Below are 61389 nucleotides of genomic sequence, written 5' to 3'. Positions count from 1 at the left end.
ACTGTTGTGAGCCGCACGGTAGGCCCTGGGAACTGAACCTGGGTAGCAGCAAGTGCTCTCAATTGCTGAACCATCTCTCCAGCTCTCTCTTGTTGTTGTTTAAATACTGCTAAGGATGGAATCTCTCCCATCCTACACACTAGGCAAGCATTCCACCTCAGCCACTCCTTGCTGGGATCCCGTCCTGCTGGTCTCAGGTACCCGCCAAAAGATGTGACTGTACAGAAAGGAAACAGCCTTAGCCTCTAGAGTCTTCTTACTGTTGGCACTGAATGGGAATGTGCGTGCTGGTACTGTTGGCACTGAATGGGACGGAGGCTCTGCGACTGTTATTTTCCTTCCTGGGCCCCAGACCAGCTGTAGCCCAGCCGCGCGCTCTGCAAACCTCAGCCGCACCCAGTTCAGCCCATCCTCCTGGCCAGGGCCTGCCTCTTAGCCACAGGCTCTCTGAAGACTCACAGGCTCTGTCTAGAGGAGGGGAAACAAGTGTTCCCTGAGCTCTGGGGGAGATGGAAAGGGAGAAGAGGAGGACTGAGGGCGTGTTTCCTCCTGGAGTGCCAGGAGGGAGGTCCTGCGGCCAGTGAGGCCTGCGGGACCTGGCCGTGTGCAATTGCCAAGAACAAGTGAGGCACAAGTCCACCCTCGGCTGGTTGTTTGGAGTCCGGAGCTTATTTTCCCACAGAAACAAAGCTCAAGTGGAAGTTGGCTCCTTGCCTGGCTCCAAGATACTGTATTCAGTTCACAGCTTCAGGCTTAAACCTTTGCCCCTCCATACTGTCTGGGGTGCTGAAGGGAGCCTCTGAGACCGCAGACCTGTAGGCACCTCTGCCAGGGCTCTGGAGCTGTGGGAACCAGGGCCCACAGAGAACATAGTTTGTTTAGGCTTTTTGTTGCTTTCTTTTCCCTTCTAAGGGGTGCTAGGGATCTAACCCAGGGCTTCTTGTCTCTAAGGCTCATGTTCTCCCACTGAGCCTCATCCCCCTGCCAGGCTCACCTAGGCCACGGGAGTCCTGAACAGCCATCCCTGCTGTTCAGGCTTTCTTATTTGTAAAGGGTGATGGGCCAGATCCATGATTTTCTGGCTTTTTTTTCCTTTTAACATTTTCTCATGCTGGTGTATGTCTACTGTCCCAGTACTTAGGAGTCAGAGGCAGGAGGATTGCCAGGAGCTGGAGGCCGGCTTGGGCTACATAGCTCATTCCCAGGACAATGTGGAGTGCAGGGTGAAAGACTTGTCTTTTAAAAAAGAAGGTTTTAAAGTAACCTATTGTTTCTGTCTTGAGGTAGGGACCTACTCTGTAGCTCAGGCCGGCACAGGCACTAAGTTTACTGTCCGGCATTGAGCGCTGTGAGTTAGTCCTTGGGGCCTCAGGCAGTTTTGAATAAAGCAGATGAAAGCGTTGGTAGGACAGGTAAAGAGATAGACACCTCGTGCTGCCTGTGCCTTGGGCCATGGCAGCAGAATCATGTTGCTGTTCTTGTTCCTAGATGTTCTTGGAGGAATGCTGGGAAATTTTCAGGGCACAGGTATTCAACCAGGGAGACATATACACACGCATATATGTATATACATGCAGATACATATAACATACATGCACGCATGCACCCATGCACGCATGCAGACAGACACCAGGCCACCCTAGCATTAGCTTCAAGTGCAGAACTGTGTATCACATGGCGGGGAGGTGAGCTCTGGACCTGGGGCTCCTCAGCTCCCTGTGCAGCCGTGGGCAAGCCAGCACCTCCCTCCTCTCCATTTTGAGCTACAAAGGTTGCACCACGGGGACTTGGGCTAAGGCTGTATATTTCTTTTTTATGTTTGCACTTTTTATTTATTGTATGTGTGTATGCATGTATGTAGGTGCACACAAGCCACAGCCCAGGCATGGAAATCAAGACAACAGCTTGCCATGTGGATTCTGGGTCTCAAACGGAGGCTGTCAGGCTTGGCAGCATTTACCAACCGAGCCATCTCATTGGCTCAAGGTTCTGTAACACTCTCTGGAAACTCAAAGTCGTTCTACAAGTGAAGATACTTATCAGCGGCTGGAACCGTAGCCACGCATAGTAGGACTGGATTCCAGCGGGGAAGCTCTGGGCCCGTGGGGCCCTGTGTTACCATACTTCATTCCAGGGCATGCCAGGGCTTCCTGCATTCGGGGAGCAGAGGGTTGCAGCTACAGGAATACTGTGGGGTGGAACATGCCAAGTTGGGGGAGGAGAGAAGACAGCGCAGGTGGTCGAGGGGCGCCAGGGCCCTGTGGAAGATGGAGGCTGTCTGCAGGTGAGACAAGACTGCAAGAAGCCCAAGCTGGCCCGTTGTGGGGACAGTGGAACAGCCTGCTGACAGCCGCCTGGTTGGATGTACTGGGACCTGTGGGACTTGTGGCTGCCATGGGAACAGGGTTGAGAACACAAAGCAGCAGGAGCAGGGAGGCCCCACCCGGAAAAAAAACATCCTGGCTGCTGGGGCCAGGCAGGCTCTGTGGGAGGGGTTATTTTTAGCAGTTCAGGCTGCCAGGGCTGGCCTTGCTGTCTGGCTGCATAGCTAACCCATTGTCCTGTCTGACCTTGGAGCGCTGCTGGGAGGGCCTGCCTGTCTGCCCCTTGCCCGGTGGGGTGCATCTGGGCCGCAAGGAATCTGGAGGGGGAGCCTGCAAACAGCCCTCCTGTATGGCCTCAGGCTGTCCAAGACAGGGCAGAGAGTTTCTGGGGTGGTGCAGGACACTGAGCCTTCCTGGGAGCCAGCCAGCGGCTCTCCTGCTCTCCTGGGGCACAGGGCCTCAGGTCCCCAGAGTACTGAACAGTGCTGTCCACAGCTACACAGCTGGGTGCAGAGATGCGACGTCAAGGCATAGACCCCTTTACTGTAGATGCCCTTTCTTTCCAGTCACCACACCCTGGGTGGTCTCAGCCAAGTCCCTCCAGGGGCTGAGGTGTGTGTGTGTGTGTGTGTGTGTGTCTCAGGTTGCCTTTCCATTTCTCTCCAGGACGCCCAAGCATCCCGCTCAGCTCTTGGCTTTGGGTGTGTGACTCCTGTATTTGATTCTGGATACAGCACACATAACGTCCGTCCAGAACTGGCTTGTGGCATCGAGGGTTAGAAATACTGGTGAGGGTGCCTTCCCCCATCCAAAGCAAATGTGGGCAACAAAGATGGCTGGGTGCTGGACTCTCCGCCCTGCCTTAGGCAGTTACCCAGGAGCTGCTGAAGGACAGGCAGCCTCTTTCAACCCCTCCTCCTGGGTCAGGGGAGCTCCGAGCTCCCCCACCTGCTTGTTCTGGGTTGTTTTGTTTTGAGGGTGAGTGTATGTGCGTGGTCTCAGAAGTCATGCCTCTGCAGACTTACACTTTATTTTCTGGGAAATGGTCTCTTACATGAAGCTCACCTGTTAGGCTAGGCTAGCACTCAGTGAGCCCCAGGGACCTGCCTGTCTCCACTTCTTTAGTGCAGACATTACAAGTATGATTCTGTCCTGGGGGCTCAAACTGGGGTCTTCTTGATCTTAGCAAGAGCTTTATCAGGTGTGCTTTCCCCGGCCCTGGTCTATTTTGTTTTGTTTAACACATTTTTATTTATTTATTTATTGTGTATGCATGTGTTCCTGCCTGTGTTTGTGGCTCAGGCACCAGGGCATGCATGCAGATAGAGGTCAGAGGGCAATTTGCAGGGGCCAGTTCTCTTCTTTTACTGTGTGTGGTGCAGGACTCAAACTCGGATCCCAGAGCTTGGGGACAAGCCATCTTGTCTTCCCCTGTCAGATCCTGAAGCCTGAGAAGTCATGGGAATGTGTGGTGGATGAGTTACGAGAAAGGGAGTCAGTTGTTCATTGAATGAATGTTTATTGAGCACCTACTGTATGCCAGGTGTCTCTAGAGACCTGGAAAAGGGGGGGCTGGGGTGTCTGGAATTGTCCCAGCTGAAGTTCTTGTCCCAAAAACAAATCCTGCAAGGGACAGGGCCTGGGGACCCCTGCCTTGAGAAGTGGAAGGTCTCGTTCTAGATGGCAGAGACCTCCAGAAGTGAGGCAGCTGGGAGCACGGGCGGCTCTAAGGCTGGTGCCTTCTCCCAGGAAACGTGGGCAGAACCGCTGCCGGACGAACCGGCATCACCTCCTCTTCAGCACGGATATGCACGATTTCTTGAGGGGCCCAATCTGCAGATGGGCGTCCACACTCTCCAGGAAGAAGGCAGGCTTTAGCCTGTGGCTGAAGAGCCCCGAGAAGTGGCTGTCCAGGCGACTCTGGAAAAGGTCAGTCGGGGAGGCCAGGGCACCGCTGCGGCGCAGCCGGGAGGCTTTGAGCCTCCGAAGAAGGCTCAGCTTTCCCTCTCGAACGGCATAGAAGGACAGGGCGCGGTCAGCATACTCCAGGCAGACCCCGACCGTGGGTGAAAAGGGGTGGGGTAGTGGGGCCTCCATGCCTCCGAACCAGACGGAGAAGCCGCGCCCATTCCACTGCAGACAGCACGAGTGTGCGTTTCGGCCCAGGCGGCCCCGGTCGTAGGGCTCTTGGGGAGAGAAGCCCTCGGCCATGACACCCACACTGACCCATCCTTCGATGATCTCCACCTCCCAGTAGTAGGTGCCCCTGTCCAAGGCACCCTCTCCTAGCACCTGCTCACAGTGTGTGAAGCGGGTGGGTGACTCCGGGTAGTTGACGGGACATAATACCCTCTTGACACCTTTGGTTCCGAAGAGCTGCAGGAACTTGTCTGCTGTGTCACTGTCCAAATCCACGATGTAGGCAACTGGACCCGTGGGGGGGCGGGGAGAGACGCAGATCACAGCCAGGCTCGAACATAGTCCCCCACAGGCTATCCCCTCCCTCAAACATAGCCCTGCCCCTTCCTCAGGAGCCGTGAGACCCAGCACAAGCGGGGACCACCCATAGAGACGGCCTTGTTCACCCAAGAGATGAGATCTGCCAGCTCTGTGTGCCAGGCCCTGTCCCTGAAGCCCAGCAGCTAATGGAGCAGCCGGCTGGCTACTTACACTTGAGGAAGTAGTCTCTGGGAGCCTCACTCTCCAGCAGGCTGGTGCTGTCGGGGTCCTGGGGCTCCACCTCAGCTGCAGAAGAAGAGGCAGGCGGTGGGGAAGCCATCTCTGTGGACCACCTGTGGCCGGCTGCTTGCTAGTGCCCCATCCCCAACCCTTCCTGCCAAAGCCCCAGCTGCTTGGTGACAGACACCCACACGGTGTTTTTATGCAGTTGTGGCGCTTGAGTGCCCCTCCCCCACCTTGCCTTCTTGCATGCAGGACCTTGATCTCTCTGAAATTTGTGGGTGAGTGAGAAGAATCCCCTCTGACCCCTGGCAGGCTCACAGCCCCTCCCCTAGTGCCAGACACTTTCCCTCCTCCGTTCCTGGATGGGCACCAGACCTGGGGGCCCATACGGTCTATCTGGGCGAGGTGAGTCATCTTGGGGGTGTACCCACCTTCTGAGCCAACTTTCTGCAGCCCATCCTCGTCACTGCCCAGCCCCCGCAGCTGCTCCCACTGGCTGGCACAGGCTGAGACCAGGATGTCCCTCACTGCTTTCACCACTTGGGAGGACTTGGTGAAGCTGAGTTCCCTGGGGGGCCCAGGGCCAGGGCCACTCCCCTCTTCCAAGGCCAGCCGTAGTGCCAGGAGCTCCTGTGCCAGACAAATGCCCATTAAGGCTCTGCTAGCCACAGCATCTCCCAGCCAGGGAAGGTAGCAACTGTCCTGGAAGGCCAGGTACCATCTGCCATCATCTCCCCCCCCCCGCCCCCGCCCCTTCAGTCCACGCTGTGGTTCAGGAAGCACCCTCACCTGTAGAAAGCTGACTGAGTCAGCTTCTGGAACCTGACTGAGGTTGTGCCGGGCCCGGCTCAGGCGGCTTCGCTGTTCCTCTTGTCTGCGCAGCTCACCCTGCGAGCGGCCCAACATAGCGGCCTCTCCCTCCTCGATGAAGCCCAGCACCTCAGTCTGGAAACTCTGTAGGGTGGCTGTGGCCTCAGCCAACACCTGGCTCACCCTTTCCCGCTCTGCCACGGCTGCACTCTGCAGCAGAGGGCATGGAAGCAGCAGTGAGGGCAGAGACCAGGCCTGGCTGCTGTCTCCTTTCCCTGACTACTTGTGCCCACCCAGACCTACTAGGAGGACAGAGGACCAGCCCCAGCCTGCTCTGGGGCTGAGGCAGGCCGTGTGAAACAAGGTGTTCCTGCTTAGCACGGCTGAGCAGTCCCTTAACCAGGGCACGTCTAGAGCATGTGGCTCCCCACTGAAAGCTTATGCATAATTTCAGAGGCCTGCTTCAGGGGTGCTGGGGGGGCGGGGAGTCTACAGACTAGGGTGGGCTCTGACCTTGATGAGGGCCACAGTGCGGCGGGACTGTGCGATGCTGGCACCCAGCTCATCCAGGCGGTCCTCCACAGCGCTCAGGACTTTGGGCTGCTCTGCCTGTGGAGCAGGCTTGGTGAGTTTGGTGTTTGACAAAAGGTCACTGACCTGCAACAGGTCTCAGGATTTGGGAGACCAGACGGTGACATCTGTGAGTGAAGAGACTGCCGTGATACCCCAGAATATGCCCAAAGTGCCTCTGGCCCAGGCTAGTGCCATTTTCCAAATGCCTGGCAAGGAAGCAGGCTGTGGACATCTGACTACCTGTTGACCAGAGAAGCCAGGATACGGCCACCTAAGAGTCTCAGTTTATTTTTTGGGATCTTTTTTTTTTTTCCCCAGTGAGGATGAGGCAAAGCAGGAGAGGGTAGGGTTGGGGTGTGGCTGAACCAGAAGAGAGGGAACTAACTAGTCTTGGGAATTAGTCTCAAAAGAGCCTTCATCCCCAATCCAGCTCTGAAAAATGGGGATTCCGGGCAAATCCCTTGGGTCTTATGAGTCACAGCTCGAGGCAGGAGAGGCGGAAAATCCCAAAGCCAGAGGCGCCAAGACCGGGATGGAGGCCAAGGGAAACTGGGGGCGGAGGTAGCGGGACACTGGGCTCATGCTCCCAAAGGCCCTAGAACGTTCGGACAGAGAAGATCTGTGTGACCAACCCAGCCTCATTGCTCTCCTGGTGCCTGCCACACCCATCTAGAGTGGCTGACTCAGTCCAGGACAAATCTGAGTTGGGACCAGCAAGAGGAGCACACCAGCCATGTGGCCCCACCCTCGGCCAGCCGCTCCTGACACCCACCGGCTCCATGGGCCTAATGCAGATCTCTCTCTGGCTTTACACCCACACTGGCTTCCCACGCGCGCGCGCGCGCGCGCACACACACACACACACACACACCGCACACTGAAAGGTTTTTGTCACTCATCACTGGTCCCTCCTGACTTCTCTTCCATCCACACCAGCCCCAGCGAATGACACTGTAGACCGGAAGGGGTTGCAAAGATCCTCAGAGGAGGAAACTGAAACTAAGGCAGAGCCCACTGAGTCAGAGAGGCGAAAACCACGTAAAGGTGGGAGGGGAGAACCCAGCTCCACGAAGTTGTTTCCTTAATCTCCCTGTGCACATCCACAACACCAACAAGACAAACAAACCCATCAAAGGCACAGCCGGAAAGAGTGAGGACCTACAAAGCTCCCCTGCCCCACCTGTCACCCGTCTCCACGTGCCCGCTCAAGGTGCCCAGCCCCACCTCCTGAAGCGCGCGCTCCTGCTCCAGCGGCACGAGCTCGTGGCCGCGATGCTCCTGAGTGGCACAGGCCTCGCAAAGGCACACACGCTCCAGGCGGCAGTAGCGCTCCAGCGGCCGCAGGTGGCGCGGACACAGGCTTTCCTCCAGCCGGCGGAGCGGCGGCACTAGGCGGTGGCCGCGCAGCGCCGGGCTGCGTTCGTGCGGGGCCAGATGCGCTGAGCAGAAGGAGGCGAGGCAGGAGAGGCAGGAGAAGGCGGCGGGCAGGGCGGCGCCCTCGGGGCACGCGTCGCAGCGCACCGGCTCTTCCCCGGCGGGCCACGCCTCGGGCGCGCAGGGGGCTGACGGCTCCGCACCCGTCGGTGGTGCGCTGGGCGCCGAGGGCTCGGGGGTCGCGCCCCGGGCCGGGCCTGAAGCCGGGACGGACATGGGTCCTGCGGCCGAGCCCTGGCGGAGCTGCAGCAGCTCGGACAGCGTGTGGTTCTTGCGGAGCTGCAGGCCGTCGGGGAAAGGCTCCTGGCACAGTGGGCAGCGGGCCGGACCTCCGGGACCCCCGGTGCCGCCCGCGCTCCGGTGCGGCCAGAGCGCGCCCAGGCAGGCGAGGCAGAAGTTGTGACCGCAGGGCAGTGTCACCGGCTCCCGGAGCGGTTCCAGGCAGATGGGGCAGCCGAAAGGCCCGCTGCCGTCCATGGCTGCGCGGCAGCCCGGGCACCGCCTGTGCTGCTCCCGCCTGGGAGGGACCTGGGACGGTTCGCGCCCTGCACCGCCCCCTGGGACCAAGGCCAGAGGTCCCGCCCCCTCCTACCCCTCCGCAGCTCTGCCCGCCCCAGTGCAGCCCGCCCCGCTGCACACACAGGTCAGCAGAGGGAGCGGTGGGGCCCTCTTGCCTTCAGGGGCGCACGACCATCTTGAGTCTCCCACCCCGCGTGGGCAGAGGAAGTGGCAATGCCAGAGGGGATAGGAAAGGAGAGGAGGAGAAGGAGGCTGAGAGGACATTCGACCCTCCATCCCCCACACCTTGGTCAGCCTGGTGCCACGGGAGAGGTGGGTGGGCACAGCCCTGTCTCCAGCACCTTTTCCCTCCAGACCTCTGCTGGGCACAGTTAGCAAAGCGCCTGAGCTGCTGACATATAGAAAAAATTACTGCTGAAACGTGTCTGTTTTTGCTCCTTAGCGACTCTGTTTACCTGCGCCGGGGAACTTGGCCTTGTCTACATCTGAAATGGGAAGCTGACCTCACTGTCCATGTCCCTTGTCTGAGGAATTTACTTCCGTTCATGGAGACTCGCGGGGGCCTGTAGTTCCCCAAAAGGAGGCTCGGGTTAGGGCTTGTCCAACTCTGCATTTGGAGCGGTGCGTCTACTTGGAAGGACTTGTGTTTGTTTTGAGACTTCGTCTCTGTATGTAGTCCAGATTGGCTTAGAATGCTTCATCCTCCTGCCTCGGTCTTCTGAGTGCTGGGATCACAGGCTTATGCCTTTCTTGGCTTCTTCGTGTCGTTTCTCAGACAGGGTCTTTCTTACAGAGCCTTGGTTAACCTAGAACTTACGTTGGCCTTGACCTACTGGCGCTCATGCCACCGCCTCTCCAGTGCTGAGATTACAGGTGTATGCCACCATATCCGGTAAACTGACATTGTAAATTACACTAAAGAGAAGTTGGGGATTTAGCTCAGCCGTAGAGCACTTGGCTAGCAAGTGCAAGGTCCTAGGTTAGGTTCTCAGCTCTGAAAAAAAAATTATACTTCATAATGCAATAATATTAAACTTTAAAATATATAGAATTCAAATAGTCAAAATAATAATAATAACAATTATTATTATTTAATAAGAGTGGTGCCCAGTGCTGGGGAGCTAGCTGCTCAGTTGGTGAAATGCTGAGCAGATGTGAGGACCTGAGTTAGACTCCAGAGCCCACATTAAAGGCTGAGCATGGTGGCAAAGAAGAAAAGGATAAACAAAATGGGTGAAATGATGTTGTTATAACTGCCGGGTGGTGGCTGTGCACCTGTAATCCCAGCACTATGGGAGGCTGAGGCAGGCAGATCTCTGAGTTCAAGGCCAGCCTGGTCTACATAGCGAGTTCAAGACAGCCAATGCTACACAGAGAAACCCTGTCTAAAAAAAACAAAACAAAACAAACAAAAAGTTCTTATAACCCTAAAAAAAAAAAAAAAGCATCCACGTTCTCATGCTGATAGAAATAGGTAACTGGATAAATGAATAAGTGGCTAATAGCTACCTTTCCCATTCAGGAAGATCCCAAATAATTTTGGTAGTGTCCAGAGTGACACCCTCCTCCTGACCTGTGTGCTAAGCACAATGTCTTCCAAGGCAGCAATGAGCGCTCCTTCACTGGGTAAATCTGACGCACCACACCCCGGCCATCGGGGTCAGTATCAGCCCTGGGTGGTCACAGCACAGGGTCTGATGGGCTGCGATACGAGCTACCTCGCCTAAAACGGTAACCTCCCTAGTGCCGCCTGTACAGTTGCTCACCACCATACCTGGCTTAAAACTGTTGATGTTCCGGGCTGTAGAGGTGGCTCATCAGTTAAGAGCACTTGCTACTCCTGCTGAAGACTCAGGTTCAGTTCCTAGCAGCCGCGTCTTGGGCTCCCAAGCCCCTGTGATTGCGGTTTCAGGGAATCCAATGCCCTCTTCTAGCCTCTGTGGCCAGAGCAGTACACACGGTGTGTATGAACACATGCAGGACACTCATACACAGAAAACAGTAAAAGCAGATTTTAAAGCTCAGTTAACAAAATAAAGTCACGGAGGCAGTTCTTCCCACGCTAGGCTGGTTCCTACTGCTGAGAGCCCGCACTGGAGGGGAAATACATTTACAGGCAAACAGGAAAGCAAATGGAGATGGGACCTGCTCTTTCTAGCCAGGTGCCCCTTTCACCGCAGCCTAGGAGAACCAGAGACTTAACTTTCAAAGTAAAGTTTTTTCATAATTATTATTCCTTTAAATTTTTTTTTAATCTTGTTAAGCAGTGGTAGTGCATGCCTTTAATCCCCAACAGTCAGGAGGAAGAGGCAGGTGGATCGCTGTGAGCTCAGGGCCAGACTAGTCTACAGAGTGAGTTCCAGGACAGCCAGGGCTACACACAGAGAAACCCTGTCTCAAAAAAACAAAATAAAAATAAATAAAAAATATTTCTATGTATGGGTGTTTTCCTGCCATGTGCACAGGGCAGAAGAGAGCATTGGGTACTCTGGGGCTGGATTTGGCAACAGTGTTGGACCCTCAAGGGTGCTGGGAGTCAAATCCCAGTCCTCTGGAAGAGCAGCCAGCGCTCCTAACTGCTGAGCCATTCCCCCAACCCGTTAGCTTATTTAGCATGAGGGTTCAAGGGTTGGAACTCAGCAAGCGCCTTCAGGTGCTGAGCCATTGTCACCTTCCCCAAACTTCCTCTTTAAAGAAATAACTCAGTGGTTAAGGGCACTGACTGTTCTTCCGGAGGAGCCAGGTTCAAATCCCAGCATCCACATGGCAGCTCACAACTCTCTGTAACTCCAAGACCTGACACTTTTATATAGATATACATGCAGGAAAACACCAATACACATAACATAAAGGTAAATAAGTAAATGTTTTTAAAAAAGAAATACTTGCTGGAGAGATGCCTCAGCCTCGGTGGTTAAGATTTTGTATTGTTTTTGCAGAGGACCTGAGTTCATTTCCCAGCACTCACACCAGGCAGCCCACAGCTGCTTGTAACTCCAGTTTCAGGGGGATACTTTAACTTCAGGCATATGTACATGGAAATAAACAACAATAACAAAATATTTAAATAAATAAGCAAATCAATTTCTCTTATATAAAGACACAAGAAAACGGGTTTGGGCTTACCCTGCTCCAGTATGCCCTCATTCTAACCTGGATACAACTGCCAAGACCCTATTTCCACTGCTGCCACCACCCCAACTTCTTGCCCACTCCTCTAACAGGCCTGGATCACTGCCTCTGTTTCCCCCGTTGCCTGTGTTTAGAGATGGGAAATTCTGCTTCAGAGAATTTTTAGAGAAACTTTTAGAAAGTACTTAGGTTAGGAATCAAAGAGGAAATATAAAAAAACGGCACCTCTCTCTCTCTCTCTCACTTGTCCCTGTTGCCTGCTCCCCCCCACCCCCCGCTGGAGATTGAATCCAGTTCTTTGTGCACGTTGGGCAAGCACTTTGCCACTGAGTTACACCCAGTGCTGGCGAGGTTAAGTCAACGTGACAGAAGCTAGAGTCACTTGGGAGGAGGGAGCCTCAGCTGAGGAGACGCCTCCCTGAGACTGGCCTGTAGGCAAATCTGCAGTGCATTTCCTTAATTCGTGCTTGATGTGGGTGAGTCCAGACCTCGGCTGCGGCAGCGGTGTCATCCCTGGGAAGGCAGTCTTGGGGTGCTATGAGAAAGCAGGCTGAGCAAGCCATGGAGAGCAAGCCAGGAAGCAGCACTCTCCCATGGCCTCTGCACCCATCCCTGCCATGACTCCTCTGGATGATAGACTGTGAACTATAAGCTGAAATAAACCTCAAGTTGCTTTTGGTTATGGTGTTTTGTTACAGCGATAGAAACCCAGATAAGACATAGCCCCAGAGTCTGAATCCTCGGAAAAAAGATGGGCATGATGGCACACATCTGACATCCCAGAGCTGGGAGGCGGAGACAAGAGGATCCTGGGAGTTTGCTAGCCATTCAGTCTAGCCAAGAGGTGAGATTTAGATCAGTGAGAGACCCTGTCTCAAAAAATAAAATGGAGGAGTGGAGAGATGGCTTAGTGGCTGAGAGCACTGGCTGCTCTTCCAGAGAACCTGGGATTCAAGTCCTAGCACCCACATGGCAACCCACAACTGTCTGTAACTCCAGTTCCAGGAGATCTGGTACCTTCTGTCTTCTACACACACTCGCTGTATGAGGAGAACAGATTTGCTGGCAAACACCCATATACACACACAGGCACATGCACACACACAGACACACACACACATTTAAAACAAGGTGAAGAGTGATGGAGAAAAGCATCTGACAGCGACTCTGACCTCCACATGCACACACACATACCCAGACATAAAAAAGAAATAGAGTGTGCAGTCCAGAGCTGGCATGGTCAGGAATTCCCAGCACTTATCAGGTAAAGGAGGAAGGATCAGGAGTTCAAGGCCAACCTCAGCTACATAGTGAGTTTCTGACTAGCCTGGGCTACATGAAAAGCTATCTCAAAAAAGAAAAAAAAAAATCCAAATATAAAGTGTGTAGTTTAAGCCAGGTGGTGGTGGTGCACAGCTTTAATCCCACCAGGCAGAACTGTCGGATCTCTGTGAGCTTGAGGCCAGCCTAATCTACAGAGAGAGTCCCAGGGCAGCCAGGGTTACACGGATTATGTACTTTAGCCAGTGTGGTACCGCATGCCTGTAATATCCCAGCGGAACAGGGAAGCTAGAACAGGAGGTCCAGTTCAAGGTCAGCTTAGACTGTATAGGGAAACAACGCCTCAAAAAGGGAATAGAAGTATACAGTTCATTAAAACAAAAACCAAAACCAAACAAAAACCCCAGTGCATTCTTTCTCTGGAGTCGTCTCCCCAGCTTCTACCCCATGGATGACAGGAACATCGCTTCATCATTATAGTCACAATTGTCCTCAGATGACCCGGCCCGCAGGTCAGTCGAACAAGACCCTATGAGAGGGGGTGAGAATGGGGTGGGCCAAGAGATGAGAAGAATGGAGACAAGACAAAATTCTGATCAGGTCTCAGTTTATTGTTCTTTAGGTAACAGCTTATAAAGAGTAAGAATGAGCAATTTCAGTGAAAATCGCAAAGCAGGACGTTCTCAAGGAAATTCTCAAAGCGGGAGGAAAGTGCTCATAGTATACCCGCCAAATCTAATCGGCTGAGCAAACTAACAATCAAAGAACACCTGCCGTCCAGGGGCACAATATACATCATGGATTCCAAGCGGGCTAGAACCAAGCAGCCATTTAATGGCTCCATGCACTCAGACCCTGCCCAGGGCCCACGGAGGGCCGGGCCAGCAGAAGACTGCCCTATTCGCTTTTTCTTCTACTTGGGACAGGGAGCTGCTTTCTCACTGGTCCCAGGAAAAGGCAGGTGACTGTCCCCTCAGTCCTCCCCTCCCTGTGCATACAAGGCTTTCCCCTTCAAAGCCTGCCTAGGTCCTGTTCTGGTCCCAGTCCCCCAAGCCTTTAGCGATGGGCTGTGGGCTGTGAGAGGGCAAAGAAGAGCTAGAAGGGCGCCAGTCCCTCTGAGAAGCAAGCTGTGAGTTGTACAGCCCCTCGGGGCTACTGGAACAGAGTGGGACAGAGCGCTTCCTAGACAGCAACTCTGGTTTTTGGCAGCTGGGCGACTGAGCGCGGCTGGTACCAGGGCCAGATCCACAGACTGATGACATTACCCTGACATTGTTACTATCTTAATTAAAAATCCTTTATCATTTTAAAGTTGTTCTTACTTTATGTGTATTTTATGTGTGTGATGTTTTGCCTGCCTGCATATCTGGGCATCATGGGCATGCCCGGTACCAGCAGAGGTCAGAAGAGGCATTCCAGGGCATTGGATCCCCTGGAACTGAAGTTACTGAAGCAACTAAAGCCGCCATGTTGGTGCTGGGAATTGAACCCAGATCCTCTAAAAGAGCAGCCAGTGCTCTTAACCACTGAGCCATATCTCCAGCCCCAAGAGTTTTTCTGTTTTCTTCTTCTTCCTCTTCTTTTGCCTTTTCCTCCTCCTCTCCTCCCCTCCTCCAATTTTAGCTTTAATTATGTGTACGTGTGTATCTGTCCATGTGAGGGCTAGTGTTCGCCCACACCAGAGGTATGGGATCTCCCCTAGAGCTGGAGTTAAAGATGGCTGTTAGCTATCTTCTGCGGGTCCTGGGAGAAGAACTGATGCTACGGAAGGGCAGGAAAAGCAGTGTTAAATGGTGAGCTATCTCTCTAGACTCTATTAGTTTTTGTTTGTGTATCTGTTCCTGTGTAAGTACATGCTGTGTGTGCTTGCAGAGGCCGGAGGAGGCCCCTGACCCCAGGAGCTGGAATTCCAGGTGGTTACGAGCCACTGGCGGTTGGGTACTGTCACTCAAAAGGGTGCCCATTCTTAGGTAGGGAATGAACGCCAGAACAGAAGCACTGTGATGCCTGGGGATTCCTGGGTGGGGCTAGGGGTGGCGGGATGTGGAAGCGGCATCTGAGCTGGGTGGTCACTGACCGCTGGACTCGGGTGGGTGGAGACAGGGGTGGGAAAGGCCTTCTGGACAGAAGGAGCCGTGTGTGGGAGACAGCCTGGGTGGACCCTGTTTGGCAGGAAAGCGGATAATGAGTTCCATACGTTGGTCTCCACGGGCGCTCTCCGTCGTGCCTGTGGCCTGCTTGCCAAGCTCCTGGCGTGGCTGGGAGGCTGGCCACAGCACCACCCTTCAACCCAAGCGTGGCCAGGCTGCTTGGGTTTGCACAGATGGTAGACAGGCCTGGTTCCGAAGGCTAAGGAGGGTCTTCAAAGGTGTGTCCAAGCAATTCCTTTGTTCCCCATACAGCAGCTCACTGTTCCTTTGATCCGCCCAGAAGGCAAGCGTGGAGATGTGATTTGTCAATGCTGGTAAATTTTTTTTTTAATTTAAAACATGTACATATTAGTGTGGTGTGTATGTGTGTGTGTTTCACGTGGTGTTTTCCACCACGGATTCCAAGGACTGAACTCAGGTTGTTAGACATGCATGGCAAGAACTTCTACCCACTGAAGCATCTTGCAGCCCAGGGTAGATTGCTAAACATGTTTAACTTTTTTAGGGCCTGGGGAGATGGTTCAGCAGTTAAGAGCACTGGCTGCTTTTGCAGAGCCCCCCAGATTTTATTCCCAGAACCCACACTGCAGTTCACAAACATCTGTAACCCCAGTCCCAGGGATTAGACACACTCTTCTGGCTCCCTTGGGCATTGCACACACATGGTGCATAGACTCACAAGTAGGCAAAACATCCATACACGGAAAATAAGGGACTTGTCTTTCTTTCTTTCTTTCTTTCTTTCTTTCTTTCTTTCTTTCTTTCTTTCTTTCTTTCGTTCTTTCTTTCTTTCTTTCTTTCCTTCTTTCTTTCTTTCTTTCTTTCTTTCTTTCTTTCTTTCTTTCTCATTCCCTCCCTCCCTCCCTCCCTCCCTCCCTCCCTCTCTCCCTCCCTCCTTCCTTTCTTCCTTTCTTCCTTCATTCCATTCTTTCTTTGTTTCTTTCTCTCCTTCTTCCCCTCCTTCTTCAAGTTTTAGGTGCTGGAGAAATATCTCAGTGGTTAAAGTGCCATGGTACAATCATGAGGAGCAAAGTTATCACCCATAGAACCCCAAAAAGAAAAAGAGATCAGTTCCTGAGTCTTGTAAATGAGGCTTTTGTAAGTTACCTTTTTGTTTAATGCTATTGTTAAGAATCCTTTCCTATGGGGGTGGGAGGTGAGAGGGTTGGGAACAAGAAGGGAAACTGATCGGGGATATCTCTTTGTCAAGCTGGAGGCCTGGGACAGGGTAAGCTCCTGAGAGGACATGGGTGTGACTGTAGCTGACGTGGGGGGGGGACGACACAGACTGAAGTAACCACTGGAAGGAGGAGAACAGCTTACCGACAAAACCTGTGATCCAAAAATTACCCTTCGTTCAAAAACTGCAGGGGTAATGAGGCCACAAAGATTGAGGGAAAGTCCAACCAATAACTGGCCCAACCTGAGACCCACCCCACGGCAGAGAGCCAGCCCCTGACACTATTAATGATGCTCTGCTATGCTTTCAGACAGAAGCCTAACTTGACTATAGTCTGGGAGGCTCCACCAGCAGCAGATCAGGACAGATGCTGGGACTTGCAGCCAAGCATGGGGTGGAGCCATGGGGTCCTGTGGAAGTGTTAGGGAAAAGATGGAAGGACCTGGAGGGGACAGGAAACTCACAAGAACACCAACAGAGACAACTAACCCAGTCCCATGGGGGCTTTCAGAGATTGAGACATCATCTAAGGAGCAGGCATGGTCTGGACCTAGGCCCCCTGCACACAGGTAGCCAATGGGTGGCTTGGTCTTCATATGGGGTGCCAGGCAAGTGGGTGGGGGCTGTATCTAACATGGACTCTATTGTCTGCTTTTGGATCACTTTCCCCTGGCAGGGATGCCTTGCCTGGGGATGAAGATATGCTCAGTCCTGATGTGACTTGATGTGCTGGGGAAGGTTGATGGGGGAGGGGAGTTCCTCTTTTCTGGGGGGAAAGGGAGAGGAGAAGGGGAGAATGGGGATACTGGGAAGGGAAGAGGGAGGGGGCACCCTTAGGATGTAAAGTAAATAAAAAAGAAAATAAAAATTAAAAAGAATCGTATTCTTCAGTAATTTTTGTTGTTGGTACCATGAGCTTGTGCTTTTGATGTTCATATGTAGAGCCGACTGCCTCTTCCTCCCGAGTGCTGGGATCAAAGGTGTGCATCCCATTACCTGGCTGAGACATTGTTTTCTGAAGTCTTTCAGAACTGATTTGTCATTAAGGGCACGGGTAACAACACCTGCCTCTAATTCCATCCCATCTAGAAGGGAGGCGAATGGAAACCTGATAGGTTACACACCTTGCCACAGCCAGCCCTGCAGAGGGGGTGGGGTAAGTGTGTAGAGAGACTACCTTGTGTATTGAATGGATGCAACAACGGTCAACAAACAAACAAACAAATAACCTATGACCTATAGGAAAGGGAAGAATAGAAGGAAGGACAGGCAGAAAGGATTCTAGGATAGAGCCAGGCGTGGGGAGATGCGTCAGGGGAGATGTGAGGAGGACATGGTACCTAACCAGAGGTAACGAGTCACGCTGAAGAATTTAGATTAGAATAAATAGGTTATTAAGTCATGTGCTAATCAGGGAATGAGCCTAGCTGTATGGCCTTGGTATTTATCAATGTATTTTGAGTCTGAGTCGTTATTCTGGGAGCTTGGAGCCAGGAAAAACAAACAAACAAACAAACAAACAAACAACCCATCACACAAGTGCAGCTGAATAATGTCATGGGAATGTGGCCTTACTCTTAGGAAACCCTGGCTGGCTTATAGAGACCTATCGGGTGTGGTGGCTGCATTCATGCCTGTAATCCCGACACTTGGGAGGCTAAGCAGGAAGATTGCCACCCGTTGAGATCAGGCTATCCATGAAGACCTCATCTTGACCCCCTCACTCCACAAAACAGTCAAGCAGGAGGAGGACACCTGGACAGCAGTGAGTGTGGAGCCAGAGTGGGCTTTGTAGGGAGTTCCAGCTTGCTAGGTTATAGACTGTCTCAAGGCCAGAGACATAGGACCCAGGTTTGGCTCCCAGCACCCACATGAAGGCTTACAACAGTCTGAAACTACAGTTCCAGGAGATCTGACACCCTCTTCTGGCCTCCTCAGGCATTATACACACACAGTACATGCAGGCAAAATACACATACACACACAAAAAAAAAATTTAAAGGAAGAAATGCTTAATCATTCATGCAAAACATTTCTATCTTTCCCAGGGTATATATTATTGCACACATTATCCTTTAAAAACTCTTACAGGCCACTTATGGCTCATTAATCCGCGCACTCAGAAGGCAGAGGCAGGCAGACCTTTGTGAGCTGGCCAGCCTGGTCTACAGAGTTCTAAGCCAGTCAGGGTTACATAGTGACACTGTCTCAAACAACAATGAAAACTGTTCTTTTGGTGCTGGTGGGATTGCCACTCTTTGCTGACTGGGACACAGCAGGAAAAGGGCTGGTTGCCAAGCCTGACAGTTTGGGCCCCACCTCAGGGCCCACACGGTGGAAGGAGAGAAGTGACTTCAGCAAGCTGCCCTCTGACCTCTGCATGCATACCAGGATGCATACAAGCCACCTTGCACTGAGACCCACACTAAATTAAACATAAAAGAATTTCTAAAATCTTTTATTGTGAGCCATTTGCTCATGAGCATACAAAACAAAAGTGTAAGGAGTTACAAAAGAAAAGAGAAAGAAGTTACCAAAGTGGGTATCCTTGCAGCTACCACCAAGACCAGAACGTGGCATCTCAGGTAAATAAATCACACCAGGCTGTAGACATGGTCAGCGAGAGAGGGCAGAAACTTTTTTGTCTAGCACAGAAAACACTCCAGGTTCTACACCCAGTGCAAAAAAAAAAAAAAAAATTCTACTTGAAGAAATGTGAGAAAACAGACCCGGGTCCTCACAGAAGCACACTGGGGAGTAGCAAAGGCAAACAGCACCTATACCCTTCACACATTGGCTCTCTGCACCCCGTGCTCAGTCCCCACAAGGCCTTGGTGGAGGACGTGTGTCACCTGGCGCCTGTGGATCAGGATGTGAAGGTCTCGGCTACTGCTCCATGCCCATCTGCTTTCGGCCATGGTAATCACGGGCTTAGCTTCTAAAACTGCAAGCACGTCCCCAGCTAAACGCTCTCTTTTTACCTTAGTCACGGTGTCTCTTCACAGCAATAGAACAACATCCAGGCGATGCCAAGAATGTGGTTCTTGCTTTGGGTTGGGGCTTCCTATTTGATTTCCTTCTGCTCCCCCCCCCCCAATCCCTTCAAAGAGAATAATAAATAAGCCTGGATTCAGGGCCTCTGCTCCCATCTCCCTCCTCTGAGTCAACAGAGAAGCCAGCCCCTATTCTTTTTAGAATAGTGACCTTCAATCTCCAAGTCAGAGGCTGAGCCACTCTTGAGCACACAAGCACGTTGTTGGCACCTGTCTGTGCTTCCTTCAGCTGAGCGCTGTGGTCTCTTCCTGGGGCCCTGGGGGGAGCTTGGCTTCAGGCTGATGGCGAAGAGTAAGGGTCCTCCCTTCAAGGAGCCAGAAGACGGGGAAGAGAGGCTGGCTGAACACTGCATGGAAGGTGTGCAGTGGCTGCGTTTGTGGCTCCAGGCTGTAGAAGGTGAGGCAGCCTAAGGTCAAGTTCAAATCCACACCCAGGAGCCGCCCGGGCACCCCACGCAGACGTTGGACCTTGCCATTGTGCCAGGCCTGGATATTGTCCTCCTGGATGCAGAGGCCCCACGAGCAGGGGCCACGACCGATGTTGTCCGTGTGGGTCCCCAGCTTTTGGCGCGGTAGTTTTGGGTAAGTGATGCCCAGAGTGACGGAGTGGTCAGAGGCATATACCTCCCAGTAATGCCTCCCGGTCTGAAAACTCTGGGCACACTGCACCTGCCACAGCTCGAAGCTGCCTGGCCTAGCCGGGCCCTGGGCCTGCAAATGGTGGGTCACCTGCTGGTCCTTGTGGGACAACCGTAAGTACTGGTTGGCAGTGTCTGGGTCAAAGGTCAGGTTGCGATAATCTATTGGAGAGAGATGAATAGAAGTGGGCAAAGGCGTCATTTTCCCCCCTCTAGAGCACAGAGTTACTGTGGCTCCACTTACAGTTTAAATGTTGACCGGCATGCTGTGGGCTGAACACGGGGCATCAACTAGTGACTTCCTCATTGCTACCTCTGAGCCGCAATCCTCTACATGTCCCCTGTTACACGTCGGGAAACTGAGGCTCAGACAGTTAAGCTCACATAGTATTAAGTGGAAGAGCTGTGATGGACCCCAGGTCCATGTGGTCAGAATCTGCCCTTTAACACCATGCTGGCTGCATCTGCCTCAGGGTGGAGATGGACAAGGTTTGCATCCTGTGACAGGTGTGCAGAGGTGGGGCCAAGCCCAGGAGGGACCGTGGACAGGACAGTCGGAGCAGGTCCCCCACCCATACATACACAGGCTTGTGCATGCATTTATATACTCTCACATGCACACACACACACACACACACACACACACACACACACACACAGGCACGGGTCTCCTTACTCTGCCAGAGTTTCCTCCTCAGTGGACACACTGTGCTGGGGACTGGTGGCAGGGGACCCGAGGCCTCTAAAGAACAAAGCAGAATCAGGGAAGAGGGCAGGGATCTTTCCTGACTCCTCTCTTCTACCCATTGGTGGGAGGGAGGGTAGAGCCCAGAGGGCGAGGAGAAGGCAGGCTTACCCACAGGAACAGCGTCGGCAGTTTTGGCTGCCACCTTGGCGTGGTTCTTCTCTTCAAGGAGGAGCTCACACAGTGGGCTCAGCAGCTCATTCACACTGTTCAGCTGCTGTTCTTCATCCCACTGCGGAGGGGTCAGTGGCCCGAGGGACTCCAGGGGCTCAGAGAGCTGCTGTAATCCCTGATGCCCAGGGACAGTGGCAGTGAGTGGGCGCAAGGCACGGAAGCAAGGCCCTAGCCCGATGCCCCAAAATCTGGTACCTGGAAGAAGCTGTAGTCATCCACCTGTTCCAGGACACCCTGGACACTGTGGCCATCCTGAGCTAGGGCCTCCAGGTGGCCAGCCAGCCGCTGTTCCTCATTCAGAACCTGGCCCAGTGCCTGCTCCTTGGCCACCTCTATGTCTCTCAGTATCTTGGTCTGCTGCTCCTCCAGCACCTGTAGCAGGCTGCCGAATCTCCTGGAGACCACTGAGGCCAGGGTGCAGGCTGAACTCTGCATGGGCACAGGGGGAACCTTAGGGTGGCCAGTCTCAGCACCATGGCTACGCAGGCCAGGCCCTCAGTCACCCACTGGCTTGAAGGGTGGGGACACAGGGAGTCAGTCAGGGCCCTTAGAACCTCTTCCCTACTGGGGCCTGGCTTCTTGCTCAACTTCCCGCTCCCTGACGTTAGGAGGTGTTTTCGAGGCAGCTTAGACAGGTTGCCTGCAGGCCAGGGGCTAGCATGGGGACATGGTGAAGTACCTCAATCCAGCTGCTTTGCTGCTGCAGCTCCTGAAGCTGGCTCTCGGCCTGGGTGACCTGTTGCTGGGTAACCGCCACTCTAGCTCTCAGCTGGTCCTGTGACACCCATCCAGGGGGCAAGCAACAAAAGAAGGCTAGGACTAGTTGTGAAGTTCACCTCATGCCACTACCAACATGGATGCTAGGCACTCTTCCCACGCCACTCATGGAGGACTACTTTGTTAAATTCCCAGAACCAGGTCGGAGTCCCAGGGAGGCCTGGACTGGGACCTTTTTCTACATGGAGCGGGATGCTATATGAGGAATGTGGAAGCCTCGCGCTGAAGACCTGACTTCCAGTCCCCACTCCTGCATCTTGTATGAGTGACCTGGGCAGAGCTCCCACCTTCTCTGGTCCATAACCTCACCCCTACCCAGGCAACAAATGAGTGCACTAACGCCAGCTGACAGAGTCTGGAGCAGAAAGGGAGATGGCCAGAGTTGTCTGAGCAGTCATCAGTTCAGGGCATAAGAGCCCAAAGAAAAGACATTATTATTATTATTATTATTATTAAGTTGTTTTCTGTCTCCTCTGGGGACCAAAATGTACTTTCATAGGAGCTGGGAACAGCATTCTGCTACCGGAAGCTGATGCTTAAGCCGGATAAGAGTCTCATTGCCCGTTTTTACTCCTTCCAACACCATTTTGAGTTGGGGCCCCTTACCATTGTTGCTTTGAGACAGGATCTCATTATGTAGCCTTGCTGGCCTGGAACTTTCTGTGTAGAGCAAGCTGATCTTAAACTCACAGAGATCTTCCTACTTTTGCCTCTAGAGTGCTGGAATTAAAGGCATGCATCTCCATGCCAGGAATTTATTTTTAAACAAATATTTGTGGCTATGTAAGTGTGAGTCCATGCATGTATGCCAAAGCGTACATGCAAAGTCAGAGGGCAACTTCAGGTTTTTCAGTTGGTGCCCTCTACCTTAAGACAGGGTCTCTTGTTGTTTGACACTGTGTATGGCCAGCCTAGGTGGCCCTTGAGCACCCTGTGCCTTGCATCCTCTCTGCTCTGAAGCAAAATTCTGTGTCCTGGAGCGGGAGCCATCTGGCTGAAGCATCCTCCGTGCTTCTGACTAACTTCCCCTGCAAATGTTTGAGCCCGGGTTGCTCTCCTCCACTTGTCTCGGCCAGCAGGGTCCCATCCAGCAGCTCCAGGGCTCCCTCCAACCCCCTGAAACTCCTTTTTTCCCCCTTCCACTCACCCTTTGACCTCACCCTAGCCATGTCTCCAGCTCCAAAACGTCTTCCCAAGAATCCACCTTCACCTACCACTCTCCATCACTGGTTCCAGCCACTTTTGTCCATCCTCCACCAGCAGCCCTGCCCCCTTCTTCCCTGTCCGCCAGCCTTCTCAGTCATCCCTTTGCTTCTTGTTCATCCTCTCTCCTCTGTCCATCCCTTCTAACTTCAGCCTCACATCCCTGGTCCCTGGCTGTAACAGCCATGGGCGGCAGCACAGGCCACCACTGTGGTGCCAACTCCCTGGTCATTTTTGCCATTTAACCAAACCTCTCAGCAGCATGGAACGCCTGAGGACCACTCTCCGTCCTGTAACTGGCTGGGCGTTGGCCACCATCTCTGTAGCTCTGTCAGGATGTAATTGCAGGCAGGGCGTCCCTTGCCCAGCAAATGTGTACTCCTTCCAGGGAACGCCAATGACTTCCAGCCTTCTCCTTGCTGCCCACCTCTCCTCCGAGCTCCCAGCAGATGCCCGTCTTCCCTGTCCCTGTGTGCCTGCTGCATCCACACCCTCGGCACACAGCAGCCCCTCTCCCAGAAACCCTTCTCCCTAGGTGTCCCTGCTTCTTACCCATCTCCACTGCGCACTGGACTCCCACTCATTTCTGTGCTTTCCAGCGGTGGCCTCTCTCCCTCCCTCGGATCTCATCTCTTATCCCCTCCACACCCCAGCCGAGGCTCAACCTCCGTAAAGCAGAAATCCGATGACATCATTGCCTTGACTCAAGCTTGCAAAGGCTTTGCACATCCCTAGAGGAAAAGTCACCGCCACCCTGCTGCCCACCATGGTCTGGTCCCTGATGACCTGGGAAACCTGTTTGGAGATCCTCAGGGACCTGTCTCCTGCCCCAAATGGTCACATGGGCAAGCCTTTCTGCCCATCCCCACATCCTCTTTTTCTGGCTAGCACTTCCTCATCCCTAAAGACCACCTCTCCCTCCTCCTCTTGAGCAGGGCTGCTGTCTCTGTAGAAGGAAACATCCAGGTTTTGCTGGGACACTATCTGACTCTTCAGTTTCAGTTTCAGGAGGGCAGAAAGCACAGGTGAATGATTTGCTATATACAGCCCCGCCCCCTTCCGCTCTGTGCCTGTCGCCTGCCCACTTACTGAATGCTGGCTAGCGTAGCGAATGGGGCTGCCAGCCCTAGCTTAACACTCTGCTCTACTTCAGAGGACAGTGAGGGCTGGGTGCCGCAGTCAGGTGCACAGGCCCTCTGGGTTCCTATGGGAACCGGGGTCTCCCCCCTCCCCCGTCCCTGGCCATGAACAGTCTCCGCCCTCCGAGAGGACCCCTCCTGCACCTCCCGCGCACGGCGCTCCACATCCAGCAGCGCCCGCTCGTGGTGGCGACACTCATGCACCGTGCATGCGCTGCACACGCAGAGGCCCTCGGTGTGGCAGAAGAACTCGAGTGGCCTCCCGTGGCGTGGGCAGTGAGCACTGCGGCGGGCGCCGGGCTCCTGGCGGGGGATGGTGGTAGGCAGGGCCTGCAGCAAGGCGCTCAGCGCCAAGTTCCGGCCCAGCTTGGGTCCCTCTGGAAAGGGCTGGCGACACTGGGGGCACGTCTTCTCCTCGCAGCGGCGCCAGGAGTCCTGGATGCAGTTAGTGCAGAAGCTGTGGCCGCAGGGCAGCGACACCGGGTCCCGGTAGCGACCCAGGCAGATGGAGCAGGTCAGGTCCTCCTCCAGCAGCTGAGCGGCCATGGCGGAAGGGAGGCCCGGTGCGCGGACCTCTTAAAGGGACCCAGGCTGCCGGTGCGACTGCCGCGGAAGGGCGAAGGGACAGCGCAGGAAGAAGCGGCAGCGTACGGGACATCAGGGCTGCTGCACTCATGTGGCCTAGGACATTCCTTGGCAGGGATCCAAGTCACCCTTGCCCGCCTTCTGACGCACTGCGAGCTGGGTGCGGCTCCCTAGGGTCCCTGGCACCTCCATGATTCTTCTCTAAACCCTTAGCTCCTCCTAAGGATCTGGCCTGAGCTTCAAAGGACCACGGCCAGAGGCTTGGAACCCCACCCCGCCCAGGGCCATCAGGAGTCGTCTCTGGGGTGTCTTCCTGGCCAATAAATGTAAATGCAAGCGAGAGTAGTCCAGCAGGGAGCCTAGTAATGAATGCTTGATAGACGCTCCTGACTCAGGAGCCTGTACTTTTTGCTGATTCGGGACTTTAGGCATTGGGGCCATTTCCTTTTTCTGGGAAATGTATAGTTTTGGTTCTTTTAAAACAACGATAATGGAAATTTCTGGTTATTAAAACCCACTTAGCTCCCCCCCCCCCCCCCCCCGTTTTGCACTTTATTGTCGCTGCCACCTCGGGCCCTGACGGCATACTAGCCCAGTGGGTGCTGTCTCTCCTTCCGCTGCTGTTTCTTGGCCTTCAGCTTCTCTTCGTACTTGGTGAGCCAGCGGCGCATGGACCTAGCCTTCTCGGGTCACAGGTCTAGAGGCTTGTACTTCTTGCCTTTGTAGAATTTCCTGAGGCTTTCTCTTTGAGTCTGGTTAATGACAGTGAGGGCACTGGCGATGGATTGGCCAGCTTGGACGCGGCACCACCTGTCGCCTTGGCAACGCAAAGCTGAGACAGCTCCATCCTCAGATGCTCCCGTTGTTTCAGCAGCTCCTCCTTGCCGCGCAGGTCCCGGGCCTTAATCTTGGCCATGGCTGCGCTGCTCACCTCTGAGGTTCGAGAGACCCCTTATCCTTTATTTGATGAGGTCTCACTGTGCAGCCCCTAGTGGCCTCTGGCGTCTACCTCCAGCTACTGGAACACAATACCTCCCTCTTTGGCCCCTGGAAGCCACACCTTTGACTGGGGCAGTTCTTGGCCTGCCAGCTGTTTCTGTTGTAGCTATCCTTGCCTCTGCAGCTGGGCAGAGCAGATAGGGGTCCCAGGGCCTCCCGGGCAGTGACTCAGAGATCTCTTCGAACCACTGACGTGTTTCTAGAAGGCCTACTTCTTTAGCTCAGGGAGGACATCTGGCCACACGGTGGGGATCGAGGCCTTGGCTCGAAATTATGCTAAGGTCCCAACCAAGCTGCTGCTAGGTCTGACCGGGACTACCCCAAGCCCAGGGGCACGAGTGCCTCCATGAAGGGCCTGTGATAGCAGGGCTGTCTCGTTCACAGGGCGAAGCTTCACTTTTCATGTGCATCTTCAGCTGCCAGGCTGGCACCCTCTCCTCACTATGGCCTCACCGGAGGGCTACATATAGGTGTCAGGAAAAACCATTTTTAAAAAAGATTTATGTATTTATTATTTATATACTATTCTGCCTGCAGGTATGCTTACACACCAGAAGAGGGCACCAGATCTCATTATAGATGTTTGGGAGACACCATGTGGTTGCTGGGAACTGAGCTCAGGACCTTTGGAAGAGCAGACAGTGCTCTTAACTGCTGAACCATCTCTCCAGCCCAGAACAAATTATTTTATTCACACACAATTGAAGCACCTTCACAGCAAGCCCCTGGGCCCGATGGGAGGGGCCTGTGCAAGGGTCTGCCTCGGACACGCCTTCAGATGGCTCTCTTTTGAGGTGTGACCGTCCAGCTGTGCCAGCTCCGCCTCTGTGGTGAACCTTCTGGGCCTCTCAGTAGATTCCATAGGTGGGCTCGTGACTGTCTCTGTATCGGTCCAGATAGCGTAGGGGCTGCTTGTGAGGGAAGCGCTTCTGTTTGGGGTGGTAAGGGGGTGGCCGCACAAATTCAAACACAGGTTCCCGCATGTCTGCAGGGAAAGTAAGAGGACAGGGGTGGACTCCTGCTGGCTGGGCCTCCGTCCTTCCTGTGAGGCTGGAGCTCTGCCGGAGACTGCCCGCCTTGGTTTGCAAAGGCTGCCTCCTGACAAGGCAGGAAAGGTCTTTGTCCTTAGGCCTGCCGACCACCGTCTCAAATGCCCTTACCTAGAAGCTGATGGAAGGTGTGGGTGACTGAGTCATCCCAGCGGCACTGGAAGAAAGCCAGGCCGGCGGGAGTCATGGCTTCCTGGTGTTTCTTGTAGAAATCAAAAGTGCGGAAGGTCCGCTGAGCCAGCTGGTAGCTACGACAAGATGGGTGGCATGTGAGAGTGGTAGGCAGCGTGACAGGCAATCCTGGGAAGCCCCTGGAGTCCACCCAGCATGAGGGACCGCTGCCAATCGCAAGGCGGGAAATAAGAGGAGGAAGGAGCAAGAGCCACAATCCCAGGGAGCTGGCTTGAGGCTCAGGGCACTAGGTGGAGTATACATTACCAGGGTGAGGGACGGGTGTCCTCAGAGAAGTTGATTGGCTTGTCCTGCTTGAAGAGCAAGAAGGCAAAGCGGTGGAAGCCGGAGCCTCGAGCAGGGAAGGGAGGGAGGTAGGGACATGTCTCCTGTCCTTCGGCCACCCTGTTGCTTGGGATGTTGGTTCTGGGAGGAGTAAAGTGAGGTGGCTGCAGAACCCCAGTGTTGCACGCTGGAGGCAGAGTCACCCCCAGGGGCCAGGCCCTGAACAAACTCTAGCATGCAACCTGCAGAAGCCGGCCTCCAGGGCCTCAGGGACATGCTGCGAGTACTTTAGGGTCAGAAACCAGTGAGGGGCTGGAAAGATGGCTTGGTGGCTAAGAGGACTAACTGCTTTTTCAGGGGACCCAGGTTCCATTTTCAGTACCCACACGGAGGCATACAACCACCTGTAATTCCCAGTGAATCCAACGCCACAGGCACCAGTCATGCATGTGGGGCACAAGCAAAACGCTCATACACACGAAATTGTTTTTTTTTTTTTTTTTTTTTGAGACAGGGTTTCTCTGTGTAGCCTTGGCTCTCCTGGAACTCTGTAAATCAGGTGGGCCTCAAACTCACAGAGACCATCTGCCTCTGCCTCCCAAGTGCTGGGACTAAAGGCATGTGCTGCTACCACCCGGCTGAAATGATAAAGTTAGGAAATCTATAAAAGACTCGCTTTGGAGACTTCTGCAATTTGCTGGTATTAGTTAATACAAGACAAAATCCCATAGTTGGTGACAAGGTGGACCAGCCGAGTCACTCTGGGCATAAGAACTGGGGTGTCTGCCCATCATTTAGGTCAGGGAGCCACACCACCTTTGGGCGGCTTTTCTCTCCACGCCCTAGTGTCATGTCAGGTGACTACGCTGTGGTAGCCACTGTAGTCTGCCCAGAGCCCTGCTCAATACTTGGATGACTGTAGTTGAGGTGGTGATGGTGGGTGGGGGGAGGCAAAAACCAGCTTTCCAGTTACTGGATTCAATTATAGGGGATCCCAATGCTTGGGGCACCTGTGTGACCTCTGCCCACGGGCCTGTGCTCAGAGCTGAAGCCAGCAAGGGAAAAAAAGGAGGGGGAGGGCCAGTATGGACTGCTCAGGGCAGAAACGCCCATGGGTTCAGCGTCTGCAGACGCTGCTGCTGCCACGAGCCGACCTGGGTCTTTCCCCACTGACTGTTTCAGCAGTTTCACAGGATAGAAAATGGCTCAGAGCAATGAATAGGTTTGTGAGGACTGGCCAGGGCCTAGTGCACTTTTTTTTTTTTTTTTTTTTTTGAGACAGGGTCCCATTTCATAACTTGAAACTCAGACATCTGCTTGTCTATGCCTTCAGGGTGCTTAGATTAAAGGCACGCACTGCCACACCTGGCTTCAGCCATTTTCTCCTGTGCTTGTGAATCGCAGGGCCTGATGTTTCCAGGGCCTCCTGGAATGGCCCGGCTGGCTTCCCACACAGATACTCACAGCAGCCAGTGGACATATTCAGCATCTGGCTCTAGCAGGTGTCCATCTGCACAGAAACACACAACAATAACCTTTCAAAGGTGCCAGAGCTCAAGCGTGACACTGTTCAGATCCCCAAGTTCTTGGCTCAGCGGAAGGAGGGGAAGCGGGAGGCTGGAGGCCAGGTGACCCCCCAAACACCTACCCAAGTTTGTGAGTAGCAGAGTCCACATGGAATCCTTGTCTGCCTCGTAGGTCACCTCTGGGGCCTGGGAAGCCTAGCAGGGAGAGATCAATGGAATGCTCGCCCTCACCAGGTTGCAGGTTGTTGGTAGAGGGCTGGCGCTTGCTGGGGCCCTGGAGAGGGTAGTGCCCACTCCTGCGAGAACCAGGGCCCCTGACAACACCACACAGACACTGACAGGGAACGATGTGTACAGACCCAGGTGCTTGACCTGAGATCTGACCTATCAGGATCACGCCAAGAGACATGGTCCCAAGGCTTCTGTCTGTCTCGTTTCTGTAACTTTTATGGTTTTGATTTCTAGGAAATCAAAATCATAAAACTTCAAACTTAGACGCTATGATGTCGTGATGGGTGTGCCCATGTGTACACAGAGCAGGAGAAGGGCACAGAAGCAATACCTCAGTTGGAGTCACTTCATTGCCATGATACACTGGGATCAGGTCTTCTTCTCCCACCGCATAAGCCACGCGTAGGGGGACCCAGGGCACAAAAGTGGCACCGTGGAACAGGTCTCTGTAGAGGCCATAGTACTCAGCCAGGCGCTGCTTGTGGTAGGGCCCGCATGTCCTCTCCCACTCTGCCCGAACTTTTTCCAATGGAATGCTGGCTGGGGAGGAACAGGATAATTTCGATACAGTGGGGGTGGGTGCACCCGGGGCCCCTCTTCTGCGAGGCTCACCTGTGCGGAGGCGCGCGGCCCGTTCCTCTTCCACATTGGCTCGAAGCTCCTTGATAAAGCGTTTCCTCTCCAGCTGCTGTTGGGCCCGATTGACCCTGGTTGGGGGCAGCCCGATGTCAACTTTGTCTTTGGGATCTAGAGAGGACAGACACGTTGGGACAATAGGGGTCAAATCTTCTCTTTAAATTTGAGTTCTTGAATGTATGTGTGGTTGTGGATATTGGTTTGTGTGGAAGCCAGAGGTTGACTTGGAGTGTCTTGTTCCACTGCTCTCTGTCCCATCCCCCATGTGTCCCCCCCCACACACACAGGGCCTGTCTAGGTAGCCCTGGCTGTCCTGGAACTCATTCTGTAGAACAGGCTGACTTGAACAGGCTGCCTGCCTCTGCCTCCCAAGTTCAAGATTAAAGGTGTGTGGCTCTAAGCCCTGCCCTCAGTGTTGTTCTCTGAGAAGTCTCTCACTGAAGCTACAGTTTGAGGACTGGCTTGGCTGCCTGGCCACTGAGCTCCAGAGAGCTTGGCGTTAGGTAGCTCCAGCCCCGGGGTTAGAGGCAGACACGATGTTTGCCTTCTGTGTGGGTACAGGAGACCCGAACTCAGGTCTTCCTGCTCTGAGGGTGGGTGGGTGCAGGCAGACTCCTCAGTGACTCACTAGTTCACCTTCCTGGCCCCAAATCAAATCTCTGTTGAGCAGCCTGTCTTTTATCTATTCCAGAAGTTGATGGGACTATCCCTAGGACCCAGAGCTAACCTATGTGGTCTACTTCCCAGACCTGAACAGGGCTCAGTTACTGAGCAAATCAGATATAAGGTGAAACTGTGGCTTCTGAGCCACAGACTGGGTCACAACATGGAAAACTGAGGCAGACGGGTTTCCTAACTGGTTACTACAGTACCTTTAAAATGATTCAAAGGTAGCTGGGCAGCGGTGGTACACACTTTTAATTTCAGCAGAGGCAGACAGATCTCTGAGTTAGAGGCCAGCCTGGTCTACAGAGCAAGTTCCAGGACAGCCAGGGCTACAAAGAGAAACTCTGTCTCAAAAACAAACAAACAAAAAACCCAAAAGATAAAGATAAGGAAAAAAGTGATTCAAAGGTGGCCATGAACACACACCCAAGTCTTAGGTAGAATTAGTAATAGTTTCAGGCAGCTTTATGGAAACAGCGCCCCAGCTGGTGCTAAATGTTTTTAATCCCAGAACTAGGGAGGCAGGGGCAGGTGCATCTGTGGGGTTGAGGCCAGCCTTGTCTACATAGTGAGACCCTAGTCTCCAGCCATGCATGGTGGTTCACAGCTGTAATCCCAGCACCTGGGAGGCAGAGACAAGGCAATCAGATGTGCAGAGTCATCCTTGAACATACTGAGTTCAAGGCTAGCCTGGGCTGGGCTAATGAGACCCTATCACAAACAACAAAAACCAGAAAACAAAATAATGCTGTCCCCACCCTCAAGACAGTGTTTCTCTGTGTAGCCCTGGTTGTTCTGAAATTCACACTGTAGACCAGGCTGGCCTTGAAATCAAGAGCTCCACGTACTTCTGCCTCCTGAGTGCTGGGATCACCACTTCACCACTGCAACCTGGCTGAGTCTCACAGGGAAATAAACCATACATCCATCACTTGAAAGTTTGTTTAAATTCAAATGTTGACCAACTCAAGACTATAGGTCTGGGTGGCTCCTAGGGAATGACTGTGCTGCTGACTGTGGAATCTACTTCGAATAGCAAGGCCCTAGAAAACCTTCTGCCCAGCACTCACCTATTTACCTGACACACAGCATACACTGCATGTACTGAGCTCTTATCACAGGAGACGTTAGTCCAGGAGTTCCACTGTTGCCTCTACTTCTCACCTCAATTTGGTGAGAGACATGTTTTCGTTTTACATTTGAAGAGCCAGGAGTGGTGGCACACACCTTTAATCCCAGCTCCTGAGGCAGGGGGATCTCTGTAGGTTGTAGGTAAGTCCAGTCTACATAGCAAATTCCAAACAAGCCAGGGCTACTGCTTCATAAAAACACACTTGAGGAAACTGAGGAGCCTCAGTCAGCTGTATGACAGCCTGGGGCTTAAACAGGGCTATCCAGATCCATGCTCATGCCTATAAACACCACAGAAATCTGAGGATGGAGCCCAGAGGCGCAGCCTTTGCCTAACATGCACTAGGCTCTAGTTTGGTCCCTAGAAGGCCTAACAACAACAACAACAAAAAACAGTTAGCAACCAAACCCGCCTCTGTCAAGTTCACACAATGCACATTAGACCCAAGAGAGAGCTAGCTGCTTTATCCTGAGGACCATGGATCCCAGCAGGGACACTGGGCAGTTCACAAATGCCTACAACGCAGCTCCAAGGGATGATGCCCTTTTCTGGCCTCTAGGTTACAGGTTTTTTTCCGAGGCCATCCTACCGTGCAAGGCTGTCTCAGAACTATAAAAGGAATACACACTAGGAGTAAATCCTTTAACGTTGGATCCCTGAGCCACTTTGCCCGGGTTTTAAATTTCACCTAGAAAATTACTGCCCACGTAGAGTCTTGCACTGTGGATGCAAGGATCCGACGGCGGGCAAGACAGGCAGGATTCTGTGCTTAGGGGACCGACTCTCTGTGAGGAGTCTGGAAAGCGGGACAAGGTGTGGCCGGGGCTCCGGGGAGAGCATTTTAGATTTTAGGAACACAGAGGGGTTTCCCAACACGAAATGGGGGTGGGACCGCCAGGAAAGGATTTCAGTGGAAGAACTCTGATAGTTGGGGAAGAGGCTTTCCAAGTGGGCGAACAAAAAGGTGTGGGAATTAGAGGGGCTTAATGGCAAGTAGGAGTGCAAGCAGGTCCTTCCTCGTCCGGGGGGCACACAGGCCCCACGGCTGGGGAGCAGACGCCAGCAGGTCTCCAGCTCGCCAAGCCCGGGGCGGCCGTCCGCAGCTCCTGCTCCCGCCCGCCCCGCACCTGTCTCCTTCACGAAATATTCCCGGTAGGTCCGCCACCAGTGCGGGGCCCGCGCCTCCTGCTCCGCCCTGCGCCGGTACCGCTCGAAGCTCCGGTACTTCTCCAGCCGATCCAGGTTGCTCACGTCAATGTCCTCGTTGGGCATGGGCCCGAGTGGGGGTGTCCGGCGGCCGAGGGAGACTGCGGGCAGAGACCGGGGCGTCACGCTGGCTCGGGGCGCCGGCTGGAGCCCAAGGCTGGAGCTACAGCAGCCCAAGAGCTCCGCAACCCCGCACCACCACTCACCCGAGGTGCTGAAGCCCCGGCATCTCCCGACGCCGACAAACGCCGCACGCCACCAGGGCGCCGCCATCTTCCCCCAGGTCGCCAAAGACGCCGGTAGGACCCAGACAGAGGTGGCCAGCGACAAGCCTGAGAGATCCGCGAGAGGCTCCGCCCCGCCCCGCGGGAGGCTCCACCCTCCCCGCAGACTCGAGCTCTGGGTAGCGCCCGCCCGGGATGAGGCCTGTTGGACCACTGTGGCGCTGCGGGCTGCCACTGTAGCAAAAAGGATAACGATGGATTCTCACACTGAAATGCAATAGGGTCTCTATGTCCAGCAGAAACGGCCACATCTTAGATGTCATAGCTCCCAGACGGCTAAACCTCTCACCATCACTTCTAATTCCTCCCCCTGTGCGCACCTGATGTCTAAGGAGTTTTGGAGTTGACAGGTCAGGGATACCTGAGACTTGCCCTGAGGGGCTGATGATGCTCATTGAAGGATTCCTGCTGAGTGTTAGCGAACTGAAGGCGGATTCCTGCAGTGTCTACGTGGTCCACTTGCTGTTTTATCCTTTTGTTTTTGAACCCTCTTATATGAGCCTTTCCAGCTCTCCACTCTGCCCTTGTACTGATGAGAACTCTTACGGGGTCTCCACGAATGTGTGGAGGCTCACTGCTCAGCCAGGTAGCTTGTTCTTCATCCTCATTCTCCCTGTCCAGGAATATCTCAAGAGAGGGGCTTGCTTGTACTTCACTTATTTGGGAGGCCTAGCATGGATTCACACAAGTACTGACTGGAAGCAATGGCTCCGACAATATTAATTTAAAATGAGCTAGGTTTTTGCTGTGCATTCCTACCTACCTTGGCACTTACTTTGGAGTTTGGCTATCCTTGAACTTATGATAATCCTTATTTATTTTTATTTATTCTTCTCTCATATATTATATCCCAAACCACAATTTTCCCTCCCTCTCCTCCTTCCAATACCCCCTGTAGAAAGAATTAAATTTTGGTGTCTTTAAAAACACAGCAATATCATAAGAACATGTTTTCATTGTAATCCCAGGTGTGGGGATATGAGGCTGCTTTTTGCAGCTGACTATGATTTGCCTCATGTTCCAGTAAGGTGTGATTTTGCCAGCTGCAGATAGTTTCTGCAACTGTGTGACGTTTGGATGCTGTTGGTTGTGGTTTGTTAAGTAGTCCTGTGCAAAGAAGAAATTAGATATCCTGATGGTGAAGCTCAAACTTTTCCTGAAGGAACTCCATGCCCCCAATCAGCAGGAAATAATTTAATGGTAACCCTTTTGCCCTCTATTTTTTTTCTCTCCTATCTGGTGTTAGAGGTTGAAAAGGTGGAAAGGGGGGGGGGAGAGAGAAAAGAACATATAGAGCAGCAAAGTCCAGCTACAAGTGGCGTCCAGATGTGAGGCCAGGCAGAATGGGGACTCTGGTTTCAAATGCTGTAAAAGAAATGACAGGGGATGAAGGAATGGGTATTGTTTCAAGATGCCAGTAAAAAATTTATTTCGGCTAGTACCACTGGGATATCCCCCACTTTGCTCCCAGAGAGAACTTTCTGTTTTTCTTTTCTTCTTCCTATTCTGTTCCAAAAAAGGTTGGGAGAGTGGCTGAGCAGTTGAGACAATTGCAGGGGATAATGGACGGGCATAAAAAACAAAATATGGCTGAAATGGAAAAACAGAAGGGTTCACTCTGCCCTCTTACTTCTGAAAGGGTTGTAGAGATGGCTCTATAACTGGAAAAACTGCAGATGGAAGTGGGCCACTTGGGAAGCGAGAAACACTGGAAAAGGAAGAACAAAAAGGCTCCGTTCCAGTGACTGGGCAAGAGAGTGGCAGTTTCTTACAGAAGAAAGAGGGAAAGAAACTGCGCTGCAGGGCGGTCAGATCTGAGAACTGCTGAAAAGGCGGGAGGACAGTCTCATGCAACAGCCCATTTTGAGGGAAAGGGTTCATCTCAAACCAACCATGCCACCAGAGTGGGAGGAGGATGGCCAAGGGCTCCAAGATCACCACCTGCGTCCCCAGTCATCCTACAGCATGTGCCTGCTAGTGGTGAGGAACACGGTTATGATGACATAGGATGGTGTCCTATAGCAATGATAGATTGCAGACGTTTTAAAGAGGCCATGGTTTCACATGGGATGCACTCATTTTATGTGGAAGAAATTCTAAATAACTGGGCTACTCAAAATAGATTTATTCCCCAAGACTGGAAGGGACTGGTGACAGCTGTACTAGAGGCTGGTCCGCAGCTGCAATGGTTAACGTGGTGGAGGGAAGAAGCTGTGAATACTGAACAGCAAAAGAGTGAGGGCAATGAATACAGTAAAAAATCAGCTGCTGGGCAAAGGGTGGAAATCTGATATACAAGAACAGATTCAATTTGATGATGCTACTATAGAAAATGTCACTAAGCGGCTTTAGGAGCTCAGGACAAAGCTGAGGAGCCCAGAAAAGGTCCATCTTCTTTACAAAGATTATACAAGTCTTTGGAGAAGCCTTTACTGATTTTTTACAAGCTGGTCTCAGCTGTGAACAAAGCCATATCAGACCCTGACACAAGATAGGTGTGACAGAGACCTAGGCATATGGAAATATGAAGGCTAAATGTAAACATGTTATTAGACCATTAAAGGTGTGGGCAGTGCCTCCAGATGAGTGGATAATGGACATGACTGATTTGATTCTAGCAGGCACCATGCTAATATCAAGCTATAGCTAGAGATCTCTGATATCAAAATGCCTGGTGCTTCAACTGCGGGAAATATGGTCATTTGCAAAGAGACTGTGCTCAAGCTGCTAAAGGTCTCAGATCTCAAAATGCAGTGTGTTAGCTGAAAGAAATATGGCACTTGGCACCGAAAAAAAATGAACAAGGTATTTCTAGCAACAATGGGTTTTTAATAATATAAACCAGAAAGCCTAGGCTTCCAAAGGCATACAGGCAATATGGCAAGGGCTGCCATTGGACCAATGAGTGTTGGTCCAAGAAAGATAGCCAAGGCAATTTCTTACCATCAGGAAAAGGCTTTGAGGATTTGGCTCTCCTGAAAACCTGGGCCACTGATCTGAAAAGCACTCATTTCCTTGAAAATGTCTCTGTTTATAATTTCCTGTCACACAGCAAAATTAATGGCTTAAAACAGAAAGGGGAAATGTAGTGAGAATTTCGTAATTTTAGTTTCTTTAAAAAGACAGAAATATTATGGGAATATGTATTCACTTTAATCCCAGATATGGGAATATGGGGATGCTTGGCAGCAGGTGAAAGAAGAAAGAAAGAAAGAAAGAAAGAAAGAAAGAAAGAAAGAAAGAAAGGGGAAGGGGAAGGGGAAGGGGAAGGAGGAGAAAGAGGAGGAGGAGGAGGAGGAAGAGGAGGAGGAGGAGGAGGAGGAGGAGGAGGAGGAGGAGGAGGAGAAGAAGAAGAAGAAGAAGAAGAAGAAGAAGAAGAAGAAGAAGAAGAAAGTTGGCTATGCTGAGAGTGAAGCTCAAACTTGCTCCAAGGAACTTGATGGCCCTAATCGGTAGGAAGTAGTCTACCAATAATGTCACCCTCTTTGCTCTCTATCCTTTTTTTTCCTCTCCTATCTAGTGTTAGGGGGTTGAAAGTGTGGAAGAAAAAAGAACCCACAGAGTAAATACAGCTACACTCCTCTTACCCTAACCTCCTAAATGCTGGGACTACAGGCATGTAAGCACTGTCTATCCGGTGACATCACCCTGTCATGGAAGTCAGAGACTTGGGTTCCTCTTCACAATTTCCTTTCTGTCGGATCAAGGCCACAGCAACGTGGCCCCTCACTGCTGTGTCAGGTACAGTTCTGCCTTCTCCTGTACTGTAGACTTCTACCTTCCAAGTGCTGGGATTAAAAGTGTTTGCCCCCACTTGTTCTGTAGTCCAGGCTGGTGGCTATTTTCTGTAGCTCAGACTTGTCACTTCCTCAGCCTCCTGAGCACAGAGATTACACATGTCAGGCCTACCACACCTGGCCGGGACAAACATTTTCTAATAATGAAGGACACACTCCAATTGGCCCTGGAAAATTCTAAGGATCTAGACACTAGGAACATGGCAGATGGGCTGTGGGGCAACCCGGGGAAAGAACATTTACCTCACAGGTGCACAGGGCCAGGTTTGATCCCCAGCAGTGCAAAACCAAAACAGAACCCCAACGAATACAACAGTTTAATGGATCCAAGATCAAAGCTGCAAGTTGTCGGCTTGAGTTAGGTCCCCTGACGAGTGGCTCTCAAGAGCAGAGCAGAAGCTGCACCATATCCTCTGGTGCGCTCCTCTGCCCACCTGCTTCTGTGGACACGCCCTCTCAGGTGGGAAAGTGAGGCACACATCTGCATGGAAGCTGCTATAGAAGCAACTGCAGTTTCTTTGTGAGTCCTTCTGTCCAGGGTCTGCTGAACCACTTCCCCTCCGCTACCCCTCTCCTGACAGGCTATTAGTGGGTCTGGGCACTAGAGAGCAGCAGCCCTCCCCCAGTGCTACTTCCTGTTCTCCAGGCAGTCTCTAGCTCTCCCAATCTCCCTTCTTCCTCTGCTCCTCCGGACACCCCTCCACTCCTGTAGCTCCCCACCTGAGCTCTGGTGGGGACCTGCTTGAGGATGACACTGGTGTTCATGATGAGTGAGCTGGTCACTGGGAAGTAATGGGAATGAGCTGGGGACATGTGTAAGCTAGCTGAGAGTGTGGCTGAAGTACTGGATGAAGCCCAGAAACACTGAAGTAGAAGAATCCATCTGGGCATGGAGCCCCCAAGGACATGCCATCCTTGTGCCTGGCCAGGCCTCCCACTTGCTGGGCTAGAAGGTTCTTCTCCCTGTTCCCATTTGGGAGGGGACTTCTCAGTCAGGGAAGGCTGTTCACGGTGTCCCACCTTACTGCCCTGAAATAAGTCCCTGCCTCAAAAGTAGCCCGGGTATTAATGCTCCCCAGTGGCTGCCCTGTAGAGGGGTAATGAGCTCGGGCCTTACTGTGAGACAAAAGGGGGTGGCAGGATCGCCTCAGTGTCACTGCTCCCCAAGGGAAGGCACCCGCTGCCTCTCAGCTGCCGGTCACAGCACCTGGGAAGAACACACACATACCCTGTCCACACAAAAAGCTGTAATCAGGCTCTGGCCAGTGCAGCACCTTCCTAAGAACCTTTTTCATGGAGCGGGGTGCTGGTCAGAGTGAGAGAGAGCTCCAAGTCAGGTGCTCGCTGAGGAGGCAGTCGGCATTTTCAGGCAGAATGGTATGCCATATTATAGGGCGCTTTCTTCAGAGTTTCCAGGAAGAACTGTTCATTCTCCAGGAAGTCATGGTCCTGTGAGGCAGATTCAATGAGTGCTCACACTTTTGTGCACTGACCAGGGACTCCTAATATGGTGGAGCCAGCCTGCACTTTGGGAACCCTCTTCACTTACTCCCTGGCACTGGGAAGCAGTGGGGGTATGTGAGAGCTTAAGCATGGAATGAGTTAGGCTGTGATGTCAGTCCTGACGTGGACTCGAGAATCTTGGGATTTATCAGCAGTGACCTCATATGTCTAGGCCCCAGTATCTTCATCTGCAAACTGGAGATAAAAACATCTCACAGCTGTGTGTGCTGGTTCACACCTGTAATCCCAGAGCTTGGAAGGACTCCAAGGCCAGCCTAGGCTACACAGTAAGTTCAAGAAGTCTGAGCTACAGAGTGAACTCCCCCATCTCAACAAAACAAGCAAAGAAAAGTCAAAAAAAAAAAAAAAAAAAAAAAAAGGCTGAGGCTATAGCTCAGTGACAGTCAAACAAACACATGTCTCTCCTCGTGTGGGACTGTGAGAAAGTCCCTGATGCACACGAAGTCTTCAGCTCTGAGCCCAGCATGTGGGACATGCTCCTTGAGCTGTTGTCACAGGTCACTTGCAGTTTAAGGGCTATTGCTACCTCTCGGGCCTAGAACAGGCCCCAGAAGCTGTGTGGGCAGTTTGCCTCCTTTTGTTGGGGGTGGGAGGGTGAGGGGCTAGGTTTTACTGTGTAGCCCTGGCTGGCTGGCCTGGAACTTGCTATGTAGGCCAGGCTGGCCTTAATCTCAGATACCCACCTGTCTCTGCTTCCCAACATTAGGCTGGCCCTAACATTATACGCTTTGCATTTTTTTAAAGTTCAAATTTCAAAGCCAGTTTTTAACAGGGGATAATGCTGGGGACTGACCCAGGGCCCTGTACAAGCTGGACAAGCATTCTGTCATTTACTATAGCCCCAATCCTAGCAGTCTCCTTCGTCTCCCCTTCTGTGAGCCAGGGTGTGTGCTCCCTGGGTGCTGGAGGGACTGCCTGTGTTTGTTATGGATGTAAACGTGAGAACCCGCCCCATGACACTTACCTGTTCCGCTGTGTGTTTTAGCAGCAGCAGCTTGGCGAGAAGGTGTGCGGGCACCTGGGCAGCAGGGGTCTGGCTACGCTGAGGAGTGGTGGAAGCAGGGGCCTGGATGGCTGAGGAGAAAGGTAGGGGCCGATGTCAGGGGGGAAACTGAGGAGCCTGGCTCTTTTTCTGTAAGACCCGAACCCATTCTGCCCAAGGGAAGAGCTGGGCCCAGTGCCCTGGGGACTCTGCCAGAGAGCCCAGGCTCTACTCATGCACTCACACGGCAGCTCACAACCATCAGTAATTGCAGTTCCAGGGGACCTGATGTCTTTCTCTGGCCTCAGGCACAGAACCCACACACGTTTTTTAAGAAGGACAAAGACTTGCTAGAGCAGGACACCTGGTGGCTTCCTGCGGGCTCTGCACATGCATGCGTGTACATGCACCCGAAAGAGACACGAAGAAAGCAGACTGGGAGCCTGTGGTAGCAGTGCACACCTAATCCCAGCACGGGGTGGAGAGGCTTGACCTCAAGCCTGGCCTACAAGACTCCAAAGAAACTAAAACACACAAATAGTAACAAACAGGAATGGTGGCTCATCAATCCCAGCATTCAGGAAGCAGAGGCAGGAGAATGTCTGTGACTTCAAGGCCAACATGGTTTACATAGTGAGTTCCAGGCCACATACAGCTACATAGTGTGACCCTGTCTTAGACAAACAAAACACTCCGCTCAAAAAGGAAAATGGGGCTAGAAAGATGGCTCAACAATGGACACACCCATAATGCAGCATCCAGGATGCTGAGGCAGGAGGATCTGAGTTTGAACCATGGCTGGGCAATAAAGCAAGACCATATCTTCAAACAAGACCCTAAACAAATAGCTTCAGGCAGCCCCTAAGTTGAGCAGCTAGAGGAGGTCCTGCTGCTGCCTGCTCCGGGCTGGGTCCCATCCTGGAGTCACTCACCATCCAGGCTGGAGGCTTCTGGGTCCTGAACTCCGGAGGGCAGCACTGGAAGGCTAGAGGGTACTTCCTGTCGCACACGGTCGAGCTGCAGCCTCTGCTGAGCCAGGCTAAGATGCTCCTGTGCCAACCCCAGGGAGGGAGAGATGGGCTGAGTGGGGAGGGGAGGCAGGAGGGCCCGAGGGGCAGGAGGGTGGGGCTGGAACCTTGCCTGGTGCACGCGCTGCTCCTGCTGCCGCAGCCATTCCTGCTGCCGCTGGACCGCCTGCAGCCGGCTCTGCTGCTCAGACTGTATCTGCTGGGCCTCCTGCAGCGCCTGCTCACCCTCCTCGTACTTCTTGGAGGCCACCTGCAGGGAGGCCACCGGGTCAGGACTGGCTAGAGTCAAATGGCGGCTCGGACCACAGCCCTGCCACAGCACACCTTGCTCATGTGCTCCAGCTCCTGTGCGCGGGCATGGAGGCGCAGGCTGGCTTTGTGCAACCTGTCCTTCTCCAGCCGGAGCTCTTGGCGCTCTCTCTCCAAAGCCTCCCTCTCAGCAGCCAGCTTCTCCTCCTTGGCCCGGAGCTCACAGGCCTTCACGGTCAGCTCTGCCTGCTCCTGCAGAAGGTGGAGTCATTGCCGTCACCGATCCAGAGCTACACCAAGCTCGTGCAGCCCTTGGGGGTCCCTTCTCCCTACCCTGCCTCTGGGCAAGGGGCTTCTGACATGGACTAGACAGGCCTGGGGCCAAGCTTGGGGCTCCCATACAAGCCACATACATTTACCATGTCCAGCTTCTCTGAATATGTTTCTTCATTTAAATATCGCTTAAATATGGAAGCAACTGGCAAAGAACATGGATATGAATAAAGTGCCTCAGAAAAGGCAAGTTACCTGAACTGCTGACTGCTGTTCCAGTTCCTGTACTCTTGCTATGTCTGCCCTTATTTCCTAGGCCTGGGATCTTTTATACCAGGTGGGAGTCCAGGGTATCCTGGCCATCCTCAGTCCCAGAGGCTCTGGGTCCTACCTTGGTCAGGCTGATGATGGTGCCCTCCCGCTGGGAGTCTGCGTGAAGTGCCCTCTCAGCCTCACGCTCAGCCCGTTCCTTACTGAGCTTCTGCTGTGTGAAGTACTCGGCCCACTCTGCCGCCAGGCGCCGCCGCTCTTCCCCACACTTATTCATGACTGACTTCTGCTCCTCTAGCAAGGCGCTCTGTGTCGGGCAAGGGGGGTGGTGTGGGTGTCAGGAATGGTGGGCTCAGCAGCTGGCTGTGGTGCTAGACTCACCTTGGCTCTCTCCAGCTCCTCCCTCTCCATGGACATCTGCTGGACCATGATCCTCCTCTGCTCCTCTAGAGTGCGTTGTGCTGACTCAGCCTTGGACTTCTCGGCAGCCACCCGCCAGCGTTCCTGCAAGGCCCAGGGCAGGGCTGAGGGTGAGCTCCCCACTCTGGGAGCAGGCCAGGCTGTTCTAGGAGCCTTCCAAATATAGCTTCTCCCATGCTAAGTCATACAGTTTCCAAAGAAACATGAAATGGCAGGTACTTGGGAGGTATTGTCTGGGTCCAGCTCCTCTGATTCTGATTTAGGAGGCTCCAGTGTTCACGTCAAATTGCACCACAGAGAAGGTTCAGGAGTGCCCCACCTGAACCGCCAGATCTGTCCCAGCACCTACCAGCCTCGGGTACTAGGGACCCACAGTTTCTGTAAGCATGAGGGCAGAAGTTTAGCAACTTAGGTCTTAGGGCTGAAGTCAGAGCTCAGCTGTTAAGAGCACTAAATACTCTTCCAGAGAACTGGGGTTGTTTCCAATATCCCATAGCAGCTCACAACCACTTGTAACTCCAGGAATATGATGCCCTCTTCTGGCCTCCAAAGGCAAAACAACCCATACACATTAAAAACAAAAGAAGACTAAAGCTTAATTCATCTTAATTCATAGGAGTTCAGGCATACTTGTCCCTTGAGGGGGTTAAATAACATTAATAGGCAGAGTATTCATCAAGTGCCACAGGTATCGCTGATGTGACAGATCTGAGTGACAAGAGGAAGAGGGAAGCACAGGAATGGTGGGGGCTCTGTAGGGTGGCCCTGGGGCTGGGAGCTGAAGAGCGTCCTAGGTGGCTGAGCCTGTCCTAGGTGGCCCTGGCGTACAGACACCCTGTACATCAGGACAGACTCACCTGTTCCAGGAGTCGGCTCTGCTCACTCAGGCGCACCTCCATCTTCCCGATGACCTCCTGGAGCCGGCTGCGCTCTTCCTCCATGTCTCGCTGCTGCCGGCCCAGCTGCTCCTGCAGAGCTGAGGCAACACACAGGGCGTTCACTGCCTGCCCTCATTTTGAACAATGGGGGTCCCAGTTATAGAGGGGGCTACCTCGCAACTGCTCATCTTGCTGCCGGATCCCCAACTCTCGTTCCTGGGAGGTGCTAAGGTGCGATGCTTCCACACGGGAGGACAGTGCGTTCAAGCTGCTGGAAAACCTCTCCATCTGCTCAATGATGCCGTTCAGGGACCTGAGGATTATCATGGCACCTCATCCTGGGACACCCAGGGCACCCAGGACACCCAGGGCACCCAGGACACCCGGGTCCAAATAACCCCTTGGGTAACCAGCACACATACCGAGTATGGGAGGTGGCACTGGTGACAGCATCAATCTCTTGGTCCTTCAGCATCTTCAGCCGCTGTAGCTGGTGTTCATGGTCCTTGCGCATCTCCAGAATGGATGCCCTGAGGGGATGGTAGCAGAGGCAAGGAAGGCCAAGGGCCACCGTGAGGGGCACCACACAGATGACAACGGAGAACAAGAAAAGAGCTTGTCTCTGAGCACTGTCTCCTCTCCTTCCTCCATCAGACACAGCCTTAGAGCCTCAGTTTCCCTGGCTCTTCTATCTCAACTCTCTTGCTGTTTCCATGCCACATGCACCCTACTGCTTAGCAAAGGGCTCTTTCCACAGTGCAGGAGAGAGCTATGTGCCTAACCCTCTGTGCTGGCCCAGGCGCTGTCCTGAGGTGTCTTTTCTTAGTTTCATTGTCATCCAGAAAGGCTTAACACCTGACTTCCCGGACCCTCCCATCACAGCAGTGGGTGGAACCCCACCCGTAAGGGGCAATGGACCGGTGTGCTCAGTCAACAGTTGAAAGGAAGGGGGAGTCTGTGCAAGGCTGAAGAGCCATACTGTGGTCTCATGGGCACTGCTGTCTGCCAGGTAGTCCTCACAAGCCTCCTCCCAGGCCCTGCCCTGTCCTCTGGCCTTGCAAAGCCACGCCCCATTCCTCTGCCTCTTGCCCTTACTGCTGAAGCTCCCGAAGCCGTGCCACCTCCTGGTCCTTCTCCTGGGCAGCCATGGCCAAGTGCCGCTGGTGCTGGGCTATGAGCTCAGCCCTGGCCTGCTCAGCTTCCCGGCAGTATGATACATGCTGAGCTGATAGTGCCTCCTTCTCTCGGCGGAGCTGCTCCTCCTTCTGCTGGTAGGATGATTCTAGCACCTTGACATGGCTTCTGTCAACAGAATACCCACTTTGAGGGCCTCACCGAGCACACTGGCATGCTCCTGGGGCCGAGGGAGAAGGAGATCTGAACCTGAGCTCTGACAGGCCTCCAAGACTGCAGCCAGCAAGTACCTGTGTGCATCCTCAATGAGCTCCAGGTCCGCCTGGTGCCGCTGCTGCAAACTCTCCAACAGCATCCTATGCTGTGTCCGCTCTAGCTCCAACTTCCGCACCTAGGCATGGGTGATGCCAGGGAAGAAGGGTCCTTCAGCAATCAGATTGACTCCACGCGTGGTGCACCCTCCCCCTGGCGATGCTTCCACCCACTGCCCATGAGGAAGTGGTCCTCACTGCCCCGCAGCTCTCACCTGGGCCTCCAGCTCCGACAGCTTGGTCTGGCTCTGCAGCAGCTCAACCTGAAGCTGGGCAGAGCTGCTTTGAAGCTGCCCTTGGGCAGCGAGGAGCTGCTTCTGGTATCCTGAGCCTGGCAGCAGGGTCTGCATCATGGACTCTGGGAGCAGAGACTATGGGAGAGGATGAGAGCTATTCCACCATCAAGTTCTCTGCTTTTGGACCTCTCGGCCATCTTTTACAGGTGGCTAGATGGGACAAGACCAGAACAGCTCCAGCAGGACAGGACCTTGGGGAGTCCTGGGCCTTGCAGGGAGCAGTCATCAGAGCTCCCTTGAGCTCCGGTCAGAAAACAGATCACCCTCCCTTGCCAAGAACATCCGCCTCAGTTATTGCAAAGCTTCTGGCCCTGGCCCGTTAGGTCGGGCCTAAAGGCCTACATTGACAGTTGGTTCCAGTAAGCTCCCCTTCACCCAGGGTTTCCCAGGGACACACTCCCGGCTGTCATACCTATTGGCCTGGGTGTTAGATGTGACTGTCCCGGCTGATGCAGTGGGAAGATGCAAAGATGGGAAAGTTTCCCAGTGGAACAACAGGACACCTTTCTTTCTTTCTCTTTCTTTGCCTTTTCTTTTGACAGGATCTCACTCTATAGTGAGGGCTGGCCTGGCTTGGAACTACAGCCCAGGCTGGCCTCAAACCTGATCCCCCTACCACAGTCTTCTGGACTAGAATTACAGGTATTTGTGTGAAATGGTGCATAGTGGTGCTTTAAATGAGAATGGCCCCACAGACTCATATATCTGATACTTGGTCCCTGGTTAGTGAAACTGCCTGGGAAGGATTCAGAGGGGTGGCCCACTGGGGCAGATGTGGACTTGTTGGGGGAGGTGCGTCACTGGAGCCCATGCTAGGCTCAGCATCTCTCTCTTTCTGCTGCCTGAGGATCAGGATGTAACAGAAACTAACACAGCATTCTTTTTTTTTTTTTCCAGTACTGGGGACTGATCCTGGGTCTTACATACATATGCCAGGCAAGCTTTCCACTAGGGAGCAACCCCACCTGTCACTTTAGAAGCCAGGTGGGGCTGGAACTCACTGTGTAGCCTTAAGGTCATCTCAAACATATGGTTCTCCTCCTGCTTCAGCCCCTGGGTGCACTGCCCTACCAGATACTATGCTGGCAGACTCACACCCAGCTCCACTAGGGGAGTAAGGCTGGAAACTCAGGAAAGTGCTGACAGGGGTCAGCAGAGTGAGGGGGCTGCTGTCCTACTGGATGTATCTGCTGCGTTCTGACAGAGGGTCAGCTCCCCTTCCTCTGAGCAGGGGAGAACTGTTCTCTGGGCCCCAAAATGTTTGCCCACCTTCCCTACCTGGACAGGCACAGAGAGCCCTGTGGGATCCTGGGAATGCGGAACATAAACTGCAGGCTCTGAAAAGTTGAGAAGAGAAGAGCAGAAGGTTCTGAGGCCTGCACCAGTGAGAATCTGGGGAGAGTCCCTGTCACTCATCTTCCAGAGTCCCAAAGGAACTCAAGGAACCCTTATCACCCAGGGCTAAAACCCAAGCAAAGATGGAAACAAACCTCTGTTAGAGAAGTCCCCAGAGGCACAGGGCGTTCCTCTTTTGGGGTCATCTACAGGGAGGATGGCAGTGGCTTGGTTCCAACTCATGGAGGACCTGGGGACATAAAAATGAGGGCACACTGAATGGCTTCTGTGTAAGACAGAGGCAGAGAAGGGGACACAAAGAAAAACATTGCATTCAAACAACTGGGTGGACAGGTCTAGGCTAGGGCTGGTCCTTCTCTAGGAGTGACGGACCTGCACACTGGTGGTTTGGTACAGGATTTGGTATGCGCCCTCAGATAGTTCACCTGGTAATCAGGTGACCAGGGAGATGCTGAATGGGACAGAGCCAGTAAATCACCTGGGGTCCCAGCACAGCCACCCCCTGTCTCTCTCTAGTGGGCCTGGGCTGGCCCACTAGCCCTCACACTCTCAGCCCTATCTCTGACATACCCTGTGATGGCAGGCCTGATAGCTGCAAGTCCTTGTGTAGTTGCTCTCGAGGCTTCTCCAGCAGCAGCATGCTCGAGGGCCAGAGTGCTAGCAACAGGCTGGCTGAGGAAAGTCCGTGTTAAAGGTGAAGGTCCTGTGAGCTACAGGAAGATGGTCCTAGACAAGCTCCTAGCACTAGCTGAAGGCTGTCCTCCTCCCCTGCCCTTCCCTACTGCCTTTTTGAAATTTTCCTAGCTGGCTCCTGGGCTTTGTGGGCTGCCTTTCCCTTCTATGGGCTGATGCCCGCCTCAGCATCCATCATGCTTCCGTAGCAGCAGCAGTGGACAGGCCACATACACTGGAGTTAAGGTCCAGCCTTGTCCAGGGGTCATTTATCTGCTCAGCCTTAGATTCTAGCACTGCTCAATCACCTCCCTCTCCACAGCTACCGGGGCTCACTTTTCTGTTAGCCCCTCCTCCTTCTTGGCTGTCAGGTGACCAGCTCTCCCCTCGATCTCAAGTCAAGCCAAAGCTGCTCCCAATACACCAACTCTAGGACCCTGGTGTCCCTGAATTCACAAAACCACACAATCTCCTCCCCTTGGTTCTGGCTGAAAGGCCTGTTATTGTTTCCTCTGGATTTGGCCTTGTCGGCCCCTTTGCCTTTCTGCCTACAAAGGTCACTCAACACCCAGCCTCACTGGACTGTCATTCTATGGTTCCCAGGAGCTGTCTCTCAGCTCCCACTTTTACTCAAACACTTCCAAGAGGATATAGGAAGCTCAACTCACACATGCATTAGCCACTTCTATCACACACAAGCTAATGGAAACAACAACACTTGGCACAGTGGGAACCTTTGCCAGGTTGACTGGTACTGTGGACAAGGCCTCTGCTCAGAGGAAGTGGACAGTGGATGCTGCCGTCTCAAAACATTCTGTTTTCTCTTGCCCAATCCAGGTAGAACCTGTCCCCATGGCAGTCATGGCATGAGTGTTACAGGCAGCCCTGCCTGCCTGTCTGCACCTGGGCAGCTCTCTCCGTTGTGCCCTTAAGGAAGAAAAGCCAAGCTGAGTTGGCATCAGTGCCCACAGCAGTATCACTAACAGAGGATGGACAGGTAAGGTGGGCAAGGCTAGCCCCTCAGATCCTGCCAGATCCTTTCTACCAACCAAAGAAGCCCAAGCTCATACCTGCTAGAAGGAGTCTGACCCAATGATCCCAGTGAGGTCACGCCCTTCAAGGGCCCAGCACGCTCTGCTCTGGCTAGACTTTGGGATTTCTTCTGAGATATGACATGGCTCAACCAGTCATCTTCCTTCTCCTCAGATGCTTTCAGTGAGGAGGCCTGGCTGGCTTTGGCAGGGGCCATTGCACCCTTGGCCGGTGGCTTTGCTGCTGAGAGCAGTCCAGCTGGGGTAGAGTGTGGCTCTGTGGCTGAGTGCTGGTTTGGAGGAGCGGGCAGGGAGGGGGTCATGGCTGAGTCTTCTTGTTGGGCCTTTTGAATAGGAGCAGGAGAGAGAAGGTCCAGGCCATCATCCTTCAAGCCTAGCCAGTCAGCTCCTCCTTTCCTGGGGTGGATGGGGCTGGAAGCTGGTGGAGGGCTCTGTTTGAAGCTGGGTTCCCCTTTAGGGTCTGAGCCACCTTCTCCCAAGAACCTGCTTCAGGGCAGAGAGGAAGGTATTGGACAGGGGAGGAAACCATCCCATCAGCCCTCTATCAGCTTATCCTCTGCTTTGGGGGGGCAATATCTGGCCCCGAAGCAAACAGGGCATGGTGGCTCACACCTCTAATCCCAGCATTCAAGAGGCTGAGGCAGGACCTCTATAAGGTCAAGGCTGGCCTGTGCTACAAAGACCCTGTGTCAAAACAGTAACATCAGTGACGAAATCCCCACTGCAGCTGGAGCTGCGCTCAGTGGGTGGACTGCCTGTCTAGCATAGGCTAAGCTCCAGGTCCAGCCCCCAGCACTATAGCAAACCAGGCACAGTGCTGCACTCCTGCCCCTCAGCTGTCTGCCGGGACGAAGAAGCGGGAGAATAAATTGAAGGTCACCCTTGACTTTACAGCGAGTTAGAGGCTGGCCTGTCTCAACAACAGCAACAAGGGCTGCAGAGACAGGTCAGTTGTCACATCAGCATGAGGACCTGCGTTCCAGGCTCTTACATCCTCTTCTGACCTCCTCAGGCATCAGGGACATGCAGAGTGCACAGACATACATGCAGGCAAAATACCCACACACATAAAATAATAAATCTTAAAAATTATAAATTCACCCCACAAGGAGAGCAACAGAACCAGAAAATTTGAACACAGGGGTCTTTACAGAGACTCATACTCCAACCAAGTACCAGGCATGGAGATAACCTAGAACCCTGGCACAGATATAGCCCATGGCAGTTTAGTGTCCAAGTGGGTTACATAGTAATGGGAAGGGGGACTGCGTCTGACATGAACTGATTGGCCTGCTCTTTGATCACCTCCCCCTGAGGGGGGAACAGCCTTACCAGGCCACAGAAGATGATAATGCAGCCACTCCTGATGAGATCTGATAGACTAAGATCAGAAGGAAGGAGAGGAGGACCTCCCCTATCAGTGGACGTGGGGAGGGGCATGTGTGAAGAAGGGGGAGGGAGGGTGGGACTAGGAGGGAAAGAGGAAGGGGCTTATGGGGGGATATAATAATAAAGTGTATTTAATAAAGTGTAATAATAAAAGAAAGTGTAATTAATAAAATAAAATAAAATTTAAAAAATTATAAATTCAGCCATTGCTGATCTGTTTCTGTTGTGAGTGAAGGTGTGTCATGAGGCTATGGCAATGGCAGGGTTCGTGGAAGCCACTGGAGAAGGCCCCACTGCTGTCGTGGTATGGTGGCTGTGGTTCTTCTAAGAGGTCAAGTGATACAGCAGCGTTTCATGACATTCAGGGCTTCAAGCAGAAGCAGACCCACCTCCTCCTCTTCCTCCTGAGGAGCTTAGCAGTTTGGGGGCTGCCTGGACTATGGGGAGCTCCTGGCCTCCCTCTCCCTTTAGCACCTGTAGACTCATGGCTGCCGGGTGGGATGAGGAAGGCTACAGGGACAAGCCTGTCCTTGAGGCTCGCTTCCAGGCAGGTCTTACCTGACTGACTGCCGGCGGGACTGTCTTCCCTCAGAGGAGGCCACGGTAGGCTGGTAAGCCCCAAAGGTAAGGATCTCATCATCCCAGCTATCGTCTTTGTCTGTAAATTAAAGGCCGTGAACGTGAACGGGAAAAGCCAAGCTTTCTACAAGACCTGGCAGATGCTAGGCAAGTGCTCTGCCACTGAGCAACATCTCCAGCCCCAGGAAAACCAACTACATCAGACAGCAGCCACAGAAAGCAACAGAATGCTAGACAGCCTGAGGTAAGTTATCTCAGCAATGTGTGTTCCGAGTGAAGCTTTTGTTACAGGCTGCGGTAAAATTGTGGTTTGGGCTGGATATAGTGGCTCACACCTACAATCCCAGCACTGGGGAGGCTGCCACAGGGTTATCATGAATTCAAAGCTAGCCTAGAGCAATACTCTGTCTCAAAGAAAAAAAACTAGGCATGATGGCTCATGCCTTTAATCCCAACACTTGGAAAGGCAGAGGCAAGCAGACTCCTCTGAGTTCAAGGCCAGCCTAGGCTACACAGTGAGTTTCTTAAACAAAACAAAACAAAACAAAACAAAACAAAACAAAAGACAGGGTTTCTCTGTGTAGCCCTGGCTGTCCTGGACTTGCTTTGTAGAATCGGCTGGTTTACAGAGATCCACATGCCTCTGCTGGGATTAAGGTTGTGCACCACCACGTCCAGCAGGAGAGACCCTATCTTAACAAAACAAAACACCCCCAAAACAAAAACCAAGTGGCCAGGGGGGCCAGACAGAAAGAAACAGCCACCTTGCAGCCAGGACAGACCCTCCCCTCCCATCCTCTGGGCAGCCTCACCCTCTGGCTTCTGATACTTCTTGTCTAGCTTGAACTCTCTGTGTTCCCCCATGCCCGGGCGAGTGAGAAGCTTGGCAGCTGTGCCTCGACCCAGCAGTTCATCCAGCTTGGAGCGAGCAGGAGGAGGGCCCTCCCTGTGGGACAGGGTATAGGGAAGGAGTGTGCCATGACATGGGGTTCTCATGATACCCCACCTTTGAGTTTTTCCCTGGGCCTTAGTCCCTGGCCAGGGACTCCCCACTTCATAAGAGTCCTTACTGGTCTCCTGTCCTCCTCCTCTCTGCACTGGGGCTGTCTTCAAAACCTAGGGTGGTCATGATGTCATCCCCTTCGTCAAACAGCAATTCTTTCTTCCGGATGGGAGTATCCCCAGGAGTTAGAGGAACGGAAGGGCCTAAGAAAGAGAACCAAGGCCCAATGTTGGCGACTGAATGAGGTAGGAGGTGGCAACGGTTTCCGTTTGTCTGGTTTGCCCAGGGACCCTGATGCTAACCCTGTTACAGGCTCATACATTTACCCCCTTACTCTGTCTGACAATCTCTTGCTTCTGGAAGGAAGACACAGGGGCTGCTCTGCTGAGGTCTCTGGCTCTGTACTAGAGAGCTGTCCAGACTCTAAGTCATGGGACCAGGGATAAGCCTCTTTCCTACCTTGGTGGCCTGCAGCTGTGCTGGGACTCTTGGAAGCAGGTTTAGTCTCCATCGCAGGTGGCTTCTTGGCAGTTTCTTCCTCTTCATCAGACAAAAGTCCTGCCAGTGGGTCTTCAAAGTCTCACGGCCAGAAGGAAAGGAAAAACAAGCCAGAAGCTAAGGCAGCTATCACTCATGTCTACACAGCTCTTCAGCATCCACAGGGTGCAGTCTACAGGGGATAGCAGACACAGAGGGGCTTGAGCAAGGGGTAGGAGGTTGGATGAACTCTGGGACTCCTAGAAATGCCTTTAAGGCATGAATCCATTCATGAAGAAAAGGGACTTTCTCCTTATAGTTTAGAAAATCTTCAGTTTGATGCCTGCTTCAAAGTCCTTGCATAAGCTCCTCAAACTTCCAGCTGACAGAGCACTTAGCTCCTCTGGGAATTCCTGAGCACTAAGTTGTGACCAGCTCTCTTGACATACAGTCTTGGCTTTCAGCAGCATTATCCAGACTGCTCTCAAGTCAAGTGTTCCAGAAAGTGGGCTAGGGGAGACAGGACTCTGATACCTTCAAAGGAAAACTTCTTGTACTGAAGCCCAAAGTTGCTGGAAGATGGTGGTGGCTTCTTAGTGGGAATGGCGTTCCCTACAGGAAGAACAGAGAAGGCAGTCATGGAACTGGGGCTTTCCTGCCCAAGGTTTTCCCCCCACAGCTTGAATTGGAGCCCCAGGGACAGTGAGCACTTTCTTCTGACAAACTGAGGCTCTTGGCACAAGCATGGAGGAATCCACACACCACGGTTCTCACCTGGGCCTCTAGAAGGGAGACATGGTGGGAAGCTACCTCCAACCCTCACCACTAGTCACAGGCTTGGGAGTCACAAGCTGCCACCAGACTTCTCTTTTCCCTTTTTTTTTTTTTTTTAGTAGTGTTGGCAATGGAACCCAGGTCACCATACACAGGCAAATGCTCTATCTCTGGGCCATATTCCCCAGCCCAAACTTTCCATTTTAAGTTTAAAAAAAAAAATTCTTTAGAAGCTGCCTATGTTGGACTCAGGATGCTGGATACTTTCATCTTAACCTGACACAAGCAAAAGTTATCTGAGAGAAGGAAACCTCAGTAAGAAAATGCCTTCGTAAGATGGGGCTGGAGGCAAGCCTGTAGAGCCGCCGTCTCAACCGTTCTAAGGCTGTAACTCTTAATACAGTTCCTCATGTGGTGACGAACCCTCAACATAAAATTATCTCATTGCTACTTCATACCTTTAATTTTGCTGCTGTTATTAATTGTAATGTCAGTATCTGATATGCAGGGTATCTGACAGACGACCCCTGTGAAAGGGTTGTTCAAGCCCTAGAAGGGTTGTGACCTCCAGGTTGAGAACACTGATGTAAAACATTTTCTTAATTAGTGATCAGTAGGGGAGGCCCACCTCACTGTGGGTGGTGCCATCCCCAGGCTGGTGGTCCTGGGCTCTATAAGGAAGTAGGCTGAGCAAGCCATGAGGAGCAAGTCAGTAAGCAGTGCTCCTCCATGGCCTCTGCATCAGCTCCTACCTCCAGGTTCCTGCCCTGCTTGAGTTCCTGTCTGACTTCCTCGGATGATAAACAGTGCTGAGAAGTATAAGCCGAATAAACCATTTCCTCCCCAAGTTGCTTTTGGTCACGGTGATCATTACAGCAATAGTGACCCTAACTAAGACAAGAGGAAAGAAACACACCTTCCCCCCCTGCTTCCCCCCTCCGAGCCGAACAAACACATACAATTGGTTCCTTGGCCTCTTCATCCTAGACACAGGTAATTTGAATGAGAATGGCTCCCATAGGCTCATATATTTGAATGCTTAGTTACCAGGCAATGAAACTGTTCGCAAGGATTACAAGGATTGGAGGTGTGGCCTTGTTGGGAGTGCCTTGCTAGAGTAAGTGTGTCACTAAGCCTGGGGGAGTGTTAAGATTTCAAAAGTCCACACCAGGCCCAGTGTCCTCTCTCTACCTGTGGGTCAGGATGTAGCTCTCAAGGACTTAGCCAGAGCCATGTGTGCCTCTGTGCTCCCTACCATGATGATAACAGATGAACCATCTGAAACTGCAAGCAAGCCCCCAACTAAATGTTTTCTTTCATAAGAGCAATAGAACAGTGGCTAAGACAGCACAGAAAACTCACAGGACACAAGCACTATCTTCCACATACCTTTCTCATTAGCTGTTAATGTACCAGCAGGTTTGGGATTGCTAGGCACTTCTTTCCCAGAACCCTTTGCAGAGGTTGGGTGAGACTTCATCCGACCAAAGAGATCATCATCCATGCTGTCCAAGTCCTACGACAGCAAGAAGAGGGCAGCCTGATGTCTGGGGAGGTTCTATGGTTTAGATGTTTAAGGATCTCCCCAAGGTCCCTGAGAAAAGCGTGGTGGTGTTAGGCAATGGAAACTTTGTAGAAGTCCCTTCACTGGTCCATTGGTGGCAGGCCCTTGAACAGCACTATCGAACCATACCTATACATTTTCTTTGCTGTGCATCAAAACATGACCAAAAGACTAATACGTTCCCCTTCGGTCACTTGCTACCCAATTCTCACTCCCAACCTCATCTCAGACACAGAACCTCCCAAACTGAGCTAAAGAAATGTCCTTTGTAATTGAGTGCTTTGCTGTGGTAACACAAAGCTGACTGGCTTGGAGGGGAAGAGGACTTGGAGCTGAGGGCGTCTGTGCTCAGGCAGAGAGGACAAAGGAGGTCAGGAAAACTGGTGAGAAAGGAAAGAAAATGCAACGAAAGCAAGCAGAGTAGAGAGGAATGGGACCCGGGTCATGAGACTGCAATGAAAGACACAGGTCACCCTAAAGAGCAATGTGAGGGCATGCAAGGCATGCCTGGCACCGAGGCCTGCTGCCTTGGAGAACAATGGAGACAAGAAGAAAATGGACACAGGGCTCCACAAGGCTGGAACCAAGAGTTCTGCCTTGGCCTGGGGACCATGGCAAAGTGGGAGAAGAGTGCTGCTAGTTGTAAGAGAAGTGAGGACCAGAGGTGGCAGACCAAACCACCTAGGCACTGTGAGCCTCTGCTCCGTTCTGGCTTTGCCTGCTGAGAGGGGGCCTTCTTGGCAAGGGACTTGGAGAGAAACATGGGAAAGGCGAGGACCAGCTTCTAGAGGACACTTTATCCTGTGCTACCCCTCCCGGTGGAAGCAGAGAATGTCTCTTGGCTCCCACTAAAGGCCTGCGGCATAGACTTTGCCCAGATATGCAGAGTTATACAGGAGGAGTTACAAACGCTGTGAGGCCTCAGTGTGGACTGCTGACCTCCCATTCCCACCTCAGCCTCGAAGATGGCGAAACTCGTTTGCTACCTTCATGTTCTGCAAGAAGACCTGCGGGTCTGCGTCCGATACACTGGAGACCTGCATACACAGCGGTGAAGATAGTGAAATTCATGTTAGCCAGGGCCCAACAGCACTTGGGGGTTTTCAGCCCTGCTTTTGCTCGGCAGGGGCAAAGAGCTTGAATGACAGGTCATAAACAGGAGGGGCTCTTACTCCCCAACCTCCAGGGATCATTATCAGCTCTTTGAAGTCAAAGCTACCCATATGCAGAGACCCAGAAAGTGTTCCCAGTGTCTGTTCTACCCCAGTATTTGAGTGAGGCAACTTCCTAATTATGCTGCCAGACAGCTCGGACCTTCTCATAGGAAGAGACGGTCCCCAACCCCTGCAGTTGGGAGGGCTCTACCATCTAGCTTACTGATCTAGTGGGAAGAAAGCGGATGCTGCTTGGGACATAGATGCAGCTCATGGTCATTATTCTACTTTAAATATGGCTCAGCAGTTAAAAGCACTGGCTGCTCTTCCAAAGTTCACGGGTTCAATTCCTAGCACCCACATGGCAGCTCACAACTGTCTATAACTCCAGTTCCATGGATTCTGACACCTTCATACCAATGCACAGAGAATAAAATTAAATAAATTATTTTTCAAAAGAATCAAGTACAGCTGGGTGCAGTAGCACACTTGGGGGGGAGGGGGTGGAGGCAGGCAGATCTCTGTGGATTCAAGCCCAGCCTGGTATACAAATTGAGTCCAGGACAGCCCAGGCTACCCAGAGAAACCCTGTCTCAAATAAAACAAAAAAATCAAGTACAAAACTGGGGGCACAATCACACACACTTTTAATCCTAGCATCTGGAGGTAGAAGTAGGTAGATTTCTATGAATTCCAGTTTGAGGCCAGCCTGGTCTACATGATGAGTTCCAGGCCAGCCAGAGCTACACAGTGAGACATTGTCTCAAAAACCCAAAATGAACCAGGTAGGGATGCCTTTAATATCAGCACTTGGGAGGAAGAGGCAGGTGGATCGCTGAGTTTGAGGCCAGCCTGGTCTACAGAGTGAGTTCCAGGACAGCCAGGGCTACACAGAGAAACCCAGTCTTGAAAAACAAAACAAAACAAAAAAACAGGTTGTGTCTGAGCTTGCACATCTGTAATCCCTGATCTTGTCTTGGGCAGAGGCAAAAGGCTGAAGTTATAGGCCAGCTAGGGCCACACGCAATAATCTACCTCACAATGAAACAAAACAACCCAATTGACTTTGCAGGGCCTTCTAAAGCTTCTGTGAGCAGCTACTAGGCCACTCCAGCCTCACTGGGGGACAAGCACAAGGTCAGAAACTGGTGAATGGACCAGGCTCACCTCAGCATCAGCTCTTGCCAGTCCTTCAACACTGTCTTTTGGGCAGGATCTGCAAAGAGATGAGGTCAGCAATGATCCCTGTGACCGGGCGACTATATGATTTAAAAAAATTAAGACTGGGACCTGGGGGTGTAACTCAGTGCTAGAGCATATGTTTGGCATGTACAAGGCCCTGGGTTCAATTCCAGCATCAAGGAGGGAAGGAGGGAAGGAGGGAAGGAGGGAAGGAGGGAAGGAGGGAAGGAAGAAAAAGGAAAGGAAAGGAGAAAGGAAAGAAAGATGAAGGAAGGAGGGGGGAGAAGAGGAAGAAGGGAGGAAGGAAGGAAACAAGGAAGGAAGAAAAAAGGAAGGGAAGAAGGGAAAGAACAAAAAGGAAAAGGAGAAAGGAAGGAGGGCAGGCTGGCCGGCTGGCCAGGTGTATGAGCCCACAACTGCAGACCCAGCATTTGGAAAGTAGAGGCAGAAGGGTTAGGCTCAAGGTCACCCTCAGGTGCATGTCCAATTTTGATCCCGTGTGGAATACATGAAACCCTGTCTCACAGAGCTGTGAAGCTGGCTTACAGTCAAAGTGAACTTGGGGACACTTTTTCCGGGGGACAGAGATAGAATCTCAGACAGCTGTGTGTAGTGGTGCATGGCTTTAATCCCAGTATTTGGGAGGCAGAGGCAAATACTCTCTATGAGTCCAAGGCCAGCCTAGTCTACAGAACAAGTTCCAATTCCAGGTCAGCCAGGGCTACATAAAGAAACCCTGTCTCAAAAAAAAAAAAAAAAAAAAACAAAAATCCAAAGACCACATAATACAGAAATTTTCTACTTAAATCATCTTTCTAGTTTTTTAAAGCAGTAAAGCCCTTTACATATAACGTGTTAATGAACGAATCATTATTGGGGCCAAGAGAATGGCTCAGTCAGTAAGGGAACTGCTCAGTTGGCATTGGAAGCTCCCTACCTCCAGCACCCATGTAAAAAAGCTGTGTGTGGCCATGCATGTCTGCAGCCTTAGTGCTGGATGGGGGAAGGCGGGGCATGCAAACAAGAGAAGCCCTGGAACTCCCTACCAAGCAATCCAGGTGGGGAGAGGCAGATCTAGTGAGGTATCATGTCTCAACAGATAAGGTGGAGAGCAATACTAGAAAGCAGCCCAGAGACTGGCTAGCTCCTGGCTCCACGTGCACATGCGCACATGTGAGCAGGCATGCACACATACTAGTTAGTTACAGTTAAAGCTGGGCAAGGTGCCACCCTGCAATCTCAGTATCCAAGAGACCGAGGCAGAAGGATTACTCCAAGTTCGAGGCCAGCTCACTGTGGGCTACATGGTTAGTACCAAGCCAACCATGATTACACAGGAAGACCCTGTGTCAAAACAAACAAACAAAAATAAAACAAGCCAATAAAACCCAAATAACAAAGACAAACAAAAAAGTTAAAACAAGAGGAGAATTTTTTTCTCTCTCTTCTTTTAAAGCAGGGTCTTACTCTATACCCTGGCTGGCCCGGAACTTCCAAGTAGGCCAGACCAGCCTCAAGCTCACAGAGAGCCACCTGTCGCTTCGGGAATTAAAGGCGAGCCCCACCCCACCTAGATGAAAAGGAGGCCAAAGGTGGAGTGTTCACTCTCAAGAGATCAGACAAATTTGAAAAGCAGCGATCTGAGCCAATCTCTCATTTTGGGGATGAGAACACAGGCTCAGAGACGTCCAGCATGACCTAAGAAACAGATGGAGGACTAGAAGCCAGGCCTTTAGATCCCTGGGGCTTAAGAGTTTTTTTACTCTCTAGATTCTACCAGTAATAGATAGAATTAGAGCAAAGGGGGAAAGGTGAAACTCCCAACGTCAACTGTGGCCACTGGCTAGATGGAGTGCAGCGGAGGGGCAGAGGGCTGGACAGGAATGTGACAGCGGTGCTTACTTTGCTTTAGCCTTTGAAGGGGGCCACTGAGGTGTGCTTGCTGTGTCTTTGGCATGTGAAGCTGGCTCAACAGGCTTCTCAAGCAGCGTCGCTGCAACAAGGGAAACAAGAAAAGACATGCCATTCAGCCGGAGCACGGAAGCAACAATGAAGAGTGTGGTGATTCCTTACTTAGCTGCCTCCACACCTTCCCGCAGAAAAGGCAGCTTGCTGCATCACAGGCACATCCTGATGCCATCCCTGAGAAACATAAGTAGAAGGGGGTACATTTCCAAGTAGGACGTCAATCCCAGATGCCAAGAGTGCCAAATGGACAGGCCTACCCATCATACCTGTGCCACATAAAAAGGCAGAGACACAGTGGCCTTTCCATAGTCCCAACCGTAGAGTGAAGTGTCTAAGTTCTCCGTGAAAACAGGAGCCTGGCTACCCACCTGGCGAGCTCTCACATCTCCTCAGCCCGGTTCCTCAGGGCAGCAACATGGACACCAACAAGGGGCTAGCTGGGCATGCCAGGTCCTGGTTGTAATCTTAGGACAAGGGAGGCTAAGGCAGGAGGATTTCTACAGGTTTGAGGCAAGCCTAGGCTACACATTGAGATCTTGCCTCCAATGAAAATTAATGAATTGGTTAGCCAGCAGACAAAGGTGCTTGCCACCAAGTTCGATAAGCTGTGTTCAGTTCCGGGAACCCACACAGTAGGAGCTGTCTTCTGACTCCCACCTGTGTGCTCTCGCACACGTGTGCATCGCCCTCCAAAAGGAAAAAAATAAACCTAAGTTTTGTTTTGTTTAAAGAAAGAATGAAAAAGGAACTTGGGGCTGAAAGAATAAGCTCAGTAAAAGCACTGCAGGGCCTTGGGCTCCACTGCCAGCACTGCAAAACATTTACAGAACAAGTAATAGAACATGTGACAACATTCAAAAGCCAAGTGCCCTAGTCACAAGCGGGGAAAGCCTCTGAACAGACACATCTCCAGAAACAGTCACAGGAGGGCTGGAGAGATGGCTCAAAGCTTAAGAGCACTGTCTGCTCTTCCAGAGGTCCTGAGTTCAAGTCCCAGCAACCACAGGGTGGCTCACAACCATCTATAATGAGATCTGGTGCCCTCTTCTGGTGTGCAGGTGCACGTGCAGACAGAACACTGTATACATAATAAAAAGTCATAGGCGAATGAGAAGACACTCAGCGTTAGAAAAACCTGCATCCCAGCCACTCACAGGATGGCCAAGACCAAATGATGGGAAAAGCCAGGCCGGGAGGCACAGGTCTGGGACCACAGCCGCTCTGGAAGCAGAATGGAAAGTTCATTGGCTCCCTAGCTACCCAGTGAGTTCAAGACCAACCTGCGTATCACACGAGACTTGGTCACAAAATGAAAAGTAACACTAAGAGGGGCTGGGGGCCAAATACTGCTCAGTGGTACAGTGTTGACCCAGCATGCATCAGGCCTGCACTCAATCCCTAGCTCAGCAAACAAGTAAATAAGCAAGGAAACACAAACCAAACAAAAAGCCAAAGACAGGAAATACAGAGCAAGAACAAAGCGGGAATGTAAGGTATGGCTGCTGTGGGAAACCACTTGACAGTTTGTAAGAAAGTTAAAATAGGGTTACCATATGGTCCAACAAACACTATGGCAATTTGTGGTGCTTGGTTCTCTCTTCCCTCATGTGGGCTTCAGGGGCAGAACTACCACCTTCAGTGGTCAGACTTACACCTTCACTGGATGAGTCCTCTTACCAGCCTCCCCTCCTGCCCAGGGAAGGAATACTTACTGTCATCTCCCAGGAGGTCACCAAGGACATCATCAATGGAACCTGAAAACAAATGAGCCATCAGGACTTCGGGAAGCAAGAAGAGTGGCCGTTACAAAGCCTGACGCCCTGAGACTTCCGTGTCCCAGATCCCAGGCCTCAGGCTGACATTGCCCTCCCTGGCCAAGACATTGTTTCTAATGGCAATAAGCCACAAGGTCTTATTGAAACCCTCAGGTGGAACTTTCAAATAACTTTCCCGAAGAATGATGATGATGATTTTTCAGTCAAGTTTCCTTTCTACCCAGCTCCCCCAGAACACAAAAGGCAGAAGTCAGCCTTCCAGGATCTAAGAGGCCAGTGCTGTCCTTCGGAGCAGCACCCACACAAATGCAGCTCTCCTACACAGCTGTACCCTCGCCCCCGACACTCCCCAGGGCTGGACTGAATGCACCCTCCCTGGTCACTTCTGATGGAGACATGGTGGGGACACCTTAGGTAAGCATGTCTGACAGGGTCTTTCTCTACGGAACCTTGACTGTCCTGGAACTGGGTAGACCAGACTGACCTTGAACTCACAGAGATCCGCCTGCTCTGCCTCCCCGAATGCTGGGACTAAAGGCCAGCACCACCACTGCCTGGCTTTTTTTTTTTTTAATTGGAGCAGGGACGTGTGTCATGGCATTACTGTGGAGATCAAAAGACAATTTGCAGGAGTCATTTCTCTCCTTCTACCATTTAGGTCCTAGGGATTTGGGCTATCAGACTTGGCACCAGACAGCTTTACTTGTTGAGTTACCTCACCAGATTTTTTATTTTGTTTTGTTAAAAAAAAAAAAAAGGGTGTGTGTGTGTGCATGTCTTTAATCCCAGGCAGAAGATGGATCTTGGTGAGTTTGGGCCAGTCTGGTCTACAGGGTGAGTTCCAGGACAGAAGAAAGAAGAAGAAAAAAAGAGAAGGAAGAAGAAAATAGAAAAGAGAAGAAAAAGGAAGAGGAAGAAGGAAAAGAAAGAGGAAGAAGAAGGAGAAGAGATATATTGGATTAAGAGTGATGTTCCATGTCTCCACTTACCTCTCAATCCTTTCCTGGTTTTCAGTGCCTAAAATGGGGGAAAAAAATCATATCAACAAAATCCAAACATGAACATGTATGGAACTGGGCAAGAAGAATGCTTTGCCTTTCTCCAGGACCGCAGAAGAAGGAGCACCATGCATTTACAGATGAAGAGGGTTCTATTTGCCTCCAGCTTCTGAGAATGAATTTATTCAGAGTGCAGAAGCAGTCCTCACTAGCCAGCAAAGCCAGGCTGTGGACGGGCAGCTCTCCTCTAATTTACAATTACCACACACAAAAGCCGCCCAGACAGATCAATAACCAGAACATTTTCTTCTATTCTGTGTGTCTGATGAGTGTTTAAAAATCTACCAATAGGAAATTCAGAGGATTCAGAGGTTCAAGAAACAGGCTGGCATGGCTCCTGCCTTCAATTCCATCACTCAAGAGGCAGCGGCAGGTGGATCTTTGTGAATCCCAAGCCAGCCTGGTCTTCTATCTAGCAACACTAGACCAGCCAGAGCAACAGTGAGACCCTGCCTCAACAAAACAAAACAACAACAAAAACAGAGGCTCAATGAGAGAGGGGTCTCTCTGTGTAGCCACTGGCCTGAAGCTTTCCATGTCCAACAGTCTGGCCTGGAATCAGAGATCCACCTGCCTCTGACTCTGTCTCCACATTCGTGGATTAAAGGCCCAGGTCAATGCTTGAGTTTTTTTTCTAACACTGTTCTATCATGGGACCATCTTCTGGTCTCTGCCACAAAACTTCTAGAATATTCTATACAATCAAGCTACTGAGGGTCGGGGTAGGGTGGGGTGTCTCTCGCCACACATCTTATGCTACGTTTTGCCTACCATCCTGGGCTTCGGGGCTTTCTGCAGCTCCTTCACAGCACTGCCCAGTCATGTGCATTCTTGCCCAGCAAATTCATCTTCCCTAGTAGAGAAAATTAAAGTAGCTGCTTAAAAGGGATGTAGCTAAAGCTGGAGAGATGGCTCAAGAGCTAAGGGCACAAACTCAGAGGATCTGAGTCGGGTTCCCAGCACATGTGTTCGGTAGCTCACAAGCCCCTGTAAGTCCAGCTCCAGGGGATCCAAGCCTCTGGCCTCCACAGGCGTGCACTTACACACACACTCCTCACACAATTACAAATAAAATCTTTTTTAAAAAATAGATAGTTTATCTGGACATGGTCACATAATCCTGAAATACCAGAACTTGGTAGTAGATAAAAGAGAAATCAGCAGTTAGCCAGGCAGTGATAGCACAGGTCTTTGACCCCAGCACTGCAGACACAGGCAGAGCTCTGTGAGTTCAGGGCTAACCTGGTCTACAGACCAAGTTCCAGAATAGCCAGAAATAGGTCAGAATTTCTATTAGCTCAGAATTTCTTAACTGGAAGCCACTCAGTGAGTAAAAGTGCTTTTGCCACCATGCCTGACTGAGTTGCATCCCCAGGACAAACACGACAAGGAGAATTGACTCCTGTAAGTTTTCCTTTACTTCCACGTGGATGTGTGCCCACTCACAAATAGTGTAATTAAATTAAAAAAAAAAAAAGATTTCCTGAAATTCCTGAGGTGGGGGTGATAACACACACTTAGCTTCAACCCCAGAACTTGGTAGGCTGAGGTGGGAAGATCACAAGTTCTAAGCCAACCTGAGCTGTGTAACAAGACCTTGTCAAGAAATAAGTGGCCCTGGGTGGGTAGAAAGGTGATGG

The 61389-nt window shown here is 52.2% G+C and overlaps 4 protein-coding genes and 1 pseudogene across 6 annotated transcripts; all 5 read right to left on the bottom strand.

Moving 5' to 3' along the window:
- Positions 1-3823: 3823 nt before the first annotated feature.
- On the bottom strand, positions 3824-8352 carry Trim47 (tripartite motif containing 47). Its single transcript, XM_021635900.2, has 6 exons — positions 7614-8352; positions 6330-6425; positions 5796-6026; positions 5438-5636; positions 4995-5069; positions 3824-4750 (listed from the first exon to the last, which is right to left on the bottom strand). The coding sequence occupies exons 1-6, from the start codon at positions 8298-8300 to the stop codon at positions 4110-4112; spliced, it is 1929 nt and encodes a 642-aa protein (XP_021491575.1). The 5' UTR covers positions 8301-8352; the 3' UTR covers positions 3824-4109.
- Positions 8353-18527: 10175 nt separating this feature from the next.
- Trim65 (tripartite motif containing 65) lies at positions 18528-24838 on the bottom strand. Of its 3 annotated transcripts, XM_021635920.2 has the most exons (6): positions 23959-24838; positions 21375-21470; positions 20891-21124; positions 20633-20810; positions 20453-20518; positions 18528-19938 (listed from the first exon to the last, which is right to left on the bottom strand). In XM_021635920.2, exons 1-6 carry the CDS (start codon positions 24358-24360, stop codon positions 19364-19366), a joined length of 1551 nt encoding a protein of 516 aa, XP_021491595.1. In that variant the 5' UTR covers positions 24361-24838; the 3' UTR covers positions 18528-19363. The 3 variants fall into 3 exon arrangements, with proteins under 3 accessions (XP_021491595.1, XP_060242354.1, XP_060242355.1); XM_060386371.1 differs by lacking the exon at positions 20453-20518; XM_060386372.1 differs by lacking the exon at positions 21375-21470.
- Positions 24391-25315, bottom strand: LOC110548136 (large ribosomal subunit protein uL29-like; annotated as a pseudogene).
- A 569-nt stretch (positions 25316-25884) lies between these two features.
- On the bottom strand, positions 25885-32676 carry Mrpl38 (mitochondrial ribosomal protein L38). The gene is made up of 9 exons (XM_060386367.1): positions 32507-32676; positions 32222-32401; positions 29273-29407; positions 28992-29200; positions 28552-28624; positions 28368-28413; positions 26886-27044; positions 26559-26695; positions 25885-26383 (listed from the first exon to the last, which is right to left on the bottom strand). The coding sequence occupies exons 1-9, from the start codon at positions 32571-32573 to the stop codon at positions 26247-26249; spliced, it is 1143 nt and encodes a 380-aa protein (XP_060242350.1). The 5' UTR covers positions 32574-32676; the 3' UTR covers positions 25885-26246.
- Positions 32677-36680: 4004 nt separating this feature from the next.
- Positions 36681-60597, bottom strand: Fbf1 (Fas binding factor 1). The gene is given in 30 exon segments (XM_060386365.1): positions 36681-37830; positions 38870-38979; positions 39820-39937; positions 40028-40165; positions 40240-40416; positions 40829-41014; positions 41089-41211; positions 41985-42103; positions 42179-42318; positions 42428-42535; positions 43101-43307; positions 43430-43530; positions 43666-43821; positions 45025-45083; positions 45237-45331; positions 45673-45774; positions 46845-47309; positions 48774-48873; positions 49607-49740; positions 49865-50000; positions 50257-50376; positions 50809-50886; positions 52438-52564; positions 53599-53649; positions 54934-54982; positions 56851-56941; positions 58629-58670; positions 59681-59708; positions 60521-60550; positions 60552-60597. Coding segments are annotated over 30 exon segments (3501 nt in total). The 5' UTR covers positions 60579-60597; the 3' UTR covers positions 36681-37746.
- Between the last annotated feature and the right edge of the window lie 792 nt (positions 60598-61389).

This window comes from Meriones unguiculatus, chromosome 7 (assembly GCF_030254825.1).
Source record: "Meriones unguiculatus strain TT.TT164.6M chromosome 7, Bangor_MerUng_6.1, whole genome shotgun sequence".
Lineage (NCBI taxonomy): Eukaryota > Metazoa > Chordata > Mammalia > Rodentia > Muridae > Meriones > Meriones unguiculatus.
The sequence above is the reverse complement of the archived record's forward strand: the minus strand, read 5'-3'. Positions and strand labels throughout refer to the sequence as shown.

Coding starts and splice junctions, on each gene's coding strand:
- Trim47 (XM_021635900.2), bottom strand. CDS start 8,300: ATGGACGGCAGCGGGCCTTTCGGCTGCCCCATCTGCCTGGAACCGCTC. Junction 6,426..7,613: donor AGGAGCGCGCGCTTCAGGAG/GTGGGGCTGGGC, acceptor CCTGCTCCACAG/GCAGAGCAGCCCAAAGTCCT. Junction 5,637..5,795: donor ACTCAGTCAGCTTTCTACAG/GTGAGGGTGCTT, acceptor TGTCTGGCACAG/GAGCTCCTGGCACTACGGCT.
- Trim65 (XM_021635920.2), bottom strand. CDS start 24,360: ATGGCCGCTCAGCTGCTGGAGGAGGACCTGACCTGCTCCATCTGCCTG. Junction 21,471..23,958: donor TGGAGCGCCGTGCGCGGGAG/GTGCAGGAGGGG, acceptor TGGGTGTCACAG/GACCAGCTGAGAGCTAGAGT. Junction 21,125..21,374: donor AGCAAAGCAGCTGGATTGAG/GTACTTCACCAT, acceptor GTGCCCATGCAG/AGTTCAGCCTGCACCCTGGC.
- Mrpl38 (XM_060386367.1), bottom strand. CDS start 32,573: ATGGCGGCGCCCTGGTGGCGTGCGGCGTTTGTCGGCGTCGGGAGATGC. Junction 29,201..29,272: donor GGCCGCGCGCCTCCGCACAG/GTGAGCCTCGCA, acceptor GTTCCTCCCCAG/CCAGCATTCCATTGGAAAAA. Junction 28,625..28,991: donor ATGAAGTGACTCCAACTGAG/GTATTGCTTCTG, acceptor TCTCCCTGCTAG/GCTTCCCAGGCCCCAGAGGT.